This window comes from Macaca nemestrina, chromosome 2 (assembly GCF_043159975.1).
Source record: "Macaca nemestrina isolate mMacNem1 chromosome 2, mMacNem.hap1, whole genome shotgun sequence".
Classification (NCBI taxonomy): Eukaryota; Metazoa; Chordata; class Mammalia; order Primates; family Cercopithecidae; genus Macaca; species Macaca nemestrina.
Genome location: NC_092126.1, coordinates 152,687,031 through 152,746,917, shown reverse-complemented (window position 1 = coordinate 152,746,917; position 59,887 = coordinate 152,687,031). Strand labels below are relative to the sequence as shown.

Below are 59,887 nucleotides of genomic sequence, written 5' to 3'. Positions count from 1 at the left end.
TCTTTTATCATGAAGACTTGTAATTTTGAGCATCACTTCTACTACATCTTATCGGTGGAAGCCGTCACAAGCCCACCCAGATTCACGCAGGGAGAGCACAGAGAACCCACTTCTTCATGGGAGGAGTGTCAAATAATTTTGTGGTCATGTTCTAAGAGCACCACCCTAACCCAAAACCACCAATGTCTCACCTGGATCCCCACTGTCATCTCCTCTCTGATCTGCCTGACGGTGCACTTTACTCACCTGTTCCCATTCCCGCAGTGTGTTCCCACAGGACAGCTACAGGGAGCTTTTGAACACACAAATCAGATCAGTCACCCTCTTCATCCTTCCAATGTCCCCAACTGAACACACCACTGAAATCCAAGCTCCTTGACGTGCCCACACAGCCTTGTGGATCTGCGTAGCCCATCTCCCTTCAAGCTCAGGCCTTCTCTCTCTCTCTATCATAGCCCACCATCTCCTCTCTGGGGCTTATGCCCACCCCTGAGCTTTTGCACCTGCTGGTACCCTTCTTGCAGTGCTGGACCCCTGATGCTGTGTCCTTCAGGCCTCAGCTCAAATGCCACCTCCTCAGATCTAAAATTAACCCTCCAACACCCAGTATTCCTTCTCCCATCACCCTGCTTAATGGTCTACTATCTGTAACTCCTGTTCTTGTTCACTTATGATCTGCCTCCTTCCTGGCCCCAAGAGGAAAGACTCTAGCCTTTCTTTTTCCTTATGTCCACGGTGCCCACCATCGTGGTTGGCACAGAATATGGAATGTGAGTGAATGCCTGAATGGTGGCGCGCGCGTGTGTGTGTATGTGTAATTTAGAAAGGCAATCTTGAAGGATAGGCAAGCCTGGGTGCAGGAGATTACTACAGTTGGGCATACTTTGTTTCCCATATGGTTCTGCTACTCACTAGCTGTTGACTCTGGGCAAACACCTTCACCCTCTTGAGCCTCGGTGTCTTCAGCTGAAACCTGAGTTCAGATTTGCCAGACCCGGGCATAGGGACAGCAGGTCCAGCAGGAACACCAAGCCAGGATCACAGCCGCTCCCAGGGAGCTCAGTGCCTGGAGCCCGAGAGGAACACTCTCAGGAGGCGCAGGCACAGCCGCTCCTAGAGACTGGACATCCCCCAGGTGGCAGGCGGGACCGGTCCGTGCAAACAGGGAACAGGTACCCGGGGGAAGGACATTCGCTGGCAAAAACATAAACTGCCGCTCGGAGTCTTGGCACCACCCAATTTCCAGTGACACTTAGACTCCCCCTGCTCACTGAATGGGGTGTACACCAAAGTAGGGGGTCAGCCCCCTGGGATAGGCCAGGGCACTTAAAGCTTTCTGTTCCCGGGAGCGAGGCCAAGGTGCACCACCCGCCGCGTCCGCCTGGTGTCGCCGCGAGCGTGCTCTGAGCGGCCAGCTGCGCCCCTCACACTCCCGCGGCTCAGGCGCCCCATGGCTGTTCCGCGCGGGGTGCCTGGGCCTCAGCCCGACTCCGTCTGTCGGCTAACAGCAGGATCCCAGAGAGGGCTGCCCAAGTATCTTCTGCCACCCCCTGCCACACCCTCGAATAGGTGGGGGTAGGGAAGAAATACGCTGAGCCAGTCCGCCAGTCGCTCCGCGAAAGGGGGCGCCCTCCCCTGAAGCTGGGGTTGGGGAACTGGGGTGTGCTCTGTCAGCCCCATTTCCCTGTTCCGGGCTTGAGCGAGCGGGGCAGCAGACCAAGGCACTAGGGCTCTCGGCCGAGTCTGGTCCACTCCACCCGAGGGCAGCCTCTCAACGCCCACTCGCCCTGCAACCTGCAAGTTAGTGACGGGTGAGGGACGAGCGGGCTCCTCCTGCCTCCAAACAGGCTGTGCTCGCTAGCCTCCCACCTGCACCCCAGAGCAGGGAGGGGGCCCCCGGGAGCGCGCATGGAAAGGCACAAGCGCGCGCCTGGTGCAGGCGGCCCTGTCCCGCGGGCGCAGGGGCGCCGGGCGGGCGCTCCGGGGAGGCGGGCGGGGGAGGGGGCGGGGGAGGGGGTGGGGGAGGGACGGGGGAAAGGAGGGAGGGGCGGGGGCGGGAGGCAGCAGCGCCCCCGCACTACCCGCGTCTCGCACACTTTGCACCGGTCGCTCGCACGCAGCCCGGCGTCGCCCCACGCCGCGCTCGCTCCTCCCTCCCTCCTCCCGCTCCGTGGCTCCCGCGCTCCTGGCGAGGCTCAGGCGCCGAGCGCGCAGACGGGCGCACGGACAGACGGCCCCGGGGACGCCTCGGCCCGCGCCTCCCGGGCGGGCTATGTTGATTGCCCCGCCGGGGCCGGCCCGCGGGATCAGCACAGCCCGGCCCGCGGCCCCGGCGGCCAACCGGGACTATGAACCGGAAAGCGCGGCGCTGCCTGGGCCACCTCTTTCTCAGCCTGGGCATGGTCTACCTCCGGATCGGGTAAGGGCTGCCTGCGCCCTTTCCGCGCGTGTCTTGGCAAAGTTGGCACGGCCCGGGGAGGGAGGTGTGCCGCCTGAGAGCCTCTGCCGGCCACCAACTTCCACAGCTTCTCTGAGAGGCCGGGTGGGTGCGGTGTGGGAGCGGTGGACGCACAAAGGCCCCCCGCAGGCGGACGCCCCAGGAGATATAGGCAGGGGGACTGGCCATCCTGAGGACTTCTGAGTCTGGAATCTCCCAGGACCAGAGACAGCCGGTAGGGACGCTCCAGCCTGAGGGACTCTGGGGGAGGGCTAGCTGCTGCAAAGGTTCAGCCCATCCCGGGGACCCTTCGGACCCCGGCATAGGGACAGCAGGTCTAGCAGGAACATCAAGCCAGGTCCACAGCCGCTCTCGGGGAGCTCAGTCCCCGGAGCCCGAGAGGAACTCTCTCAGGAGGCGCGGCACAGCCGCTCCTACAGACTGAGCAGTCCCCAGGTGGCTGGCGGGGCCGGTCCGTGCAAACAGGGAACAGGTACCCAGGGGGAAGGACTTTCGCTGGCAAAAACATAAACTGCCGCTCGGAACCTTGGCACCACTCGATTTCCAGGGACCCTTAGACTCCCAGAGCCCCTTCCCGGGCCAAGGGGACAGCACGTCCCGCCCCCAACAAACACACACAAAGGTGGGACAAGAGGCGGCCCGAGACACCGAGGGAGACAAGCGCTAGAGAGAGGCGGGACACCCCGCCCCCTTGAACTGGGCAGCAGAGGCTGCCGGGCGCGCGAGCAGCCCTCTGGCTTCACCCAACGTTTCTGTGGAGGTGGTGCTCGGGGGCGCTCTGGCTGGAAGGTGGGAGGGGGCAGCTCGGGACGAGTCCTGGAGCTGCTTGTGCAAAGCCGGTCACCCTTTGTACTTAAGACATAACGCGTGTGAAGCTCGGAGCAGTGGGCGGCGGGGGGGCGAGGGGAGTCTAGGCATGGATAGAGGTTCTGGCGCTGAAGGTCCCGCTTGGTAGGTCTCGAACACCCTGCCCCTCCACCCCCCATGAGTGAACCCCCTACCGCCCCTTTTGAGGAGCGGTGGACCGCAGGGGCTGCGGCTAGGGGGTGTGTGTGAGGATCCTTTGTGTTTTGTCACTACTACCCCCCTACCCCGTCACTTCCCCAGTCCACGTCTCTGGAGCGCGGATTTCGCAAGTTGTCGGGCCGCTGCCGCGAGCAGGTGCGTGCAGAGCAGACCAGGGGCCGCCAGCCCGACCAGCGGCGAAGAGGCGGCTACGGGGCTCGCGCCAGTACCGCCAGCCTGCCGGTGTGTTTTAAGTGTTATTGATTCGCCCGCGTCTGGGTGGCTTTTCTTTTTTCCCCTGCTTTAATCTTCATCTTGGCCCGAGCCCCGCCGCCCCGCCGCGCCGCGCACATCCAGCATCCAGGAAGCCGGTCAGGCCGATTGGCTGGGACCGCGTGTGGCTTTATCTCCTTTTTAATTAGAAACGGGGAGGAGGGACCCGGGTGGAGGGGGAGAGAGAAAGGGAAAACAGCAGAAAATAACCTCTCCTGGCCGCCCCGCCCGCCCGCGGGCCGCCCTCCCGCCAGCGCCGCGGCCTACCCGGATTGGCCCTGCGGGGGCCCAGCTGCCCCGGAGGGAGGGAGGGAGTCCTGCAGGGTGCTGCCCTTCCGCCCCAAGCTGCCCTCTGGGGTGGGGAGAGGTCCAGGTCGGGGAGGTGGGAGTTGCAGGTGACTTCAGGCCAGGCGCTGCTGCTCCCTGTGCCTCGGGCTACTCATCTATATAGTGGGCATGAGGGGTGAAGTCTCAACGTCCCTAGGTTTTTCCATTTCCCCACATGTGACTGGGCTCTACCCGCTTCTGGTTGATGGTGGGGCATCTGTGGTATTCTTATTTCACTCGGATAGTTCTATTACTCGCACTAGCCTATTGCCACAATCAGATCCAATAAGAATGGTGATAATTACAACACCGCCGCCACATTTATGGGCACTCACTATGTGCCTGGCACCTTCTAAGCACTTTCCATGTTCTAGCAAATGCGGTTTTCATAGCAGCCAATTAGGTGGAGACTAGTTATCAATACCCTAATTTAGCCATGGAGAAACTGAAGTGCAGAAGGAAGGAAACTTGCCTAAGATCGCACAACTAATAAGTGAGGAAAGCTGAGATGGGAACCTAGGCCAGACCCTTAGGGGCTAGTCTATTGTACCTATGAGTTTTTGGCCCCAGTATGCCAGTCCATCCACTCTCTACTGGTGTAGAAATTTCCTGGTGGCCAGCTAGGTGCTCAGAGGGTCCTCCTGACAAATGATGCCAAAGCATCTCCACTTAATCTTCTCACGCTGCTGCTTCCTCAGACATTCCCAGCATTCTAGTGTGTGTTAGACTCTGGTTTAGGGCTGAGATGCAGATGCAAAGCCAGGCTGTCCCACCTCCAACACCTGCTAGCTGAGAACCTTCCTCTGGGTCCCAACCTCTGTGAGCCTCAATTTTCAGATATTTGAAATTTATATGATGATTCTTGCCCCACAGGGCTGTGTGGAAAGGTCACATGAGCTGCTGTTTGTGGCAGCACCCACCATACTGCCTTGGCACATAGTAGGGACACTGCCCAAGTTTACTGATGCATTTGATGCATATTTGGGGGCACCTGCCATGTAATAGGTACTCACCCGGAGCCACATCTTTGAAGTGCCACAATCCATTTATTTGGTAGACATTTAGTGAACCAGCAGACAGCCTCCCTGCCCGCAGGGAGCTCATCCTCTCAGGAAGAAGACAAGTGATCAAGTGAGCATGCAAATTAAAAACACATACATGAAAACATGAAAGTAGAACATGAGTAATCAAGAATATCCAGTAAACAAAACAGAGATTGTGATGGAAATTTATTAGGGGAAGGGAAGGGAGGGAGGCTCCCTTAGCTGGGCTAGTCAGGGAGGTGACCCTTGAGGTCATGTGAATAATGACAAGAAGCCAAGCTTGTGAAGATCAGGGGTGAGAGCACTTCCAGGGAGAGAGGCCAGCAAGGACAGAGTGCCTGCTGCAGGGAGAAGGCTGGCATGTGGCAGGAGCCTAGGGAAGTGGCAGGAGTGATCAGTTGTGCTCTTGGAGGGCATGGGTCCACGTCACCTCCTCGAGTTATTGGTACAGGAGAACCTCGCTCTAACAAATTGCAACTCCAGAACAACTGCCCATAGCTGAGCCCCAGGACGAGGCACTTGCCCAGTGGCTCTACCTGCAGCCCTACCACTGCCACCAGCCAAGCCATCACCAACCCTAACCTGCCCGGTCCCTCTGCTCCTGCTCTGGCACCCCGCAGGTCTTTCTTCCATGGAGCGGGGACCACCAGGTCATGTCAAGGTCGTGCTTACACCCTTCAGTGCTTCCTCGTGCTGTCTGATGCACCTGAGAAAATGCCAGCCCTCAGCCATCTCCTCTCCCCAGGATCTTCCTGCATCTCAAGCCCTGGTTTTATAGCAGTTTCCATGGGTTCTTTCTATTCCTTGAAGACCTCGAGCTTGTCTCCTAGAACTTTGCATTTTCTGTTCCCTCTGCACAGAATACCCTTCTCCAGATTTTCCCACAGATGCCTCCTGGCAATTCAGATCTCTGTTCTGTTCTGATGTCACCTCCTCAAGGAAGTCCTCCTTGATCACCTCAACTAAAGTGGCCCTCACTTTCCTCACCACCTGCACACCCTGGTTGCCATCCCAGCATCTTCCTTTACTTTCTTCATAGTACATACCATTGTCAGAGATGGCCTGTTTTATTCATTTGTGACACCTGTGTTGTCACCCTCCCTAGTTCCTTGAGGGCAGGGCCTTGCCTGTCAGGTGCACAGCTGTCTCCTAGCATGGTACCTGGCACATGATGGGTATCTGATACATGTCAGTGAATAGTTGAAGAAGATAGGAATTGCCCTCATAATAGTCACACACATCCTCTAAGCCAGTCATGCCCGGAGTGGGATACGTGTACTCCATTGACAGCAGGAAGAAAATGCCAGGACTTCTACTTAAAACTACTTTTTAAGGTTTTTTTCAATAATAAAACATATACATACATGAGAGTATATGTTACATATACATTAAAAAACAGATTTTTTTAAAGTGAACATCTGCACACCCATCACTCCTTCAGAGGCACCTGCTGCATGAGACTTTGAAGTCATCATTTCCTTGCTTGCCTTTACAATTTTACCAAAGAGATGATTCCCTAGCAACATAGGGTTTCTTTTGCATGCTTTTGAACTTCATCTCAATTGCATCCTACCATAAACTCAAAGGCAACTTGCCTTTTTCACTCAATGTAATATTTGTGACATACATCATCTTTTCTTGTTTCTAAAACAAAAATCAAGTGTGTGTGTTTCACTGATATTGAGTATACGCATTGATACAAGAGCCTATGTAGAAATTATAGGGTTTCTATTCGAATGGACATGAGTTAGGGGTGCAGGATCAAAAAAGTTGGGAGACCACTGCTGGGGGCAGTGGGGTGGCCAGTGCTGGACACCTAGGAAGGGTTCCTAGTCCATGCTCCCTTGCTGGCCTAATGCTCCATCTCTCTGTGTCTCTCCCTCCAGTGGCTTCTCCACAGTGGTAGCTCTGGGCGCAAGCATCATCTGTAACAAGATCCCAGGCCTAGCTCCTAGACAGCGGGCGATCTGCCAGAGCCGGCCCGACGCCATCATCGTCATAGGAGAAGGCTCGCAAATGGGCCTGGACGAGTGTCAGTTTCAGTTCCGCAATGGCCGCTGGAACTGCTCTGCACTGGGAGAGCGCACCGTCTTTGGGAAGGAGCTGAAAGTGGGTATGTGCTCACCCAAACACCCCAGCAGAGTCTTACAGGTTATAGAGACATCAGGCTATAGGGACACCAGAATACTCTCAGGTGCCCTGTGGAACTCCGTTGCCTGCCCCTACTAGAATGTCCCTCAGTGTGGGGTCCTGCATGTGCATTGACTTGCATTCAGGACTCCCATTGAGGGTCAGGTCTCTGGTTGAATCCATACCCCCTCAATCGTTTATTGACGGAGGTGCAAACCAGCAACCAGTGACCCAAATGCTAACCTCTGATACAGTGCTGATGCTGTGTTTTGAATTGAAGCCCAGATTTTAAAACTTGTTTCACCTAAAATATAGGAATTTCCGGTTTCTTTTGAAAAGTTGGCAGATCTACTCATAATTTACATGTGTGCCCACATGGTTGCAAAGACCTGAAACTGAGAACACAGCTCCCTTTAGTTGTAGCAGTGAATGGGCAACCCATTCACTGCCACGGTCCCCACCACTCCCTACTGCTGCCCAGCCTGTGCAATCCTGTGACATGATCCGCTTGATCCCTGTGGGCTTTTGACTTTGAAACTGTTTTATGGGAATGGTGCGTGCAGACACATACATACACGTAGAGTTTTGAGCCACACATTTAACTTCTGAAGCAATTATAACAAAAGTCTGGTGGAAAAGGGTCAGAGAGAGCAATGCTGGTCTCCAGGAGGCCCTGGTCAGTGGTAGGAGGCCATGCTGTGTGTCTTCTGGCTTGTGTGCATGTGCATTAGGGGACCAGAAATTGCCACAGACTGGCTTCTGCACTGTGAACTTCCCTGAAAGCCAGGTCAGCCTCGGATATCTTTGGGCATCCCTGCCACCTCCTGCTTAGGTCACCCTGCTGTCATGTCTGGGCTCCCAGGTTGTCCCATGCTCCCCCATCTCATTTCCCTGTTGCTCCTGGCCATCCTGCAGTCCCTTCTGCACCCAGCAGGCAGGATCATCCTTTTACATGGAAATCAGATCATGTCACTGTGCTGCTTAAACCCCTCTGGAGGCTTTCTTGCATCAGAATGAAATCCCCACTGCTCATCTAGCTGCTGCTGACCTCTGCTTCCATCTTCCCTCTTCACCTGCTCACTCAGCCTTGTTCTTTTTCCCAAACACACCATGCTGGACACCAGCTATTTCTTCTGCCTTAGCTCCTTTCCTCAGCCCCGTGCCCCTGACCCTGTCCAGGTCTTCTAGACCTTTGCAACCTTGTCAAAAGTCCCCTCTCACCTCAAAGTTCCATCCCATCAGCCAAGCACTTCACACTGTCTGAAACCATTCTGAACTGGTTTGCAATGTCAGCTTCATGAGGGCAGGGGCTTCACTCCCACGCTTGCCACTGAACACTTTCTTCCCATTGCCTTTTGGAAGGCCTTACCCATCCCTGCAGCAGGCCTGGTTTTGTCACCATATTCTGTGAGTGCCTTCTTATTTGCACCTTACAGAACTGCAGACTGGATCTCAGTATGGGGTCCTGCAGGTGCATCGACTTGCATTCAGGACTCCCAGTGAGGGCCAGGTCTCTGGTTGAATCCATACCACCCCAATAGTTTATTGACAGAGGTGCAAACCAGCAACCAGTTTTTTGGGCCACTGGTGAAGTTGGCAGAGACCTTTCCGGAGGTAAGCCTTTTCCAGGATCTTTGTTGTGTAGACTTTTGCCTTGCACCATCTGCCCTGCTTCTCCCTCTTCCCAATTCCAGGGCTCACTTTTTAGGTGGAAACAGAGGCCCAGAGAGAGAATGGGACTGTCCCAGGTCACATAGTGAGTGGCATCAACACTGAGACTCCAGTTAAGGTTGCCTAATCTGTCTTGTGAGCTTCCCCTTGCTTGTCACTTGTGGTTTTTGGTTTTTGTGCTTTCTTCTACTCAGATATCACACACACACACACACACACACACACACACACACACACACACCCCATTCCTGGGACCCAGGCATGGGTTCCAGCATTGTTTTAAATTTGTGACTTCTGATATGTAAGATGTTATAGATGAGGAGACTGAGGCTCAAAAGGGACTTGCTCAAAGTCAACAAAAGTGAGTGGCAGGGCCTCTCAGGACTGGGTTCATTCCAGCATAACTTTCAGTCTCAGAACAGTCAGTATATCGGCTGGCATTGGAATAGTCCCCACAGAGGTCTGGGGCGCAGCAGAAGGGCTACAGTGCAGGGCAGGGCCTGGACAAGGATCCCCTCCTGTTGAGCAGCCCCCAGCTGGCCATGGTTGTAGAAGTGAGGCTGAGGAGGAATACTGCCAGTGCACACCAGGGAGGAGCAGAGGCCAGTGGCAAGAGGCATTCTAGTGGGCTTGGCAGGCAGAGGTGGCTGGTGGAATTCCAGCAAAGAGAGGTGCCCAATAAAATCCTTGGGATAGCGATGCAGGGCAGTTGGTCCGGGGAGCCTGGAAGGAAGTAGGAGCTGGAGCCAGGAGGTATGTAGGGTCAATTTAACAAGTTTGAATTTCTGAGCGGGAGCCGTTGGAGGATTTTGAGTGTGGGAGTGACTGCCAGAGGATAGGTTAAACTTATGAAATTGCCACTGTGAAATGATTTTTGGCCCACAAAAGTGGCAACATAATATATGTTGATATGCATATATTATGCATTGACTTGCATTCAGGACTCCCAATGAGGGTCATGTCTCTGGTTGAATCCATACCCCCCAATAGGAATAGGAATCCATTCAACCTTATAGGAATTTTAGGAGATTCATGAAAGAGTGGGTATAAGGTCATTCATTTATTTTAATACGTGTTGATTTATTCATGCATTCACCAAGTTATTGGGTGTCCATTGTGGCTGGAGGCTCCTGTTCCAGTGTGTGTGGCCAGGGAAGGGCGCTGGATTTGTGAGGGAGGTGAGCTATGGGCATGTCTGGGGGAAGAACATGTCAGGCAAAGGGAACAGTAGGTGCAAAGGCCCTGAGGTGGAACGTGCTTGGGGGTGGCTTGAGGAACAGCGAGGGGCCTTGGGTGGCTGGAGTAGAGTGAGGAAGGCTGAAGGGGAAGGCTCAGGGAGCCAGGAGCTGGATGGTGCAGTATCCCTCAGGCCAGGGCAGGGGATCTGGATTTCCCTTAATGGGAATGGAGACCTTCTGAAGGGGAGACAATAAGGGAGGGACAGCATCCGACTTCGGGTTTAGCATCATCACTCTGGCTGCTGGGAAAAGCATGAACTGCAGGGTAGGATGGCAGTGGGAGTCAGGAGTCTGGTTGAGTCTTCCAGGAAGGAGGTGATGGTGGCTCAGCCTCAGTGATAGCCATGGAGACCTGCTTTGAAAGCCACCAGCCAGGAAGGAGGGAGAGTGACAAACTAAGGGCCAGCTAGGAGGGAGGGAGGGTGACAACCTGAAGGCCTGCTAAGGAAGGAGGGAGTCACTCTGGTCTGGACTTCTAGGGTAGTCACAGTGGGAAGAGGAAGATGAATCAAGATGAGAGCCCCGACAGTCTGAAACCGCCCTGAGCTTAGGTTTCCTCATATGTAGAAAGGTGTCCTGCTCCAGGACATCAGGAAGCAAGCATCACATTTAGGGTCACTGGGCTCCTCCTCAGTGCTCTCACCCCCATGGGGTTGCCACTTTCTGGGAATGACCAGCTAACAACGGCTGTCTTGCAGGGGTGAGGATCTGGCCTTTGGAGCTGTGGCCATCAAGTCCTGACTTTGAACACCAGGACCCATTGTCTGCCTTTAAAGAGAAACTTCCCAAAGTTCCACCCCATACTTCTGCTTACATATCATTGGCCAGAACTTAGTCACATGGCCACATCTAGCTGCAAGAGAAGCTGGGAAGTGTAATCTTGTATTCAGAGTGGACATGAGACCAGCTGGAGCTCTGTGACTGAAGAGGAAGAGTTCTTTATCCCATGCTTGGCTCCCTTCTGAGTGTTCAGGTTTCCTGCATAGAGCTGAGGGGCAGCAATGGGCATGTACCAGGTAAAGTCCCGTTGCATGTTAGAAATTGAACCCCAATTCAAGCCACCTCTGGTAAAAGGGGGACTTATGTATGCTTAAGGAACTGGAGAGCCAGGGCATAGTGCTGACTTTCGAAATGGACAGGAGCAGAGGTAGCATTGGCATCCATCAACCCCAGGACCAGCAGGATGGCCTTTGCACCTGCAGTGACACAACTTCCAGGTTCAAGCACCCCCAGAAAGAGCCTTGGCCTTTCTCTAGCAGCACTTGCAGAAGTTCTAAGATTCACTCAGATTGGACCAACTAATGGGGCTTTACTTTTGGTTGTGTGCCCATCCCAAACTAATCACAGTGGCCAAGGGCAACAGTGCTTTTTCTGGTCCAGCCAGGTAGCCCCACCCAGACCATCTCTCAGGGAAGAGGAACTGCTCACGAGTGTACTAGTCTACTAGGGCTGCCAGAACAAATCTCCGCAGACCAGGTAGCTTAAACAGCAGAAATGTACTGTCCAGTTTCAGAAGCCGGACGTCTGCCATCCAGGTGTCAGCAGGGCTGCTTTATCAGAGGCCTCTCTATTGGGCTTGTCACCTTCTCCCTGGGTTCTCACACGGCCTTTCCCCTTGTATATGTGCCCCAGGAATCTCCTGTGTCCTGGTCTCCTTTTTTATAAGGACACGAGTCATATAGGACTAGGGCCCACACTAACAGTCTCATTTTAACTTAATTATAATACTTCTTTAAATTTCCTGTCTCCAAATGCAGTCACACTCTGAGGTATTGACTCAGTCCACAGCAATGAGTGACCAGAGTGCAGCATGGTTCAGGCTTTAGGGAGAGGCATAGGGGGTGTGGTGGGCTCTCAAAAGTGAGACCTCGGGATGGAGGGAGGGGTCTGGACAGTGGAGATGGCCCTTCATCTGGGACTTGGAGGGTGGGGAGAAATTTACCAGTGAGTGGGATCCTAGGCAGAGGAAACAACAGAGCAAAGACATGGTCATGTGAGAGCTATGGAGGGAGTGAACAGGGGCCTGCAGCCTCAGGAGACAATGGCTCAGGGAGTTGCCTGTGAGATGGCAGGCTAGCTGTCAAGACCCTTGAATGCCAGGGATTATTTGAGTGGGGTGTGTGGCCCCACATCGGTTTGACCAACTGCTACCAAGGCACAGTGTGACCCTTGCGGTGGGGTATAAGAAGGCCTTCACTTCCCTCTAGACTCCTTCCTTCCTTCCTTCCTTCCTTCCTTCCTTCCTTCCTTCCTTTCTTTCTTTCTTTCTTTCTTTCTTTCTTTCTCTTTCTTTCTTTCTTCTTCCTTTTCTTTCTTTCTTTCTTTCCTTCCTTCCTTCCTTTTTTCTCTCTTTCTCTCCTTTTTCTCTCTCTCTTCCTCCCTTCCTCCCTCCCTCCCCCTTCCCTCTCTTTTTCTTTCTTTCTTTCTTTCTTTCTTTCTTTCTTTCTTTCTTTCTTTCTTTCTTTCTTTCTTTCTCTTTCTTCTTTTCTTTCTGTCTCTTTCTTTCCTTTCTCTTTCTTTCTTTCTCTCTCTCTCTTTCTCCCCTCCTTCCTTCCTTTCTCTCCTTTCCTTCCTTCTTTTCTTTCTTTATTCTTTCTTTCTCTCCTTCTCTCTCTCCCTTCCTCCCCCTCTCCCTCCCTCCCCCTCTCCTTCCTTTCTTTCTTTCTTTTCTTTCTTCCTTTGTTTCTTTCTTTCCTTTCTTTCTCTTTCTTTCTTTCTCTCTCTTTCTCCCTTCCTTCCTTCCTTTCTCTCCCTCTTTTCCTTCTTCCTTCCTTCCTTCCTCTCTCCCTCCCTCCCTCTCTCTGTTTCCCTCTTCCTCTCTCTCTTTCTTTCTCTCTCTTTCTTTCTTTTCTTTGTCCGTCTTTCTTTTCTTTGTCCGTCTTTCTTTTCTTCCTCTTTCTTTCTCTCTTCCTTCCTTGCTTTATTCCTTCCATTCTCTCTCTGTTTTCCTTCCTTCCTTCCTTCCTTCCTCCCCTTCTCTCTCTTTCCCTCTTTCTTTCTCTCTTTCTCTCTCACTTTCTCTCTCTCTCCCTTTCTCTCTCTCTCACGTTCTCTTTCTCACTTTCTCTCTCCCTCTTTGTCTCTTTCTTTCTTTCTTTTTCTTTCTTTCTTCCTTCCTTCCTTCTTTCCTCCCCCTCTCTCTCTTTCCCTCTTTCTCTTTCTCTCTTTCTCTCTCACTTTCTCTCTCTCTCCTTTTCTCTCTCTCTCACGTTCTCTCTCTCACTTTCTCTCTCCCTCTTTGTCCCTTCCTTCCTTCTTTCCTTCCTTCCTTCCTTCCTTCCTTCCTTCCTTCCTTCCTTCCTTCCTTTCCTTTTCTGTCAGGGTCTCGCTCTGTCACCCAGGCTGTAGTGCAGTGGTGCAAATATAGCTCACTGCAGCCTCCACCTCCTGGGCTCAAGCAATCCTTCCACTGGGATTACAGGCACACGCCCCCTCACCTGGCTAATTCTTTTCTGTTGTTTTGTAGAGACAGGGGCCTCACTGTGTTGCCCAGGTTGGTCTCAAATTCCCAGCTTCAAGCAATCCTGCCTTGGCCTCCCAAAGCAATGGGATTACAGGTGTGAGCCACTGCACCCGGCCATTTGCTTTTCTTAAATAATACTGTGACCTCCCTCGAATTCACCCCCAACACAACTTGTCATCCACCTCTATGAGCCTCCCTCATGTCTCCCCTGCCTCTCCCTCCCTGGCTACGCTTTCCCTATCTTGAATCTTGAGTTTCCCATTCCCTAGTTTATTTATGTTTAATATATCATATGGAGATCTTCCCCCAAAGTAAATGACTTCATTTTGGTTGGATTGAATTGCTATTGTGCCAAGCTCCTCCCCTAGTGGCGGCGCAGCTCCAACCCTGGGACTGGCCAGCTGCATGTCTGCCCAGTGAGTGGGTGAGAAAGACAATCTCAACAGCATCCTGATCTGCACTTCCCTGAGAAGTGATGAGGTTGAAATCTCCTCCTGTATTTACTGGCTGTGCATGTTCGCTCTTCCATGAGTTATCTCTTCATGCTTTGTCCCCATTTTTCTGTTGGGTTGTGGGTTCTCCCATTGGATTTGGCCAGTGTGGTTGTAGTCACAGTGCAGGGAAACCAGGGTTAGACCAGGCAATGCCTCGGGGTGAGTGGGTTCCTCAGGATGAGTGGGTTCCTCAGGATGAGTGGGCTGTGGGGGGCTTCACTCTATCTTGTGTCTTTTCACTGAGGATCAGTGTGGACCAGGAGCCAAGACTGCCCTTTCTCATCCGTCACTTCATTGGGTCCTTGGCACCCCTGAAAGAAAGTGTGTCCACCTCCATCTTGTTCCTGGGAGACAGGCTATGAGCCAGGCAGAGGGTGTCCAAGATCATGTGTTTCGTGGCAGAGCTGAAATCGGTCGTGAGTCCCCCCTCGCTGGAGGGATTCTTCTGTTTGTGCGATCCTGCCACAGGTGAGATTCTCAAGTCTGCTATGTATTTGAGAACCCCTTGTCTTGTTGCAGGTGTGGGGCTGCCAAGTGAGTACTGAAATCAGAGTCACATGGCCAGGTTTGCATCCTAGCCCCACCCTTACCTTGCAGATGACTTTAAGTGAGTACTTCACCTTTCTGACAGTCTGCAGAATGGGGGAGCCAAGCACCCACCTTACTGGGTGGTAGTGGCATTACATGATACGGGGTGTAAGAGCCTGGCACATTGTTATCCGTTGGTAACATCCCCTCCCCGCTTCCAGGAGGCCTGTGTGCCGTGTCATATGCACACAAGCTCAAGGAACCGGGGACCCACGCTCTAGATTTTCTTGGTGATTACCAGTCTAAGCTGACCGTTTTGACTCTACCTCCAAACTATATACCCCAATCTGTCCAGTTTTCACCACCTTTACCACCACCTCCCTATTCAAACCGCCATCTTCAGATACTTGCTGCCTGAACAATGACATCAACTTCCAAATGCACCCCACCTCCTCCCTTTCATCCTGCAACCTATGCAGCCATCCAGCATGACATCTTCTCCGTGTTGCTCTGAGTGTGGCATTCTGCCGTGTAAAACCCTCCCGCGGTTTCCTGTTGTTCTGAGAATAAAATGCACACCCATTCCCTGCTCCTTTATGGACCTATGCCAAAGTCCCTCCCACCTCAGGGCCTTTCCTCACTGTTCCCTCTGCTTGGATGCTCTTTGCCAGCTTGACTCACTCCCTCTGTCTTTCTATCCTCTGCTCACCTGTCAGGCCTCGGAGAAGCTTCATTACCTCCTCTCCAGTGTACACCGCCTGTCCTTGTCCACTCTCACTGTGTAGCATTTTTCTTTATGTCACTTTGTTACTCCAGGATGTATTCTCTAACTTGCTCATCTGTGCAGCGATGTGTAGTGGTTCAGCCCTGACGCTTCCCGCTTGGTCATTTACCAACAGTGGGCCTTGACCAAACGGGAGTGATAATGGCACCATTCTCACAGGTGGTGGGAGGATGAGGTTGCTTACTGCGCTCAGAACAGTGCCTGGCACACAGGAAGTGCCCATACATCGTAGCTGTGTTGTTATTATTGTGTGTCTCTCTGGCCAGAAGGCAGCTCTGTGAGGGATCAGGGGCCTCTGATCCAGTGCCTGGGACATGGAGGATACAGTCCCCGTTGGGGTGCTCAGTGGATCTAGGGACACCATGAGTACCAGAGCAGCCCCTTGCCCCAACTCTTCTCTGCAGCAGAAGATGACACAGAGGGTACTTGGGAGAAGCCGCTGAGTGATGGTGGGCAACCTGTCCTCTCCTGCATATGCAGGTCTCCACTCAAGAGACCTCCTGGAGGTGGTCTTCTGGAGGAGGTCTTCCTGGACCATCCTGCCCAAGACAGCATCCTCCACCCTTCCCCGACAGGGCACCCTGCATGGTTGTCTTTAAAGCACTCACCACTTTTGGAAGTGACTTTGTTTACTTTTGTAAGAACCCATCTGACATTAGTCTTCTCTGCCATCATGAGTCTCCATGGGGCCCAGATCTGCTGATCCTCTTCTCCCCATACTTCCAGCATCTGTCCTGGGGCCTGGCACACAGTAGGTCCTCATGGAACACGTGAAGAAGTGCATAGCCCCCAGGCAGGCCAGCTCCTTTCTACCTTGTGTGGCCCCAGTTGCTCTGAGCCCTTGAAGACAGGCCTTGCTTTGTTTATCTTCTGAATGCCGGGTCTGGGAGCACCTCATGCACAGTAGGTGCTCCATTTTCTCTGTCGTGTGAGTGACTGCTGTTCATTTCTCACCCCAAATACAAAACTGCATGTTCATTTCTGCACATTTTCTTTGAGATCCATCCTAGCTGGGCAGTCTTACTCATCAAGATCTTTTTAATGTCAATTTGATCAACCATTCTGTTAGCTCTCCTGCCCATCTCTGCATTGGCTTAAAATGGGATAAAAATGTTGACTAGGTCTAGTGCCTAGGAAAGACCGTTATGGCATGATTCAAGAGGAGCTGTGCCCAGGGTCTGCTCAGCAGATCACCATTCCCAGGCTCCACCCACTGCCTACTGCCAGCTGCCCTGGGGAGAAAAGGACATTCCCATGGGTGTCCTTTTAAAATGGGGGAACTCAGCATGTTATACTGCCTGCTCCTGGAGAGTCAGGATGCCTGCCAGCATATTAAAGGTGCTGAAACGTCCTGCGGACAAGACAGCAGCTTGAGCTGACTCAATCTGGAGGGTCCACTCATTTCCATCCTTGGACTCACTGACTGTCTAGTGGAGCTGCTCTTCAGGGGCACACACACTGGGGAATATCACCCTGGAGACCCTCACAGATTGACCATACTCAGAATGTGGTTTATACATCAACTTGGAATCTACCAAAAAGTATATCCACCTATCACCAATTTCCATATCTTTCCCCAAGGGTACAGAAGAGGCACATCCTCACTTCTGACATTGCCATGGGCAGTGAAATCCATTCTAATCCACATTACCATTGAAAATCCCTTCAATCATGCATAAAATTCAGAATACCTGTGTTTCCATACAAGTACAGGAAAGCATGCACATACATGTAAAATGTATATATGGCAATGTGTGTATATATATGTGTGTGTATATATATGCAGTGTATACAATGAAGTGTATATATCCACAATATAAGTATATGATATTTTTTTTTTCTGGTACATTTCGTTCAATTTATGCAAGTTAAACATTCATGGGATAAGACTCCTCCACTTGTATGTCCACTCATTTATTCACGTCTTCATCCTACAGGTATTTACTAGAATCTCTGCAGTAAATGCTGGGGTGCAGGCTCTGTCCAGGGCACTTGCTGTCCGGCGGGGACACACTAGGAAGACAAGGCTGAAAAGTGCTCTGAGGATCTAGTGGAAGAGAAATAGGCACTGGGAGATGAGCACAGAAGCTGCCTGTACGGGTCACCTGAAGTAGGGGCCGTCCACAACCCAGGAGGGGAAGGGGAGTGGCAGCAGGAAGGGCTTGGCTGGGTGACCCAAACAGGAGCCCTGGGATCCAGAGTGGCTTGGCACGAGGGACTGCAGGGCGTAGGGTAGGGAGGGTAAAGAGGCTGGGGGAAGAGGTGGGACCAGGCATCCTGCAGGGTTTTGGGACCAGCCTCAGGGGGTTTGCTTGGGAGGGAAGTTGTCAGAGGTATTTAATCAGAGGAGAGACAGGATGTAGGAAGATAATCAAATTCCTTGCACACACAGAAAGTTGCTATGTCTCCAGCATTATCATCAGCAAAGAAATGGTGATTTCCCGCCGTGTGCTGCTGGGGATGGGTGCATTCTTTTCCACATGCTCACGGCCTCCTGTTTGGTACCCCCCTGCCGGAATTTTTCCAGGGATGGGCACAATGACCTAGGAGTCAACCCCTGGAGTCCACCCTCCTCTGTCTACAATCTGGGAAACTCTGATGCATTTCTGGGCTTCTGCCTCTGTAGAATTTGTCGCCACTTCTCTTGGGCAGTCACTTGAGCAGCTCTCTCCTCTCCCCAAGGTGATGGCCTGGGCTGAGGGTCCCATGTCTGGGGATCCCTACGTCTAGGAGTCCCCACATCTTGCAAAAAGGACTCCATCATTTTACTCATCTAGGGCTGTGAGAGTGCAACACATGTCTGGTGAGCTGGTGAATGCTTAGAAGGATGGATTTGAAAACCTTTCCAGGGAGAGAGACAGAAGCAAGGGGCGGGCCAGCTCCATTTTCTCTCTGCCATTTCTTAACAATGCGCCATCTTGCCCAAGCAAAAGACCTATTCTTTCCTTATTCTTGCTTAGAATGCAGCTAACAAAGGACTTTTTGTCTCGTTTGCATTTTTTTTTGCAAGCCTCAGTTCATCCTGGGTTTTAGCTCTCCTGACACTATTCTCTGAGATGAGTCTTTTGTTATAATGTTCTCTTCCCAGCTTTCATATGGTAGACAGGCAGGCAGGCGTGCGTGCGCATGCAACATGCACACACACACACACACACACACACTTGCTTTCACATGCACATTCATTCATTCAACTGTTGAGGCTTCACAGATAAATAATCCAGGCCCCCACAGCCTAGCGGTGAGAGACTGATCATTCAATTCAGTACAAAATAAGGATGGACAGGGTGCTGGGCCACAAGTGGAGGGAAGGGACATTTGGGAGGCACCTCAGAGTAGGGAACTTTGGAGCCGTGGCTTGATGGATATGGTGCTAACCAATAATGCATCTAGTAAGAGCTATTGTTTATTGGTCCCTTACCGAGTGCAGGCTGAGCTTGTCATGTGCATTTGGTTATTTAATCCTCCCAACAACCCTGGGAGGTAGATATTTTGTTATTCCCACTTTACAAATGAGGAAACTGAGGCCTTGAGAGATGAGTTAACTCACTCAAGGTCCCACTGCCAGGAAAAGGGAGCCAGGACGTAAACCCAGATTTATCCACCTCCAGGGCTCTGCTTTAAAACCTCCTGCGCTACATTCCCTGCCCCTTAGCAGGCAGATGGAACAAGGAAGACAATTGCAGGCTGAGGGAACAGCATGTGCAAAGCCGTGAAGCCAGGAAGGAGCAGATGCTGACCGTTGGCAAGTGGTCAGCAGCGTGCTCTGGCCTTGCTCAGTAGGGAGAGAGACCCTTGGATGGAGAAAGACAGAGGCTGGGGCTTGCACACACCCCTCCCCAGTTTCCCTAGCTGTGGGCCTGTTACCTTACCAAGCTCAGCCCAGACACAGCTCCCTGCATCCCCAAATCTTCCAGTTACTCATTGTGAGGCTCCCTGGTTCCTCTTGATGAGACAGCCCCATGTGGCATTCTGAGCCCAGAGGGGCTATGAACTGCCATGCCATGGGGCTGGCAAGTGCAACCTTTTTCCATCTGTATATTTTCCAAATCATATATTTCAGCTTGTGTCACTGCAGATTGCTTGCTCTCTGACCCATTGGCTTTAAATAGCAAAAGAAAAAAAAAATACAATGCACTTTGTGGTTTCCAGTAAGATACCGTAAATACACCCAGATAATATTCCGGTGCAAACCATTTACAGTGGCTGCACAGGGCGGTGGAATGGAATCTTTTGGGCAGGCTTGGACATCAGTTTATTTCCTCTATACCCGCTGGGATCATTATGGAGCTGGAACCACAGAGGGCGTCAGCTGGGCTCCCCATTTTTATCTCAGTGATAATACGTATCGTTCTTTATCAAGCACCTTCTGGGAGCTCCACAGAGGCTTCATTCCACAGAGGTCTCATTTAATTTTCAGAACTTGGCGATGTCCTCCTAAGGGTTCCCACTTCACAGATGGGGAAGCTGAGACTCAGAGAGGCAGAGTCCTTGCTTGGGGCTCCCCCAGTGAATGAGAAGTACACAGGAGGGACTGACAGGTTCCATCTTACCTGAGTTCTGAGCTGAAGTCACCTGGGATATCCCAGGAGGGAAGGTCTCTGGGCTTCTGGATGAAAACTTTACCTGGGAGATGTGGGTGGATTGAAAGGTAAGGAGGGCATGGGGGAGGTGAGGGAGCCCGGGGGATCTTCTGGTCTTGCTGAGTCACTGGTGACCTTGAGCAAGTCTCCCATCCTCCTTGAAGCTATCATTCCAGTAGGAGCCCCCTGGCTTTGTTTCTGTGGCTCTAGGAATCTTTTCTCTGATTCTGGGGAGAGGAAGGGCTGGCAGAATCTGTACCTGCCCTCAGCCTCACCTCCTCCGGTGCCAACCTGGCTCACCGGCTCCTGCCACTAGCTGACCACACCACGTCAGTGCCATCACTCAGGCTACCACTTGGCCTGATGCCTTCTCTGCCCCTAGAGAGCCCCCTGACCTCTCCGCTCAAGTCACCACCCCAGATGTCCCCCACTCCCATCACTGCCCTGTGTCACCTCCTTCAAAGTCCTCAACTGCCATGGAGTGGCATTATCCTGCTGCCTGTCCTTCTACAAAGGCAAAGCCATGTCTAAACTCCTCATCTGACTCTCCTCATGTCCTAGAACAGTGCCTGGCACATAGTAGATGCTCAAGAAATATCTGATGAATGAAGGAATAGATGGCTTGGTCAAGGAGGTGGAGGGGAGGGCAGGATTTGAGGGAGGTTCTTCCTCTGCTCCTGGGCAGGACGGAGAGGCAGGCCTTTCACAGCAGGCTGTCCCCACTGCTGGGATGGAGGATCTGATCCTGGAGGGCACACAGGCCATGGTGGCCAAGCCCAGGGTTCACTCACAGGCTCCACATGGATGATCTGGGCAAGAATGTAGGCCTGGAGTCAGTAGGACTGGAATGGTTCTCAAGACCTTGAGGCAAGGGAGTGGGTCCAACTCTGGGGCCAGCTGTCCAAGTTTGAATCCTTACAGGTTGTATCACATGGGCCTCAGTTTCTGCATCTGTAAAATGCAGATAATAGCCCCCACCTCATGCGTTGTTGCCATATATTGTGGATCTATATTCAGTGCTTAGAACAGAGCCTAGTGAATAAGAAACATTTCGTATGTCTTTGCTCAGCTTTTTATGGACTATATGCCATTGGGCATATGATCTCATCCCATTTCCACAGCAGTAGAACAGACCACCCTTGCAGGTATCTCCTAAGAGAAATGAGATGGCATTCGGGAAATTACCCACCTGAATGAAGGGGCTTCCCCAGACAGATGAGAAAAGGGCGGTTCTCGGAGCAGTGAGGGTGACCAGGGTCCAAGGGAGTTCTCTGGAGTGGTTAGGCACAGCAGGTGACCTCCAGGTTTGCATCCTAACTCTTCCTGGGCAAGTCAGCTCATCTCCCCAAGCCTCAGTTTCCCCACCTTACCTGGGATGAGTAAAGGAGGCAGACATGGATGGAATCTGAGATTTATTTTAAGATTCCAGAAGCTTTTTCTGCTTTCTTTCTACCATCAAACCCTGTTCTCAGCTCAGCAAGCCATCCAGTTTGAATGGTTTTGATAAATTATTTATTGATAAGTTTTAATTGATAACAATTGAATGCCATCTCGTTTTAGAAGTGCATTTTGACAAGAGTTGATTATGGTGGTAGGGCTGGTACGGGGAACAGAAAATCAGCAGCTAAGTCTAAAATGGCAGGGAGCAATAAAGGCCATGGATAAAACAGAGGCAGGGCAAGTTCTTCTCTGTACCACCCAGTAGCACCTATAATTTCATCAATTATTATAATTATAATGCTCACTACTGTTTGTTTAAGTACCTGCTAGGTGCCAGGTGATGTCTACCTCTTCCTACAGGGTAGTTGCTAATAACAGATGAGGAAATGGAGGCTCAGAGAGGTTAAGTGACTTGCCCGAGGTCACACAGCTTTTGGCAGGGTTGAAATTGGGACTCAGGTCTGTCTCACCCCTCACACATTTTGGAGGGTGTTGGAGACAGTGGGAGTGACAGACATGGTCCTTGTCATCTTGTAAACCTGAAATTTGGCTGGGCAGACAGACACTGGATGAGCCTCTGTGGTTTTTTTTTTTTTTTTTTTTTTTTTGCCTCTCTGTTGTGACCTTCAGGACATTGTGAAATGGGACTCAGCAGGGACGCCATGGGTGGGCTGGCATGGCACGCCACAGCAAAGCCAGCCCTGGCATGGGGAAGCTGTCCAGTTCAGCAGGTGGACAGGCCTACTTTCTGCGGGGTGGGAGGGCAGTGATGGGGCAGCGGACAAGTTGTTTGTGTCTGTCCCTCCTGGGGAGGGAGGTTCCAAGGCGAATGGGAAGGTGGGTGGGGAAAGGACCTCCCTGAGCATGGGACAGAGTGACCTAAGGCTAGAAGCAACTTGGAGCAAATCATCCACCTCCTCACTCACTGCTTAAGCCATCTCCATCCTGGCATTCTGAAACACCTTCTCTGGCCCCCCTTTGCCTGCTCCGGGCTCCGGGGCCTCTTCTTCCAGGTGCCTTTCCTGAAACCCACCCAGGCTACATGAGAGCGAACTTGCCCAGTGCTCCTCAGGACTTATCCCACACACAGGGCTTCCCGTAGGTTGCTTTGGTCAGTCTTCACCCTGTAAAGTAGACATAGCCCTTGAACCCATTTTGCAGGTGAGGAGACTGAGGTCCAGAGAGGCTAAGAGGCTAGGTGGCAGCACCATATTCACACCAGCTCTGAGTGACTGCCCGTCCCACGCTGTCTCCTGCACCCCAGCTGCTCAGGACCCTGCCCCTCCCCTGGAGATACTCACAGTCCAGTGAGGGGGACACAGAAGAAGGGAAGGGATGGACATCTGAAATAGCAGGTGACACACAGAAGGAGTAATAGTGGCCACGAAAACAAGAGGTAGGGTGCAGGCAGGTTCCATAAACGAAACATGGGGCCAAGAGCTTTCCATGGACAAACTCTTGTTCTCTCTCATTGCCATGAGAAAGTTACCAATGATATGTCTCCATTTTACAGCCAGAGGGACTGAGGCGCAGGGAGGGGTAGTCCTTGACCAATAGTCACAGAGCCAGGGATTGATGTTCCTGGGATTTAAACTCAGGCCTTCTGGCCCCAGAGCCAGTGCCCTCCGTGGGTGTTGGGGAAACGCTGCTTTACGATGCTGTGAGCTTTATGCACGTGTGCAGGTTACATGGTTAGGTCAAGGGTGCTTGGGAGTGGGGAGTGGGAACTGATGGGCTAGAGGGGTCCCCCCACATCTGGCTTTCCAGATCCTGGGCAGCCAGCCCACATACATTACTCCTTTATTGCCCAGTTGACTCCCCAGGTTCTGGGGGTTGAATGGATGTGTGCGTAATGGCAGTTGCTCAGCTCATCACCCTAAGAGGGAGCTTTGTTGCAAGTTAGGAACGGGTACACAGTCGAGCTTTGGAGAGCCATTGCATTGAGCTCAGCCTCACTCCTTAGTCAGGCCCAGGCTCCTCTCAAGTGCCTGGGACCTGACCCCAACTTGTCTCCTCTCCTCCTCGCAGGGAGCCGGGAGGCTGCGTTCACCTACGCCATCATTGCTGCCGGCGTGGCCCATGCCATCACAGCTGCCTGTACCCAGGGCAACCTAAGCGACTGTGGCTGCGACAAAGAGAAGCAAGGCCAGTACCACCGGGACGAGGGCTGGAAGTGGGGTGGCTGCTCTGCCGACATCCGCTACGGCATCGGCTTCGCCAAGGTCTTTGTGGATGCCCGGGAGATCAAGCAGAATGCCCGGACTCTCATGAACTTGCACAATAACGAGGCAGGCCGAAAGGTAGGCAGCCAGGGAGGGCAGCTGGGCGGCGCTCGCGGAGATACTGCGAAATGACTTGTTCGTAACACCTGGTGCTGGGTGTCTGGTGAGGAGCCACAGGGCTCTGCCCTCAGCCTCACTCTGCTTGGCGTTGGCATCAGCTTGTGGCTGGTTAGGATTTGTGTATGGCACAAAGCTTGTCAGCTATTAGAGAGGTTGGATAACTGAGTCTCCCTTAAGACGAATTGGATGTTACTCAGCAAGGTGGAAAGAGGGACAGATGTGGACTCTTATCCTCGGGAGGAGCCAAATTAGCCTTTCTCCCTTGCTCCCTTGCTCCCTTCCTGCCTCCCTCCCTGCTTTTTTCTCTCCCTCCTTCCCTTCCTCCCTCTTCTCAGGCTTCTGGCCACATCCTGTGTGTCAGAGCCTCCCAGGTGGCCTTGGTGAGTCACACAGGGGAATTGCTCACCTGGTCTACCCCAGGACAACGTCCTGGGGGAAATTACGAGGCCCTGCCTGTCTAGTCCCATGACTGGGAGCTCCTGCCCAGGGTGGCACATCCCTGCAGGGGTCCCAGCTGCTCCCTTCTCCCTGATTTTGTGGTCAGATCACCCTGCAGGTCCCAGGTCCCAGGCTGTCTCCTGCCTTGAAGCCCTCACTTCCTCAAGGCAGACAGGAGGAGGACACATGGCTTCCCTCTCCCAGCCTCTGTTTCCTCACCCACAGCTCCCTGACTGGGCCATGGTGAGAATTAAAGGAGAGAATAGCACGTGACTGGTAGCAAGTCAGGGTCAGGGTGGATCCCACGGGAGTGTGTTCTGTGAGCCACACAGCTCCACTGGGTGTGAGGCTTGTGGCTGTTGCTCTGTCGTGCTGCCATGAGCCCATGGGCGACACAGACACTGGGAACTGTCAGAGGCTGTAAGACCAATCTCAGTGGGCTTCCTGGAGGAGACATGCCCCAAGAAATGAGTGAGGTTTGGCTAGGCAGGGAAAGGAGGTGGAAGCAGCCAAGATCTGGTGAGCTGGGGAGGAATGGACGCAGGCCCAGAGGTAGGGGCAGGGGGCCAGTTGGGGACCACACTGACCAGTCTGTGAGCCCCTGACAAGGGAACCCCTGCAGGATGGGGCCGAAGCAGCCTTGTGTTCTGCACCTAGATCTGCTTATGGCTGCCATGTCCTTGTCCTTCAGGTTTCAGCCATGATGTCCTCTCTCCAGAGAGGCTTCCCTTCCCATTCCTTCTTAGCCTTTTCTCCAAGGTTGCCTTGTTCTGTGGCTTTCTCCCCTCTCTAGACTGTAAGCATACTGAGGACAGAGGCCTGAGGTGTCTCAGACACAGCAGCACTCCAGAGCGTGGCACACAGTACGCACTCTACAAATATGTATGGAGTGAACGGATGAGTGCCTTGTAGTTGCTGGTGAGCCACTGATGGTTCTGGGGCAGGAGAGGGGCAGAAGTCATAGACCCTTGGGAGGCAGAGGGCTACCTTGAGTGGGGTCAGGAGCTGGGTCTAGGTGGAGTGCAGGCCAGGCCTGACCTGATGTTTCTGAGCAGGAACAGCCCTCCCAGCTCAGGAAAGCCCAGTGGAAGGCCATACATCCCCCTGCCTGCCCAGTGCTCTCTGGTTAGGGAGGACCCTTGAGGATGGCTTTCTAGAAAAGCACTTCTACAGACACTATGTATTTCCTGAGCCAAGAGGCGGGACTGCAGACTCCCCGGTGTGTGCAGAGAAAGGCCTGAGTCACCACCCGTCCCGCCCCTTTTTGCTATATAGGGGTGGAAATGGAGGCTCAGAGAGGGTGCCAGCTGACCCGTGGGACTTAGGTCAGTGACCACACACACCACTCAGCCAGAGCACACCAAGGTGGTCTTCTGGCCTAGCCCCAAGTGGCCAGACACTCACTTGCTGCCTTGAGACACCCCAAGGGCCCCGACAAGGGCACGAACAAAGACAGCCACCAGCTGCTGTGCGTTCCAGCCCCTCTTGCGACCTCAGTTTCCACATCTGTCGATTGGGACTATGACCCTCTCCTTGTTCTGACCGGTGCCAGTCGGTTCCCCAGGATTTTGCAACACGCCATTTACTCGAAGGCATGGGACCCCACTCAGAAGCCCCCTCCCAGCAGGCTGCCGTGGGCCCCACGCATGGCAGGGCTTGGGAACCGGCAGGAGCAGAGGGGCCAGCCTGCCGCTGCTCCTGGCTGAGCGCCTCGGAAAGGCTCGCAGATGTGTTTATCACCCGCTCCCTCGCTCCTGCCGTGAGGAAACAAGACTCAACCTGACCACAGGCTCTGGGGCTTGTTGGCAGCTGGTGTGAGAGAAGGGGAAGCGGGGAGGCCAGGGTGGGGGCGGCTTCTGCAGACCTGATGAGGGGCTGCCCCAGAGCTGCAGGGGAGCCCTCGACTCCCCTGGCAGATGAGGAAGAATCAATGCCGCAGGGGCGTCCTGCCCTCGCAGGTCTCCAGTTCGAGTCTGAGCCCAGCAGGGTGTGGGCCATGGGGCAGGGGCAGCACCTCAAGGAGGCTGCGGGGCATCCCCCCCTTTCCCTCATTGTCTCATCAGTTGTGTGGTCTGCAGGCCGAATCAGAATGGTTAGGTGCCAATATCTTTTGGCGAGGTGATTTTAGTATTATAGCTTCCCCTATTGGCAGTTCGGGGTCTTTGCACTTTGGATTGAAATCAGTGGTTGCTCAGGTTGGGGTCTTAGAATACGAAGTTCACATCCTAGCGTGTGATGTGTGGAATCATAGGCTCCCCAACTGGGAGGAAGGGAAGAGTCAGAAGCATTGTGTTGAAATCTTTGGATGGTGGAATCTTTGTGGCTTTGAATAATTTCTTTCCAGCCTTTTGGGCAGCAAGGAAATTATACCCAGTTTTTGCCCTCAAGACTAGATGCTCAGTCTAGTGAGAGAATCAGGTCCAAGAAGCAAAACTTGTGATTCAGAGCTACACACTGTAGGAGAAACGTGATGTAGAAAGTGAAGAAAAGAGGTCAGAGGAAGAGCGGTTTGTTTCCTCTTGAAGTCTGAAGAGTGCTAGGCAGAAGAAGAGAACTCTTAGCAGGGCTTTGAAGGCTTAGGAGTCCTCCAGGTTGACAAGGCATCAGGAAGGAAGAGGGCAGTTCAGGCAGCACAGTCATGTTTAAAAGCATGAAGTCCTAACAAAGCATGCTGTGGGGGCTCCACGTGGCCGAGGGTGGGGAGGACAAGTGATGAGGCTGCAGAGGGGGCTAGATCCTAACACACAGCCTTGAATGCCAGAACAAGGAGTGGGACTTTGTCTCAGGCCAGAGGTGCCCAGAAGAGGCTTTGGTGGCGCAGTGCTTGGGCAGGTTTCTGACCTGTCTGGGATAGAGTGGAGAACAGAGTGAAGGGGCTGTGGCCAAGGTTGGTGCCTAAACCCAGCAGGGGCCTCGGGGCGCATGGCTGGGGAGGCTGTTTAGGAAGCATAATAGGTAGGAGCTGCGTCAGGTGTGTTTGGGGTGGAGGAGCAGGGTGGTAATGGAAGCCCTGGTCTTTGTAAGATTGCCCGGTGGGAGGGTTAAAGGGGAAAAGGAGGAGAGAGCCAGGGCCACAGCCTGGGCAAATGGGTACTGGGACAGGAGGGCTATGGGAAGGGAAGGACAGTCAGGGAGGTTGGAGGAGAACCAGGAGAACCTGGGCCTTCTGGGTGCATTTGTGAGTGCGTGTAGACATCCCCCTGCAGGAGTGCAGAGAAGCCTGGGCAGCTGCGAAACCCAGCCAAGGGCCAAGGATCTCCAAGCCTCCATGACAATATTGTACTTGGCAGGCCAGGCTTTCGAGGCCTTACTGTACAGAGAGAGAAGTGCACCAGGGAGCTCTGGGGGCCTGGGGGAGGGTGGGAGCCCTCAGCAACCCCTTCATGAGAGTGTGGTGACTGAGCCCAGGAGAGGCAGCCCTGGGGATGGGGGCCCAGCTGGGACGGGGCTGGCCCCTGCTGGAATGTGCCGCTTGCTCCAAGGGAGGTGAGCTCAGGGGGATGGAATTCCACCGAAGTGAAAAGTCACCTCCCAGTCCCTGCCCAGCCTCTTGCACACGGAGGGGTGTCGGTCTTGTCCCTTCCTGCCCTGCCCCGTCTGGTCCGGGTGCTCCTGGGAGCTGGATTCCCACCCCTGCCCTGGCCGCAGGCAGGCCTGTGAGTCAGGGGACACCAGGGACCAGCCCCTGGCAGCTGGGGCGGAGCCCAGATAAGGCCTGCTTAGCTATGCTCCTCTCTGCTGTCCCGAGGGCCACTTGCATATTTGACCAGATAGAGTGGCTAGTGGTGGCATGTCAAGGGCCTGAGGAGCCAGGCCCCACCCAGCCCGAAGCTGACTGGCCAGGCCAGGCTGGGAGGAGGCATCCTCAGTCTGCCATGCCCTCCATTCCTGCCCCGCCCCTGGGCACAGTTGTGGGTTCTCGCCCTTGCAAATGGAAAGGCTTGCAGCCAGGACTCAGGGGACTTGGAGCAGGAATGGTCTTGGGCACATCTCAGCCCTTCAGGGCCTTGGTTTCTTCCATGGCAGGGGCTTCTTTTCTTTGCTCCCAGGAGGGTCTCCAGGTCTGACATGTGGGCTGGGGAATGACATGGGGTTCTTGGGACCATTGTACCCCAACCTTGTCTCCAACTTCTCTCCCACACACACCACCTTCCAACAACATACTCCTGCAGTCAACCAAGCTTGTTCCCACCTAAGGGTCTTTGCACAGGCTGCTTCTGCTGTCTGGAGAGCTCTTTCCTTGAATCTTTGCAGAACTAGCTCCTTGTATTCCTTCAATTCCCCGCTCAGATGTCACCTTACCAGGGAAGTCCTCCCTAACTTCCCTCCTCCGCTGTCTGTCTCATCTCCTCCATCACCCTGCTTTACTTGCATGTGAAACCACCGCACAGAATGATCTCATTTGCACAGCTCTTTGTGTCTTTATTACTTGTTGCCTCCCACTGCAGTGTCAGCACCATAGGGTAGTGATGGCCTAAGTTCACCTCTAGACTTAGAACAGTGCCTGGCACATAATAAGTGCTCAAGAAATATTTGTTGAGTGAACAAATGATTTGGCAAGTGCTTGCTCTTTCTTGGGGGGATTTCCAGGAGCAGGGTTGCAAGGTATAATACAGGACTCCCACTTAGAGTTGAATTTGATATAAACGAAAGTACGTCCCAACTATTGCACAAGACATATTAAAAAATGATTCACCATTTACCTCAAATTCAGACTTAACTGAATTTGTATTTTTGAATTGAGCTGATATTGAGATAATTGTAGATTCACATGCAATTGAAGAATATGAAGAGATCTTGTGTACCCTTTGCCCAGTTTCCCCCAATGGTGACAGCTTGCAAAACTATAGGACGACGTCACTACTAGGATGCTAATGCTGGAACAGTCAAGATGCAGAGCACACAATGGTCCCCAGGTTGCTCTTGTGTAGCCACTTCTACTTCCCTTCCCCTTCCGAATCCCCAGCAATCACGAATTTCCTCTCCACTTTTATACTTTTTTTATTTTAACAATGTTACATAGGTGGATCTGACAGTATAACCTTTCCAGACAAGCTTCTTTTCATTCAGCACAATTCCCTCAAGCCTCCTTCAAGTGTTGTGTATCAGTAGCTGGTTCCTTTACCTTGCTGAATAGTATTCCAGGGCACAAAGGCTCCACAGTTTGTTTTGCCATTCACCTGTTGAAGGATATCTGGGTTGTTTGCAGGTTTTGACTATTACAAATAAAGCTGCTGTGAACATGTATGTACAGGTTTTTTTTGTGTGTGTGAATGTAAGGTTCTATTTCTCTAGAATAAATGTCCAAGAGCACAAATGTATGGTGGCTGTATGTTTAACTTTATAAGAAAGTGCCAAACTGTTTTCTATTTTGTGGGAGAGTGGTTGTGCCATTTTATATTCCCACTAGCAATGTGTGAGTGGTACAGTTTCTCCACATCCTCACCAGCATTTGGTGACATCACTGTTTTTAAAATTTTTTTGCCATTCCGATAGATGTATGTTATACCTCATTGTGGTTTTGACTGGCATTTCCTGAATGGCTAATGGTGTTGAATATCTTTTAATGTGCTTATTTGCCATCTGGATAGCCTCTTCAGTGTAGCATCTGTTAATGTCTTTTTGCCTATTTTCTAGGTAGGTAGTTTACTTTTTTAACTGGTGAGTTTGGATATTTCTTTATAGATTCTAGCAGCTAGTATTTGGTCAGACATGCAATTGGCAAATATATTTTCCCAGTCAGTAGCTTGTCTTTTTATCATCTTCATAGGGTCTGTCACAGAGCAAAAGTGTTTAACTTTGATAAGTTTTCATTGGTAAGGTCCAATGTATCTATTTTTCCTTGAATGGACTGTACCTTTGGTATTATCTAAAAACTCTTTGCTCAGCCCTAGATCCCAAAGGTTTTCCCATTTTTTTTTCCTAAAAGTTTTATGTTTCACATTCAACTCTGTGACCTGGTTTTTAAAAAATTCATTAATTTAAAAAACTCAATGAAAATTTATTTCTTTTTTAAGTTGGAGTTACATTTTTATTTATTTTCAATTGTGGCAAAATATACTTAGCATGAAACTTGCCATGTTAGGCATTCTTAGGTGTGTACCCCAGTGGCATTAAACACACTCACACTGTTGCGCTGCCATCCTCACCTTCCATCTCCAGAGCTTTACCATCTTCTCAAACGAAGACTCTGTCCCTGTTAAACAACCACCTCCCATGTCCCCACGCCCCACCCCAGCCCCTGGCACCCACCTTTCCACTTTCTGTCTCTTTGAATCTGACTGCTCTAGCACCCCACATAAGAGGCATCATATAGTTTTTGTCCTTTTCCATCTGGTTTATTTCAGTTAGTGTAATGTCTGAAAGGTTCTGTGATTGCTTTCAATTAACTTTTCTATGAGGTGTATGTTTAGGTCGGGGTTCATTTTTCAGCCTATTTATGTGCTAAATCCAGGAACCCTCCCTAGCCTCCACTGTCAAGGACAGTGGCCTCGGCACAGTGCCAAGAAAAGCTGTAGGATTGTTTTAGAGCTGGAGATTCTCTCTTCTGTGGGCATTTGATCAATGAGAGACTGAGACCCTGACCTGGAGGGGCCCTGCCAAGGCCACACACCAAGGGAATGGAGAAGCAAGAGCTGCACCTAGGGCCTGGCTCCCAGCTCAGACCTCCCTTCCGCTTCCTGGAGCTGGCCAGGGCCGGGGAGCTGAGCTGGATGAGAGGCTGAGGTAGGGGCCAGGAGGTCCGTGGTGGGCTTGAGAAAAGCTTAGTGGGATGACCAGGCCAGGGTGTGTGGGCCCAGAGGAAGAAGCCCAGACGAGACCAGAGAGGAAGCTACCAAGGACGGGTTGGAGGGGGACCAGCCCAGGCTGGGGCGGAGGGTGCCCACGAGGCCTGAGGTTTGGCCAGTTTTCTCCAATGACACAGCAAGGGCAGGGCCCAGCCAGGTCCTGTCAGTGATGCCACTGTGATAGCAGTGGACAGTACCCAGGCAGGAAGGGGATGAGATAAGAGAGGACGCATGGGTAGGGGCAGGAGCAGCCCTTCCCACAGAGACTGGAAACGTCTGTGGCCCCAGCTTCATGCGGCCTGGTCCCTGGCATCCCACTTTGCTCTGGGCTAGTAAGACCACCCCACCCCCAACCTGGATGGATGTGGGCAGCAGGGGCAGGCCCTGAGGAGGCGCTGAACACCCAGGCCTGGGAGGAGTCAGGTTGCTCAGCTGTGATTGGAGCAGCCTCAGGAAGGTGTCACCATCCTGCAGTCCCTGAGGACTGGGGGTGGTGTGGTTGGGAGGGTGGCAGGCAGGACCAGGACCCACAGAATGGAAGAATATGGGGAAAAAGCAGCTCAAGTGAGAAGGAACTTACTATCAGGAAGCGGGATGAGGTCCCTGTCAGAGCAGGTGGTATAGGTGGAGGGAAGGTTTTCAATTGCCTGGAGAATATGGACATGATTCTAATATCAGCACTTGAAATATGTGTACTAATTTAATCCCCACAGTGGTCTTACGAGATTAGCATTCTCTGTTCTCTCCATTTCACGAATAAGAAAACGGAAGCACAGAGAGGTTAAGAAAGTTGCTTAATGCCACACAGCTGGCAGGTGCAGCGCTGGGATGTAAACCCAAGCAGCCTAGCTCCAGATCCAGGTCTTAACCTCAAACTACGCTACCACACCCAGGAGTCTTGGACTCAGATGCTTTTATCCCCACAGTCTCCTGATCCTGAAATCCTGTGATTCCAAGATGTTACCCCAAGATTCACAGATCCTCTGATTTGAGGAACTTGGAGACTACAGTCCTCAGCCCCCAGAAGGCCCCGCTATGTGGTCATTTGGGTTGTGGGTTATCCAGGCACGCACACGTGCATCCTCTCCTACTCTGGTCACTGTGGCCTTGGGGGCAGTCCCTGAGCCACCACCTTCTTCCTGGGAGAGAACACATCAGGGCCAGGGAGGAACCCGGTTATGAGTGAGAAGAGGGGATTCTGTGTGCCATCTTGGCAGGTGACGGGCCCCAGTCTGCCATGGGGGTTCAGGATGAGACTGGACAAGGAGATGGCCAGCCAGAGACCCACGCCTGGCGCAGGGACCAGGGCGCCCCCTGTTTTAGCAGAGTTTCTGGACTTGTTCAGCCTGATGAACATCAGTTGGGGAGACTTCTCTTCTCCCCCAATCCTTCCGGGCAGTCGCAAGACTCACCTCGGTATCTCTCAGAGCCCAGCCTGGGCCAGGCATACTCTTGGTGACATAAAGTGGCACACATCCTAGGCCATGTCACAAACAGCCACCAGAGCACCAGAGGCACTAGACTGGGTGCGTCTGTCCCTGCCTTCTCATTCCCAGGCGTGCACAGGGGGCAGGCGAGAGGCGGGTGCTCCCTGTGCTGTCAGGTGGGCTCTGGAGTCCACTCCTGGCTTTACTGCTTGCTAGCTGTGTGGCCTTGGCCATGTTACTCTGCCTCTCTGTGCCTCAGTCTCTCCAGGTCACTTAATAGCGCCACAGAGTGTTATGAAGATTACATGATTAAAAGAATTTAAACTGCTTAGAGCTGCCCTGTCCAATAAGATCACAAGCCACATGGGGCTACTTACATTTAAATGAATTACAAATAAATAAGATTAAAAATTCTGTTTCACAGTCCATGTTTCAAGTGCTTGGTAGCCACCTGTGGCTCATGGCTTCCTACTAGACCATTCCGTGGTGGCAGGAAGGTCTATTGGACATTACTGTCTTAGAGTGGCGGGCACGGAGTAAGGGCTGAGAGGTTGGTACCACTACTAAGGGGCCTGAAAAGATCTCAGCTGCGGTGGAAGCTCATCCTGTCACCTCCCTGGCCTCCCGCCAGCCCAAGGGGGTCTCAGATGCTGGCCATCTGATTTATCTTGGAAGGAATTCCCAGTGTGGCTGCTGGCCCTGCAGCTGGGAACTCATTTGAAACCCACCTGAGGTAGGGAGGGGGCAGCATGGCGAGGCCCTGAGAGCCCCCTCAGTGAGGTAGAGTCACGGGCTCAGTTACACCACGTCAAAAGGCACCCACCGGGGACAATTGCCGCCTTTGTCCTCGGGAAGGGGACTGGGACTCCTGGGTGTTATCAAATCTGCCAGGAAGAGGGAGGGAGGGGAGCCAAGTGATGGGAGGAAGGTGGGTGAGGAGAGGGGCAGGAGTGATCCTAGAGGGAAGGAGAAACGAGGTGTTCTGGAGGGTCTGGAACCAGGACCTGGCAGCTGTCACTTTTCCTAATCCTCAACACTTGTGTCTTTTGAAGAGAAATCCAGTGCAACTGTGTCCCTAGGAAGGACTCCTTGCCTGACAAAGGCACTTCCTTAAATTACCTCCTTTCAGTGTGCATTGAGACACTGTCATGGCTGCTCACAGTGGCAAGCACTTGCTCTCGCTCTGTCCCGGGTGAGGTTCTAGGTGCTCTCCCGGGATTACTCCATTTGATTGACCAGACATCTTTGGGGACCCTTGGTAACTCCATTTCTCGGATGGGCAGTGGAGGTCTGGGCAGTGAACGTGAGCAGCATCCCAGGCTCCTGGGCAGGAGAGCTGGACGCAGAGTCTCAGGGCCTCCCCAGGCCATGGCGGGAAGGGGACAGATTCCCTGCCAGCTGGGCATGGGCAGTGAGGCCAGCACTCAGCTGCTCACTGCAAGGCACTGTGTGCCCCTCACAAGGCCTGCCCTTCCATGTGCTGGTCCCATCGCAAGTGCTCTTTGTAAGTGATCTCACAGGGAAGGGCCTATTGCCATTCCTATTTAGCAGATGAAGAAAACTGAGGCACAGAGCAGTTCAGTGGTGCGCTTGAGGTTGCCCAGGTAAAAAGCATCTGAGCTAGGGTTCCCTCCAGCCATCCCACCTCTGCAATCCAAGCTCTGTTCATCCTTGGTGCAGCCTCTTATTAGCTCTCAATTATGTGTGTATGTGGGTGTGTGTGTATTTTTGGACTTGGATGGATTGGTACAATTTTGAAATAATAAAAATTCCAACAAGGCCAGGCACGGTGGCTCCCACCTACAATCCCAGCACTTTGGGAGGCCAAGGGCGGTGGGTCACCTGAATTCAGGAGTTTGAGACCAGCCTGGCCAACATGGAGAAACCCATCTCTACTAAAAATACAAAAATCAGCTGGACGAGGTGGTGGGCATCTGTAATCCCATCTACTTGGGAGGCTGAGGTGGAAGAATCACTTGAACCCAGGAGGCAGAGGTTTCAGTGAGCTGAGAATGCACCACTCCAGCCTGGGAGACAGAGTGAGACTCCATCTCAGGAAAAAAAAAAAAAAAAAAGATTCCCACATGACATTGGTAAAGCACTTTATGATTTGCAAGACCTTTTTTTTTTTTTTTTTTTTTTTAACATCTTTTCTTGGCCAAGTCTCACAGCTGTCCTCTAGGTGAGCAGTGTTATTGTGCCTGTTTTGTAGGTGAGGCAGCCGAGGCTCTGGTTGGGTACTGCTCAGTCCCCCGGAGGGGTTCTCTGCTGGGCTGAGAGTTTTGGATGGGAGGCAGGTCAGGAGCTCCTGGCCAGACCATGCAGGGAGATGTGAATGACCTGGATGTGGAAAGAGCTCCGATCAGAGCCCTGACTGTGCCACTTGTTTGCTGTGTGCCCTTGGGCAGTCACCCTTCTCAAGCCTCAGTTTCCTCATTGAGAAAAAGGCAGTGAGGATTTAGTACTTGTCAGAGCTGTTGTGCAGGTTACATGAGATAATGCACCTGGAGTGCCTCGTCCTACGTTCTCAGGCACGATGAGTGCTTGGAAAGCAGTCATTGCTGTTATGAATATCATTGTTAGTATCAGCAGTAGTAGTGATTTTAAAGCCACAGTCAAGTTTTAATTCTTACGTTTTATTCCTAAGGACTGTTCTAGCTCTAAAACTCTGTTTCGTCCATGCACTGGCTGTAGAGTATGCTAGCGGACTCAAGAGAAGGAGCGGTCCAGGTCACCATTGAGATTTTTTGCTGCACTGAGCAGGGAGGGCCACAGGACACCAAGCCATAGCAAGGTCATGCTGGTTCTCCTTTATCCAAAATAGGTGATGTCCACCTAGGTCTTTCAGTCCTGGTGAACAGCCACCTCCAGAGGGGGCCTCTGCCCTTGTGCTTTCAGCCCCATGCCACACGTACCCAAGTACCACATTCCAGGACATTGAAAGTTGTCCATAAAGTCCGGTCTCCAGCCCAGACCTGCCTCCCAAACCCAAGCCCCGTGCATCCAGCTGCCCGACCTGCCTCCCTGCTCCGGGATGTCAACTGGCCCCTGAGCACACATCTATCCCAACCTAACTCCTGATCTTTCTCCCACAAACTTGCTGGTGCCTTTGTCTCCATCCCCTGGTTCAGTAAATAGCATCTGCATCCTTCCAGTTGTGTAAGCCAAACACCGGCCCTTGCCTTGGCCATGACACTTTATTTTCTTTCACACCCCACATCCAACATGTCAGTTCTACCTACAACATCCGTCCAGAATCTGTCACCTAATAGCTTATACCCCTGAGCTCATTGTCCGAGCTACCAGCATCTCTTCCCTACAGTGACACAACAGTCCCCTACCCCAGAGTCCTGTTCACCAGCATCTCTTCCCTGACATTGCACAACAGTCCCCTTACCCCAGGGTCCTATCCACCAGCATCTCTTCCCTGCAGTAGCAAAACAATTCCCTCCCCCAGGGTCCTATCCACCAGCATCTCTTCCCTGCAGTAGCAAAACAATTCCCTCCCCCCCAGGGTCCTATCCACCAGCATCTCTTCCCTGTAGTAGCAAAACAATTCCCTCCCCCAGGGTCCTATCCACCAGCATCTCTTCCTTGCAGTGGCACAACAGTCCCCTTACCCCAGGCTCTTATCCACCAGCGTCTCTTCCCTGCAGGAACACACCAGCCTACTAACTTGGGCCCCTGCAGGCTTTTCAAATGTGGGTTAAACCCTGCCTCCCTCACTTATAATCTCACCATGGCTCCCATCTCACCCAGAGTAGAGGCAGAAGCCTTCTCGGTGGCTCACAGGCCCGTCCCTCACCCCCATCTCCTTCCCCTTCGCTCTCACTGTCACCCCGCAGCAGTCTCCCTGCTGCTCCTCACACACACTGGGTATGTCCCTGCCCCCGGTCCCTCGCACTTGCTGTTCCCTCTGCCTGGAACGCTCTCCCTGCAGACACCCACCCTCTCACCTCCTCAAGTCTTTGCTCAAATATCACCTCTCAAGGAGGCCTTTCCTGACCACCACCATATTTGAACTTGCCCTCCCGTCTGTCTCGCTGCTTCCTGTTCCCTTCCACATTTTGTTTTTCTGCGTAGCACTCATGGCCACCTGACATAATATTGGTACTTGGCCAAGTGATCCCAGTGTGGCTGGGAAAAGTTAGAGTGCCTGCTGTAGAAGGCCTCCTATGGGAACAGCAAGACCCAGACAGAAGTTTCCCTCCCACCATTTTCCCTCTGTGCCTTCGATATTTGTTCCAGTGGGCCAGCAGCACGTGAATATTTTATACCTGTACTGCTTTTGTCTTACTCCAGGCACTCTTCTAATTACTTCATATGCATGAATTCCTAAAATTCTCATAAGAACTCCGTGAGGTCAGCCTGGCATTGTCTCCCTTTTACAAATGAGGAAACTGAGGCACAGAGAGGTTCAGCAACTCGCCCAAGGTCATACAGTTGATAAGCAAAGAGCCAGGATATGAACTCAGGCAGTCCAGCTCCAGGGGCTGCACTCTTGCTCTACTTCCTCCCTTTTGTGTATTCATCCACTTACTCATTCATTAAGAATTTATAGAGTGTCTTCTTTGCCTTAGGTGCAAGATTTTGGAGACCAACAGATGACTAAAAACTGATTCCTGCCATCAGGAAGCTCAGTCTAGTTGGAAATGCTGAACAAGTAAATAAGGGAAAAGGAAAAACATATTCATTCAGCAACCATTCACCGATGCCTGAGATTATTTCCCAGCCTTTAAAAAGTTAGAGGGGGCCAGCCCCTGGTGTATTCCCTGATTGTGTTCATTTCTAAGCCAGAGAGCCAAATCCCTATATGCCAGCTCTGTTTTAGGCACTGAGGTCTGAGATAAATAATATAGCATTTCTGAATTTGAGGTTGATTACACTCTAATGACAGAGGAATAAGAGTGAATTACTGCATGTAAATATGACAACATGAACTGGATTTGGTAGAAGAGTGTGTAGGGGACTATGGGACCACAGGATAGGAGCTCTAACCATTTGGGGATTGGTTTGGATGGGTGCATGGCTGAGTGGTAGGATGAATGGATGGATATACGGATGGATGGATGGATGGATGGATGGATGGATGGATGGATGCGCGCATGAATGGATAGATGAATGGATGGATATTTGCTAGATAGATAGTAATGGGAGGGCTGGTTGAATGAATGGAATATGAATGAATAGATGGATGGATGGTTAAACGGATAGATCTTAGCAGATGGTTGGATGGATGTTTGGGTAGTTGGATAGATGGATGGCTGAATGGGTGGATGGATGGACGGATGAATGGGTGGATGAATAGCTATTTGGAAGGATGGTTGGGTGAATGGATGAGTAAAAAGCTGAGCTCACTGCTGGAAAGTTGGACATTTTCCCAGTGAGATCACTAGACCAGCTGAAAGAAAGGGATGGAAATCCATGCATTCATTCATTCATTCAACAAATATTTATTAAGCACCTATTTATGTGTCTGGTACTGTTTCAGGCTCTGGGATTAGACATGGTACTTGACTTTATGGAGCTGACATTCTAGGGGAAGGGAGACAACAAACAAATAATGGAATATATATATGGAATCTATTGTCAGAGTTATAAATGCTATGATGAACAAACAGAGCAGGATGAAAGGGCACAGATGTCAGGATCAGGGGCATTTTATTTTAGGCAATCAGGAGAGGCCTCCTGGAGAAGGTAAGTTCTGTACAGGAAGTGAGGAAATGAGCCATCTGGGGAATTGCATTTGAGTCAGAGGGAATTACAAGGTCAGAGCCCAGAGGCAAAGAGGCCAGTGTGGCTCTCAGGGAGGAGAGGAGGTCACAGAGAGGTGTGTTAGAGAGCGGGGAGTGCAGGGCCCTGCTTCCATGTGAGAGAAGGGTTTGCCTGTGTCTTGGAAACCCACGGACATTGGGCTGATCAGCCTTAGGAAGGGCATCACCCTCCCTAAACCCCTGCTTGCTGGTTCCCAGCGCTGCTCCCTCCTGGATGCTTGGCAGTTGGGAAGCTGTCAGCATTTTAATTACAGCTCCACGCTCTCAATGGTTTACAACTCAACCGTAAAACAGGCCCTGGGCAACATGTGGCACCTCTGAGTGATTTACTTGCTCACCATTTCTATATTTAGTGCCATTTAATGCTTGTTGGCCAAGTTTTCAGAGAGAAAAAGAAGGAGGAATTTGGTGATGGAGTGGGGAAGGGGTCGGTTAAGTTTTGTTTGTTTGTTTTTAAAACACACAGATGTATTTTTCAGTTGTTTTCTGAGATCATTTCCCAGGCTTTAAAAAGTCACGTGGGACCAGCTCCTGGTGTATTCCCTGATAGCATTCATTGCTAAGCCACAGAGCTGAATCCTTTGCAAAGTTGCCCTCTTCTCCTTAAAGTCCGTATACCCTTCCTGGTGAGGGTTAGGTTTAAAGGACACCATGGGCTGAGGGTATAACTAAGGGAAAGGCATCAGTGACTTAATATTTCACCTGATATGGGCTAGGCTTCGGGCCATGTGCTCCCACCCCCTATCTGGGCTCCCCTCTGAGACCCCCAGCCTCAGGCTCTTCAGAGCTTCTCAAAATTCACCTGGGGAGTACGTGGAAATGCAGCTCCCGATTCCATGTGTGGGTCTGGGGCGGGGCCTGAGATTCTGCATTTCCAACAAGTTTCCAGGTGATGTGGATGGTGCTGGTCCAGGAACCGCACTTTGAGCAGCAAGGATTTCAACCAGCACCATCCTGTAGAAATATAATACCAACCACAGGGGTCATATGACATTTGCTAGTTGCTACATCAAAAAAGTGAAAGGAGGTGACATTACATTTAATAAGATATTTTATTTCATCTAAGATATCCCAAATATCTATCTGATATTGATTACAGATCATTTCAATATGCAATCAATATACAAATACTTTTCAATTTTTCTATAATAAGTCTTTGAAGTCTGGCATTTGTTTTACACTTATAGCACATCTCAGTTCAGACTAGCCACAGTTCAAGCACTCATATGGTTCGTGGCTCCCGTTTTGGAGGGTGCAGATCTAAATCCAGCTTGAATACCCTGGTGATAGGGAGCTTGCTACTTTCTGGAAAGTCCACTGCATATCTACGGAATCCGAGCTGAGAGTTGCCCCTTGAGACTAGCTGGGGAGACCCAACTTTACTCCCTATGCCAGTTGGCTTATCATGCCCCCCACCCACTCTGCTCAGGGCAAGAGGCCCCTCTGCATCCTCGGCTGGGAACTGCAGAAGCGTAGAGATAACCGGGGTGTATTTCCATTTGCCCGACTGGAAAACCTCTACCCCTCCAGGGGTGGGAACAGAATATCTCAGAGCTGGTGTCTTTGCACACACATCCCAGGGCTGTTGCAGGGCAGTGTGGAACCTTGGTTCAGGCCAGTCCAGCCTCCTGGACACCAGCTCCTGCATGCTGGACACCAACACAAGTCAGGAGAGGCCAGAGCTGCTCCTCGTGTCTCAGGGAGCTCCTGTCTGGGATGGGAGGTTCATAGGGGTTCTTTGGCAGCTGGCCACCTGGGCAGGGCCTTGCTGGGGCCCGGGAAGCTCAGATGGAGGTGGTCAAGGGCACAGAGGATGTTCAGCCAGGTGTGACCCGGCTCCTGGGTCCTTCCTCCATGTTCTGGAGCATCACCACCTGTGTCCCTGCCCCAGAGACTCTCCGGGATGCTTCAGCCTTGATCTTGTGTGGACTAAGTCAGGGCCTCTTCTACAAGAACCCACCACGAAAGAATGGCTATCTAGACTCCTGAGCAAGGGTGAATTTATTCATTCACTCATTCATTCATTCACTCAGCAAATGCTTGCTGGGTGTCTCCCGAGAGGCAGACCTCCTCTAGATGCTCCTGAATACAGCAGATGGGGGTTCTGTGTTTCTGGAGCCGACATTCAGGAGGGGAGGGGGAGAGCAAGCAAGTCATCCCGAAGTACTCCGAGTGGCCGGTGGGATGTGAGCCAGGAGGATGTGAGAGGGGCTGACGTGGGGCATTGTGGAGAGGGGGCCATCCAGGGTGGCTCTATGTTGCTGAGCCAGAGCTGAGGAACTGGAGGAAGGGTGTCACAGGCAGAAGGATCAGCCGCTGCAGAGTCCTGGGGCAGGAATGGGCTTGGTGTGGTCCTGGAATACCTGACATTAAGTGTTCACAGAAGCGTTTTGACAGGGCTGAGAGGCAGTGGGTGCACTGGGGCCTCAGAGGACAGGGCAGAGTATGGCATTCTCATCAGAGGCTACCACTTGGCCTCTGGTAACTGCCCACACCCTCACAACCAGACACCCCCAGTAATGCCCTGCAGTGTGCTGGGCTCCAGCCAGGAGGAGCAAGGCCCCTGGCTCTCAGCACTCAGTCTCATGGCAGTTCCATCCAGGCCTCCCTTCAGGTCCCAACTTGCCTTCCTTCCTACCTGGGGCTGTCACTGCTGCACCAAGCTTCTCTTCTGCACCCACACCCTCTCCCTTGGTTTTTCCAGCCCCAGGGCATTGCACTCCTGCTCAGGCGCGGGTGACACCCTGCCCTCGAATTTCCAGTGGTGAACTCCTCTTCATCCTTCAAACCCCACGGGTCACCTCCAACTGCTCATGGGCCCCATGGCAGTACATACAGGCCTTTATTTTGGACCAGTCTTCCTTCTACTGGTCTGGCTGTCTCCCTGACTACCTGCGTTTTTCTTGAAGACAGAGACTTTGTCCAGCCACCCTCACTTTACTGGCACCCAGCACAGGCCCGGCAGTGGGAGGTTCCACTGGAGGGTTCAGGAAGGCCAGAGTGGATGGAGGACATGACCAGGGCTCTCCACCCCTGGCCACATGTGAGAATCCCGAGGAGCTTTTTAAAATAGCAGACACCTGGCCACACCTGAGACCAGTGAAATCCTAACCTCTGGGGGTGGGGTCCAGGCATCAGCAGATTCTGAAAGCCTGGGACTCTGCAGTGGAGCCTGGGGAGAGCGTGCGGATTCTGCTGTGCCCATCCGGAGGCCAGGGCTGAGCCCTGCATGCCCACACAAGGGCTGACGCCCCTGTCATTGCACAAGCAGCTATGCTCCATGGCCCAAAATCCTAGGGACACTGGCCCAGTGGGATCTCTGATCTTTTTTTTTTTTTTTTAAACAAAAAAAACCCCAGCTTTACTGAGATACAATTCTCATGCCATACAATCCATCCTCTTAGAGTGTACAAGTCCATGATTTTCAGGGTATTCACAGTTGTGCAACCATCACCACAATCAATTTTGAAACTTCTCAGCACCCGTCAGAGAAACCCTGTGCCCACTAGTAGTCACTCCTCATTCCCTCTCTCCCAGCCCCTGGCAGCCACTCCTCTGCTTTCTGTCTCTATGGATTTCCTGTTCTGGACATTGCATACATCTGGAAGCATACACGCTGTGGTCTTTTGTGTCCAGCGTCTTTCACTCAGGATAATGTCTTCAAGGTTCATCCATGTTGCAGCATGTGTCAGTACTTCATTCCTTTTTATGGCTGAATAATATTCCATTGTATGGAAAGACAACCGTGTGTTTACCCATTCATCCACTGATGGACATTTGAGTTGTTTCACCTTTTGGTTATTATGAATAATGCTGTTATTGACATTTGTGGACAAGTTTGTGTGTGTGTGTTTCTGGTGTTACTGTTCCCCCAGCCTCGTGGGGATGTCCCATCCCTCTTTGAAGTCCACCATCTTTGGGGTTGTCCCTGACAGAGCCCAGGTTTCTGGCCAAGAGAGGAGGGTCTGGACTGATGGAGGGGCCTGTGCTCTGGGTCCTCTACCTCTGTGTCCCATTGCTCTGCGTCCTCATGGGGCTGGCTCTGGCCAGGCCAATCAGCAGGAGCTGTGGATGTTGGCTCGGCCCTCATCAGTTGCACAGTTTGTAGCTGATTTACCACTAAGTTCACAGGGGTCTTGCCCTGGGAGCTGGCCAGGCGGGCGGTCCTCTGGTTTCTGCGTGCTTCCCCATTCTCTCTATGGTTCTGCCTGACTGAGCCTCCACCCGGCATCTTCCTGCATCTCAGGACCTTCCTGCTCAGGTCACTAGCCTGTCCTCTGCGTGGACGCCTGGGAGAGCTTCTCCAGTACCATTCCACATGTACTCCTCTGACCCCAGCGAGAACCATCAGGACAACGACCCCGCCGGCCCTCCAGCCTGGCCCACTGCCCTCCTTCCTGTTTCCTGACTGCTCCCTGCTTCCTTCTGCCCTCGGCCTTTGCCCATGCTCTTCCCTCTGCCTGGCCTGCCCTTTCCTCCCTTTTTGTCTCATCGACTCCTCTTCAATGTCTGGTTCTCAGCTCAAGGTCACTTCCTCACCTCATCACTCCAGTCACTTTCTTTCTTACTGCTCTCATTCATTTGCAAGTATTTACTGAGCACCAGCTTTGTTCCTGGCACTGGTCTAGCTGCTGGGGACACCACAGGGGATGGACAGACCAGGCCCTTGCCCCCGGGCAGTTTACATTCTAGAGGGAGACATGATAAACACAACAACTAAAATGTGTGCTGTGTCACATTTGACGCAAGCTAAGGAGCAAAACAAGCCAGGGCAGGGGTAGGAAAGACCAGGGCAAAAGTCAGGGAGAGCCTCATGGGGAAGGTGAGATTTGAGCAAAGGCTAGAAGCTCTGAGGAAGGGAGCCATGTGGAGCCTGGGGAAGAGTACCCCAAGGCAGAGGGGCAGCAGGTACAAAGGCCCTGAGGCAGGAGCATGCCTGGGGTGCTGGAGGAATAGCAAGGAACCCACTGTGATGAGCATGGAGTGAATGAGGGCATAGGAGATGAGGTCAAAGAGGCAGCAGGGGATGCCTGGAGGACAGATGGAGAGAGAACAGTAAAAGGAGCCCCATGCACCCGACTCCCAGCAAGCACCCAACCCACAGCATGCACCTGACCCACAGCGTGCCCCTGACCTCCAGTGCGCACCCAACCCCCAGCATACACCCAACCCCTAGCATGCACCCGACCCCCAGCATCAGCAACCCCAGCTTGTGGTCCAAGTCCTCTACCTCGTTTTCTCTTCTCAGGTCCCCACAACTGGACGGGTTTAAGGAAAACCCTAGACAACATGTTATTCCACACACACATGACTGTGTATCTCAAATCAATAGGGACTTCTAAAAAAACATAACCATGGTACCATTATCACCCTGAGCAAAATAAACAATTGCTCAATGCTGTCTAATACCCTGCCTGATTCTGATTTCTCAAATTGTTTTAAAAACATTTTCCAGCCAGGCTGTGGGGGAAATTCTGGGAGCCGTGACCACAGGAGCGGGAGCCACCTTCAGAGCCACCATTGGTGGACGCTGGTATCAGCCTCATGCCCGTGCGACACTTGACAGCACAGCCACCTCCCTCTCCAGAGCCTAAGCTTCAAGGGAGTCGGGGGCTTGCCTCTTTCTGCCTACGTGGCCACCAACCTCAGCTCCTGGCCAGGGAAGGGATTAAGTTAGCATGTAGTGGAAAGATGAATGAGTGAATGAATGAATAAGTGAATGAATGACTGATTGCCAAGGCCATTTCATGGTGCTCCAGCAGTAGAGAGAAGCACATAGGTTCAGCGGCTCCACGTCCCCACTGTCAGCCTTCCTGCCCCTCATGCTGTGGTTGGGGTCACCTGATTGCTTCACCCCACGTCACAGGCCACAGTTCCCACTAACCTACACTCTGGGCCAGGCCTACCCAAGGCAACCCCTGCCCTGCAGTCAACCTAGCAGCCTGCAGGGAGGTCGCTTATGAGAGAGAGGCATCCAGAATGCATCTAGGAGAGGCTGCACTGTGTGGGGCTCGACTATTCCACCTCTAAATGGGTTTGCTACTTTAAATGCCCCAGTTTACAGGGGAGCAAAGCTGAGGCCTGGCCCCCGGCCCCCTGCGCCAGTGTGCAGTGGGTCCATCTGCTAGCCACCACCGTATGGACTCCCTTCATGTTTGAGGGTGTGTGTGTGTGAGCTTGTGTGCCAGGAAGTATGTGGGCAGGACTGTGTGTGAAGGGCTATCTATACACATGTTGTGTAGGGATGGACAGCATGAGAAGCACCTGTGTGTGAGCATGTGGGTCATGCATACGTGTGAGAGAGTGTGTGAGTGTGTGCACAGGTGTGAGTGTGTGCTTTGAGTGTGCTGATGAGTGTGAAGGTGTGAGCCTGTGGGGGGTTGCATGGGGCCGTGCCTGGGGAGGTTGTGTGTGTGTAAGCACATAGTGAGGGGTGGCTGTGTGCAGGCCGCACAGGTTACTTGGAGTGGGGGGTAGGAGCCTAGAAAGGGATGAGTCTGGGGTGAGGGGCTGTGTGTCCACCATTCTTGGGGTCCTACAATACTGCAAAGCTGGGCAGAGACCAGTTCGTGGAGGGCCTTGAAAGCCAGGCAGAGGAATCTGGGCTTTAACCTCAGGAGCCGTAGAGAGCATTTGAGCAGTTGTAACCTGGCAAACACTGAGTTTCAGAAGGCCCCCTATGTAGACCAGGAAACTTCTCTCTGGTTTGAGTGGAAACCTCTCTTCCTGCACCTCCCAGGCTGCATTCCAGGGGGCCTGTCCTTTGGGGTGCATCTTTTCCCTGCCATCCACTCCATGTCAGGCAGGAATATTTGCTTGAAATCAGTGCATCCAGAATGACTTAAAGAATGCACCAAAAAGAAAATACCTCAAATGTTTACGGAAAAAAAAAAGCATTTTTTTCTGCTCTTTCATCTGAGTTGCCCAGAGGTATACAGCTGCAGCTGGCTGAAATGCAGCTTTCTGCTAAGATGGATCGACATGGGGAGGGAGAGGAGGAGCAGGAGGAGACTGAGAAGGAGGAGGAGGAGCAGGAGAAAGAGTAGGAGGAGCCTGAGGAGGAGGAGGAGGAAGAGCAGGAGAAGCTTGGGAAGAAGGAGGAGATTGAGAAGGAAGAGGAGCCTGTGAAGGAGGAAGAGTTGGAGGAGTCTGTGGAGGATGAGGAGCAGAAGGAGGAAGAAAAGGAGAATCTTGGGAAGAAGGAGAAGTCTGTGGAGGAGGAGGAGCCTGCAGAGGAAGAGGAGGAACAGGAGGAGGGGAGCAAGAGAAGGAGGAGGGGGAGAAGGAGGAGCAGGAAGAGCTTGAGAAGGAGAAGGAGGAGCAGGAGGAAGAGCAGGAGGATCCTGAGGAGGGGGGGAGCAAGAGGAGCCTGAGGAGGAGGAAGAGGAGGAGGAGGAGGAACATCATCAGGAGCAGGAGAAGCAGGAGCAGGAACAGGAGGGGAGCAAGTAGCGGCAGCTCTGGATGGGAGCCTGTAACACCTATTCTGGTGTGGATGTCCACACTCATTGTCTCCCGGGGTGGGGGATCCAAGGCTGCCTACCCACTGACCTCCACATTGTCTTCATTCAGTACCTTGGAAAGGGTCCCTGGTTTGGACATTAGCCAGCAGGATGGGTCCTGGGCAGGACTCTGGGGAGATACACCTATAAGGCAGTGGAGAAGGCAGCCCTGGGCATTGAGAGAAGTTGGCCAGTGATGCAGCAGCCACAGGGACTTATGTTGGTCCCATGAGAAACCTGGAGCTGGGTTAGCCCCATGGAGGCAGGGAGATAGGCCTTTGTACCCAACACCAACCAGTCTTTGGCTGGAGGACTGCCCAGGGAGGGGGAGTGGCCTTAGGTGAGACCGCTCCCATCAGGGGAGGGCAGTGCCTAGGATGGAACTCAGCTGCTAGCCATCCACAGCAACACTCCCAGCAGCTGCAGAGGGAGTGTCTGGTCCTGAAGGACAGATCCCGGTGGCATGCGACAGTGTCTACTATACAATCCAGCCCAGGTGAGCATCGCTGAGGGGGCAAGGCCATCCTAGCCCACCCACCTTCCTTCTGTTCTGCAGCATCACAGCTCTAGAGCCAGACTGCTGGATTCCAATACCAGTTCCACGCTTCCTGACTATGTGATTGTGGCCAGCACTGCCACCCCTTGGCTCCCCAGTCTGCTTATCTGTGAAATGGGCTGATGATGGTCAACCTTCCTCATAAGGTTTCTGTGTGCATTCGTGTCAGGCACTGGACACCGCAGCTACCTCAGAAGCAGCGGCTTTTATTAGAGGTGGGCATGGATCCTGCCCTTGTGCCGCTTCCTATGTCTATGCTGAGAGGTTCAGGCATACACATAGGAAGAAATGACACTAAGAAGCTTGGGCTTGAGGCCAGCATTGAGCCCTAGGTCGAGAAACTGTCCTCACTCTGATCCTCACACCAACACCAACATTGCCTACAGAGCCTTGAACAATAGCACAATCCTACATAATCACAGTGGTAATTATGAGTGTCTCCTTCCCTGGAACTCCACCTTCGGTCATTTAACCCAGATGCTGCACCATCAGGCGTGTTCCATTGAGCCCATGTCATGAGGAGACAAAGCTGGGGCTCAAGGAGGGACTCACCCAGTGTGCCCGCCAGAGTCTAGGAGATGGCGTAGTCAGGGGTAACAGAGGAACGTTTAGGTAAAGGATGACTACAGGGATGTGGGCAGGATTTAGGGAATCCTGAAAAGGCCTTAGGGCTGGCAACAGTGGGGAGCTCTGACTGCCCTGGAGGGCAGTGTTACTGGAGAAAGCGTGGCTTGGGGAAAGGGGCCTCCTGGCAGGTGCTGTGGTTCTAAGTAGACAGTCACAGCCGCCATGTGGTCCATGGACAGGGAGTCCAGGGTGTAAAAGTCCAGCCTGTATTTTCTCCTGCCCTCCAGTTCCTGTGGGATCCCCCATTGGGAAGCGGGAGGGCAGGGAGGGACACAGCTCAGCCTCCCGGGGCAGAGCAGGGGTGAGCAGCAGCCAGGGACACCTTCCACCACACACAGAGGATGATGGACCCGTGTTTCACTTGGTTGGTGCAGGGTGGGTGCTTGGAGACAAGAAACATGAACAGATGGGGCATGGGGCACAGAAGAGGAAGCCAGTGGAACTTGGTGACCATCACCTGCCTCAAGTCTCTGGATCTGACATGGCTTTCTGTGAAAACTAAGCCATCAGTCCCCCAGCCTGAGAGCGAGGGGCCTCCACACCCAGCGAAACTCCTACCTGCTTTCTGTGCATCTTTTTGACCAGGGCCCACCTTTACCACGTGATCCAGCTGGCTTGGATCTTTCTGGAGAAGGTTCAGGAACGAGCCTCCTGCTAGGGGGAGGGTGGCTGGGGTCTGAGCATGGGAGACAGCAGTACCAGCAGTGTGGATGGGAGAAGACACTGCGGGGACCAGGAGCACATCATGTGAGGGGAGAACAAAGGCAGCCGTTGCAGGGGCTGCTTAAAGATACCCTGGGGTTGCCATGCCAGGTGGCAGCAGCACAGACATGCTTCTGGTGCTGCGAGGGTGTTTGCAATAAGACAGGGGTTCTGGGGTGAGTTGACCTGGGTGTGGGAGAAGGCAGGAGAAAGGACGAAGGGCTGGGGCTTCAACAGCGGGGCTCCCAGGAACTCCAAATGACCTCTGGGGGAAATGGTCACTTCCTTGCATATATGCAGCTGCTGCACTGCACAGAAATGGATTTTCACCCCAGGGACATCTGGGAGAGTGTGGACAACCTCAGCCAACCTGCTTCTCTCCTCCCCCGCCCCTCCTCATCTCCCTGTGTCCCCATCTTTTCTCTCTGAGATCCCCCTGTGGTGCCTTCATTGGTAGAGAAAACTGAGACTCAGAGAAGGAAAGGGACTTGCCTGCAGACACACAGCAGTGTACAGACAGAAGCAGGACCTCCATCTGACAGCTTCTTCCGCCCCACAGCGCCGTTCTCCCTGCCCTGCCCTTCCAGCTCTGTGTGCGCTCATCCCAGCATCCGCTGCTCAAAATGAGAAAAGTTCCCACAGGCTGGGTGCCAGTTCTGTGAGATACATGGTGCCAGGTCTCAAAAAGCCTTCTCCTATTTAATCCCCACTGTTCCCTTTGAGAGGACTTGTTCCTACTTTACAACGAGGGACAAATCTCTTAGGATGCATTAGGTTGCAAGTAACAGACTGCCTTACTATTACCAAAAGTAGTATTGATGGTAGGAGTTTGTTTTTTTCCTGCAAAATAAAAATCTGGATGTGGTTTCTTTCAGAGGCTCAACAGTCTTCTCTTGGGCCCCAGCTCTTTTCACCCTTCCATTCTGCCATTGTCAGTTTGTCAGCCTCTTAGGTCTTGCCTAATGGCCACAAGATGGCTGCCTAAGCTCCAGGAATCACACTTTTACATCACAGCATCCAAAGATAGAAAGGGAGAAGTTGCTCTTCTGGGTCTCTGTTTTTTTCAGGCGATGTGTCGTGTTTTCAGCCTCCATGGTCAGAGGTAGGCCAGCAGCAATGAGGAAATGGAGAGCCAGAGAGTGTGCCATGTTCTCTTGGGCCATTTCTGCCATCACCAGCATGTGGTGGCAGGGGTGGGATTTGAATTGAACTTCTTGGGTGACCTGACTCTGCCACAGTGCCAGCCCTTCTGCTTCAGGCTGCCTTTGGCCACATCATGCTTTCCTGAAGACTGGTTCTGATTGCCCAGGTCACCACTCATAACCTGAGGTATAAGTAGTCCATAACCGACCACTCCCTTCAGAGGAGCCAGGCTGGCCAACCTCAGAGGGGTTCCAGAGGGGAGGAAGCAGCAGATACTCAGCGAACCCAGAGTCTTGAGCTCCAGCCCTCGAGGTTCTGGCCTTCCGAAGACCTTTTTAGGCAAACCAGTCCTTGGCTCCCCAGACCTGCGCCATGCCATGTGTGACTTGAAACCCATCAACTAGGGGCTGGCTATCTGCTTTACAAAAGGCACCTCCACCACCCAGATGAAAGGATTTCTATTCCAGTTAGGGTACTTTAAGCTGTAATGGATAGAAACCCAACTAAAGCTTGCTTAAGAGCAAAGGGTATTCATTACTTCCTGGAACACAGTGGTCTTGGGTTAATGAATTCAGGTCTGGCTTGATCCAGGGTACAAATGATATTCCCAGGACCCAGCCACATGCACCCCTTCCTTGCCGCCTCTCTATTTCTCAGCTCTGCTTTCCTAGTTGATGCTATTCTCTGCCCCATGTGGTTGTATGATACCTGTCCACAGCTCTGGCCCCTGCATTCCCTCCTGTTCATATCTGGTGGGAGATAACCAGTAGCTCTTGTCTTCTGTGTGTGCAGAATCCCCAGGACTCACTTCAGTTTGGCTCTGACTGGTCTGAGTCACCCATCCTTAGCAATGACCAGTGGGGTTACTTCGGTTTAGGGGCGAGGGAAGGCTTCACTGAAGAGTCACTGTTTGCAAAGCTCCAAGGCCCCACTGGTCTTGCTAGAAAATAAGGCACCAAGATAAAGACGTCAGGTGCTGGGGTCGGGTGGGGCTGGGACAGGCCGCTCTGCGGAGGAGGTGGCGGCACTGTGGAGAGCTGTAGAGGGCTGGGTTGGGCTGGGCCTGCGGAGATGAATGGGGACACATTCCTGGAGTAGGGCAGCGCAGGATTGATCCTGGAGCGCCCAGTTCTTTAGGGTGCCTTCCATGGGTGCTGGGGGCAGGGATGACAGTGAGCAGTGTGTTCAACGCGGGGAAGCCTTTGGTTTTTAAAATTGGATGCCCCTCAGAATGCTATGGAGGGTGGCGGACACTTCCGGTCATAGGAACACCATGTGGCATGGACCCTATGGGAGCCACAGGTTGCTGTCTGACCTCCCCTCCCAAGAATCCTTCCTTCTTCCAGGAAGTTCACCCCCAGGTCCCCTGGGCAGCCCGAGTGTCTGGGACAGGACCAGAAGCGCCAAATTTGATAGTATCTATTTGGCATTATGAATCAAGGAATTTTCTGGAGCCAAGTTTCTCCCCAGTCCCCTCCCAGGCCTGAGAACCCCACCCTGAGTAATTCCGGGCTCTGGGCAGCACCTGGTACATTGTTGGCACTTCCTGGGGGACCTGTCAAAAAGAGATTGATTTTTCTCCCTCCAGTGGTGCAGAAAATCCTTCCTGCTGCTCCAGACAGGTTTGGGGCATGGCTGGGAGGCAGAGAAGGCTCTGGTTTGCAGCCCCACCCAACCTGGTGCAGGAGTCCCCTTTACAGACCTCAGCTGCTGCTTACACACATTCCAGGACAGGGAGCTCACTATCTTACCGGCAATCCTCTTGAGCCCTGGTGAGCCTTGTTGGGGAGGTTGGCCTCTCACTGAGCAGGAATCTACTGCTCTGTGACTGCCGTCATCAACTGGGGTCCCAGCTCTGCCCTCTGGATACACAGTCCTTCCTGCTCACTCTGTCCTGGGTCAGGCCTGCAGACCCTGTGGAGTAGTGACTAGGGATCCCAGAAACTACCTTCTCCAGGCTGAGCAGCTCCAGCTCATTCACTGTGGGTCCTCCAGCCCTCTACTCTAGACATGCTCTGTTTCTTTCCATCTGCTGAGGCATAGTCCAGTTCTGAAAACTGTATACCAAGACCATCCCCTCCTTTATTGTGGGCATTAGGCCTTAGTTAATATGGCCCCAGAGTGTTGGCTTTTCAGTAGCCTCTTAGCTTATATTGAACTTGTGGTCAATTTCAATCTTTCTCAGTCTCTCCCATACTGTGATTTTGCAATCAATTTTTTAGATATCAAAAATTGTAGATGTTCAGCCTTCTGGCTGGTTTCAGCCACTTGTTTTATTCTGTGGAAGGGATTGAAGTCTGCCTGGCACTTCACTCACATTATCCTCTGTAGATGCCTGAGCTAACTGGAGTCAGATTTCAGTAGCACCAAAAGACCCTTCTACTCCCCAGATGCCCCTCTTTCTGGCCACTCACCGTGCCTGAAATGTCCTCATTATGTGCTCAACATGTGCTCTTCCTTAAGCCTGCTCCCTCTTCCAGTTCTCTGTCTCTGTTTCCCGATCTGAAATGCCTTTTCCCCATCTCCCTGAGTTTGGCCAATTGTAATTTATCCCTCCTGTTATCTGACTTCAGCTCAGCCCTGGCCTTCTTGGGGGACTTCCTTGAGATGCACACAGAAGCAGCTCCCATGGGTTCAAGTTTCCTTCTCTGTCACTTTCACTCCTTCATAGCACTTACCAGTGTATGATTAGACTCGGGGGAATTATTAATTCCACAGCTACTTCTGGTTTGGAATCACAAGCTCAGAGGTGGCAAGGATTGCAAACTCAGGGAAGGTGGGGACCAGAAGCTCAGAGAAAACCGGAGCAGCACCTGCTTGTGTCATAGTCTTCCTGGGAACTCCCCAGCAGGGGTGACGCCAAATAGCACAGAGTAGGTCCTCATTGTAAAACAGGTGCATGAGTGAATGCATACATGGACAGACACGCCCTAGGTCTCGTTCCCCTTGCAAACACGAGGCAGCACCGTTTGCATGCGAGGCTCTTCATCAAAGGCTGGGGATTTCAAGGTGAATTACCTGGCCTGGGGCCTGAGGAGTGTGGCCGGTGGGGTTCTCTGGAAGCGGACGCTGAGATGGAGTTTCAGGTCCCAGCTATTTATTGGGAATCTGCATAAAGGGGAAGAGGAGGAGCAGGGTTGGGCAAATGGAGGACTCACACTTGGATGCTGGCCCAGCAAAGCCTTGATGGGGAGTGCTGGACTTGGTCCTGCCCATTACGTTGGACTGCCTCTGGCTAAAATGGCCTCTCTTGGCCCCCAGATGCAGGGCCCCACACCCTGAAGGATCTGACAGCTGGAGGCTGTGCGCTAATCACACTCCCAGGCCAGCGGTGTGTTGGAAACCACTCCTATGGGCTGGAAGACCCACTACTAAATATTCACGGATTTGTCAGTTGTTAAACTGTTGGTAGCTTAAAGTCAGCCATGGTGGGAACATTTAATTTATTCCTCAGAAATTGGGAAACACCACATAACAGGGCTTTTTGTTGTTGTTGTTGTTGTTGTTGTTGTTGTTGTTGTTGTTGTTGTTTTTGAGAGCCAGTTTGAGCAACATACCACTACTTGTAGCTATGAAGCAAGTCCTCCCTTGGAGGGCAATTGGCCTGGGGAATGCTGACATATAGGCAGATCATCACAGTGCTAAGGAGACAAGGACTCTAACAGCACAGGTCAGCCATGGAAACCATGAGGGAGACACTGTCTATCCTGACAATCAGGGAAGGCTTTGTGAGGAGGTGACTTTTTTCCTGACATGGCAGAATAATCAAACACTACAAAAGACAATCCCGTGAAAAGTAAGACTCCCGTTTGTCCACCTGGTCCCCTGGCACTGGTGTCCTCCACAGAGACAGCTGCTCTTACCAATTCCCCTCATATAATTCCAGAAATACCCTGTGCTCTTACAAGCATACGTGTATGAGTCTTGTTTCTCATACAAACAAGCTCCCATGCTGCAAGCCTTTCTGTACCTTGCTTTGCCCTCTTAACCATGGACCTTGCAGTGTCCTTGGTTAGTGAGTAAGAGCCATCTCATTCTCTTTAGCAGCTATAGGGCTTTCCAGCTTATAGATGTGCCATAATTTACATAACCAGTCCCCACTGGTGGATCTTCAGATTCTTTTGGCCTTTGGATATTTCAGATAAGGTCTCTGTGAGGCTCTTTGACATTTTGCACAAGTACAAGCCTCCCCGCAGGGTACATATTCAGTAGTGGAATTATTGGGCCATCGTCTGTAATGGTGATAAAGATTGGCCTTCCAGATAAGGAACAGCAGGTGCAGGGCCGAGAGGCATGGAAGGGGTGAGGTTGCTCAAGCAGAGGCGGCTGCTGTGGAGACAGCATGGGCCTGGAGGCCAGGAGGGTGGGGCTCAGCTTGGCCCTGCCACAGAGGAGCCAGGTGTATCCACTGTGGTCATGGCTGGATGCCACAGGCACATTCAGACTGGGAAATTAAGGAGAGTTTAGAAAGAGACCACTGTCCAATGACCGATGGATGCGTGGACAAAATGTGGCATACCTGTACCATGGAATGTTATTCAGCCATGAAAAGGAAAAGAATTCTAACACATGCTACAACATGCACAGACCCTGAACACTTTATGCTTAGGGAAGGAAGCTGGAGACAGAAAATGCCACATACTCTGTGATTCCATTTATAGAATAGATCTGTCTAGAACAGACAGATCTACAAAGACAGCAGGTAGATTAGTGGCTGCCTGGGACTGGGAAAAGGGGAAATGGGGAATGACTGCAATGGGTATGGGATTTCTTTTGGGGGGTGACTAAAATGTTCCAGAATTTGATTGTAATGATAATTGTACAACTCTGAATATACTAAAAACTGCTGAATTGTACACTTTTGATAGGTGAATTGTATGGTATGTGAATTGTACTGCAGTAAAGCTGTTTTAAAAAAGAAAGAATTTGCTAACAAAAGAGGACAAAAGTAAAGTAACCCAAAGAGTTGGTGCAGCACCCTGGGGCTGGCTACACTGGGGAGTGGTTACTCCTTAGGCCCAAAGACAGGGGAGGCTGAACTGCTAGAATCCTGGGGCTGTAGAGAGAGGACTTCCCAGCAGGAGCTGTGACCTGTGATAGGGGTGTACAGACATCCTGAAGGGCCCAGCAGGGAGCAAGCAGGGGAAATAACTCCCAGAACTTTTCTCCTGCCCTCTGATTTCCTGCCAGTGCCTTCCACTGGTCAAACCACCTGGAAGGGCCTACTGAGGACAGACACCAGATTCACAGATTTACTTCCTTATTTATTTTTCACATGTATTGTGAAATCTCAGCATCACAAGATGGCAAAATGGCAAACTCTAGCAGTTTCATGTAGCTGGTCTTTAACCTTTAACCCAATGGTGCAGCCACCAATATAAAATACTGACATTCTGCCAGCTGCTCCAAGCCCCTCGATTGTCCCCCACCTTTGCCATGGCTTTACCTGGAATCCTCTCGACTTCACCTATATCCAGCAATGGAGGGTTGATACCTGGCTAGCCTAGCAGAGCCTGTGGGACCCTGAACATTCAACTGACAATTGCTCAGGCCTGGGGCATACTGCTTGTGGAGTGATTTGAATGCACCCCCTTGGTGAATTACCTTCAGGCGTTTTCTGCATACCTGCTGTATGCCAGTCACTGGGAAGCTGCATGGAGCCGTGTCATCTTAGAGCCTGAGCCTGAAAGCCCTCAGACCTCCTGACACTGAAGCACAGAGCCCAGGCTCTTCAAGTGGGGAAGGGAGCTCAGAAGTCTCCTCAGGCAGCTCAGAAGCCTGGCCTCAAGCAGTAGGGTGCAAAGAGTGCAGCTTTGTCCCTCACACACTTCCTCTGCTGTTGTCCCCTGCCTCAGAGAGAGGGCTGGGTGCCTGTCTGGTGGCCAGCCCTGTCCAGGCAGCTGTGATTATGCCTGGCTTAATGTGGACATAATGCAGTCACTGCAGCTCTCAAAATGCAGAGTATGCAGGGCTAGCGGGCTTGATGCCACCTGATCAGGGCCCATTCAATGCCACCATGGCATCAGGCCATCAATGGCCTCAGAGGAACAGGGAGGCCACATTCAGGGGTCCAAGAGGGGCAGGAGGAGCAGCGACCCCCCATCCAGGATACAGGAGCCGCTTTCTGCACTAGGGCCATTGCTTAGGGCCTACCATGGTAGTAGCCCCCAGTATCACAGATGTGGAAATACAGGAAAGCCTTGGTATTGCTTTCCCATGAAAACCTTCCAGGGTCTTCCCGTCGCCTTTTTAAAGAAAACCACTTTTCTGAGGTATAATTCACATGCCATACAGTGTCACCACTTAAAGTAAGCAATTCAATGGTTTTTAATATATATTTGCAGATATGTGCAACCATCAGCACAATCAATTTTACATTATTTTCATCACCTCATAAAGAAATCTGTACCCATTAGCTGCCACTCCCCATTTCCCTTCTTCTCTGCAACCACTAATCTCCCATGTGTCATTATGGATCTGCCTATTCTAGGCATTGCATGTAAATGGAATCACATGATATGTGGCCTTTTGCATCTGGCTACTTTCACTTAGCATATAATGTTTTCAAGGCTCATCCACATTGTAGCATGTGTCAGTACTTCATTCCTTTTTATGGCTGAATAACATTCCATTGTATACCTCATTTTGCTTATCTGTTAATAGTTAAGGGAGTTATTCCTCTCACTTTTTAGCTGTTATGAATACTACTGCTATGAGCAATCATGTACTCATTTTATTGTGGACATGTTTTCATTTCTCTTGGGCATACACCTAGGGGTGGAATTGTTGAGTCACACATTCTGTGTCTAACATTCTGAGGAGCTGCCAGACTGTTTTCCAGAGTGTCTGCCTCATTTCCGATGCCCGCCAGCAGTGCAGGAGGGTTCTGATGGCTCCACACCCTCGCCGACACTTGTTATTGTCTTAGCCTCCTAGTGAGTGTAAAGGAGCATGTCGTTGTGGTTTTGATTTGCCTTTTCTTGGGGACCAGTGCTACTAAACATCTTCTCATGTGCTTGTTGGCCATTGATTGTATCCATTGCATTTTTATAAATTGAGATATTGCTTATGTGAAAAAGGTACACAGAGCATCCCTGTTCACTTAAAAGAATAGTTACAAAACATGATCCATGTAACCATAACCCATATCAAGGAGCAGAATATTGCCAGGACCCCCAGAAGACCACTGGGTGCCCCTGGCCAACCACAGCCCCTCCCCGTCCTGGGAATAACCTTGTCTTGATATTGGTGGATGGGCTTCTAAACAATACAGTCCACTTTTGTCTGCCTTTGACCTTGATCCAAATGAAATCACTCTGTGGAAATCATTTCTGGCTTGCTTCTGTCCCTCCACACTGTGTTTCTGAGTTAGTCCCTGTCAGTGTGGCTTGCTAGAGCTGTTCATTGTCATTGCCTTATTGTGTTCCATTGAAATGCACATGCTGTGGCTTATCCACTCACTGTGGATGGTCATCTGGATGGTGCCCAGGTCAGAGCGATTATGAACATTGCTGTGTGGACATTCTTGAACCTGTTTCCTTTGCACGCACAGTGATTCTCTAGGGTATGTGTCTTGGAAATTGAAGGTCTGAGTCATAGGCATGTGTATCCTCAGCCTTACTAGATACTGGAAAACAGGTTTCTAACATACATGTACCACCTTTGCATGCCTCCAGCAGTGCCTGAGTGCTCCAGGTGCTCCATATGCCCGCCAACACTCAGTATTGTCAGAATCCATTTTGAGCATCCCCCAGGTATCTCTATGTCAAAGCCTCCAGCTCAACTGGGCCTGAGTGCATCAGAAACACCTGCCTAACTCTGCCCCCAATTGTGTCATCACACCTCCAAGCCTTTGCTCTTTCTCCTACTTCTTAAGCCAAGGCAGAAAGGCAGGCTGGAGACCTAGGAACTATCCCCTCACTGATAATCAAAAGGGATATCTGTGTTGTTTTGGGGACACAGATTTGTGGGACGTAGCCTGCATTTGAACGGGCTGCTCATCCAACATGGGCTGTGTGTGGGGGGGTCCCGGGAGAGTGCTGCCTACAGGAGGCACTCTGTGATGCCAGGTGTTCTAGAACCAGAGCCTTCAACCAGTCAGTCCTGTTCCTGAACACTCTGGATGGAGGGATCACTGGCTTATTTGATTGCAGATACTGAGGTTGAAATGTGATAGCACTCCCTCCCTGGTGGTTCTATTGACCAAACACTGGTCACCTCTCCTGGAAGCAGAGCTCTTAGGGCCAGGAAGACCCTGAACATGAACCCAATCCTCAGAGACAGGAACTTAATCTTGTCACCTGGGTATCCCCAGCATCCTGAACAGGCTCAGGGCCAGAGGCAAGACTAGTGAGTGTTTTTTGCATGTCTGATTCCGTTCCAGCACCCTAATTTTCTCAGAAAAGATGGAATTGTCTTCACTATATGTTAGAGTTAAGGAAACTGAGACCCGGAGAAGAAGCGTCACATGGGAACTAAGTGGCCAGCAGACACTCAGTTCACCCCTCAGCTCCAAGCCCCTTGCCTCAGAATGTCTCACAGACCAGCTCTGAGACTTAGTTGAACCTCGAGGTTTTTTTTCTGTAAAAAGTAGTCAATCATACTGGCTTCACAGAATTAATAAGATGCCATACATAAAAGCATGGGCCCAGTGTGTGTGCAGGGGGTTAATAAATGTCCACCCACTTACCCCTTCCTCCAGTCATTCTTTCATGACATAACAGGCAAAAGCAATTTGACAATCTGAATGAAGGATAATAAAAATGCTCACACACGGTGACCCAGCAACTGTGCCCACCGGGAAATCTCCATCTCCATGCCTGGTACACAGCAGGAGCTCAATTCGTGTCTTAGGATGGAGGAGGAAGGAAGAGAAGCTTTAGTCCCAAGATATTTCTTTATAGTTGAAAAAGGAAGAAAGGGGTGGAGGGAGGAAGGAAGGAAGAAAAGTGAGAGAAAGAAATAAAAACAATTTTTTAAAGTACCCTGAAAATCATCTGAATATGCTGTACTCTGGGTGCTGGGTAAAATGTTGCCTTCTCCTGTTGCTGGGCTATTCTAAAACAAAGGTAAGCAAAATATGGCTCATGGCCCAACTCTAGTCCACTGTCTTTGTAGGTGAATAAAGTTTAAATGAAAAGCATCCGCTATTCAATTCTTGAACTTCATATAAATGGAATCATACAGTATGTCCTCTTTGGTGTCCAACTTCTTCCACTCAACATTACCTTTTTTTTTTTTTTTTTTTTTAGACGGAGTCTCGCTCTGTCGCCCAGGCTGGAGTGCAGTGGTGTGATCTCGACTCACTGCAAGCTTCGCCTCCCAGGTTCACACCATTCTCCTGCCTCAGCCTCCTGAGTAACTGGGACTACAGGCTCCCGTCACCATGCTTGGCTAATTTTTTGTACTTTTTTTTTTTTTTTTTAGTAGAGACCGGGTTTCACTGTGTTAGCCAGGATGGTCTCGATCCCCTGACCTCATGATCCACCCGCCTCGGCCTCCCAAAGTGCTGGGATTACAGGCGTGAGCCACCGCGCCCGGCCAACATTACCTCTTAAAGATCCACTCTTTGTGCATGTGTGAGCAATTCATTCTTTCTCCTTGCTGTGTAGTATTTCATTGTATGGGTATAATTAGGCACTATCGTTATCCCCATTCTACACATGGGGAAACTACTGCACAGAGGGCTGAAGTGGCTTGCACAGCACAAAGGCTGGAGTGAGAGGGTCTGGAATCCAGGTCTGAGTTTCCTACACCAGAAAGAAAAAACTAAAGCCAGACCCAGATAGGTGGGGCAGGGGTAGGGGGATCTGGGGGCTGCATTTGGCCTTGGCGTGCAGTGACCTGTGCTGTGCTCTTCCCCGCCCTCCCCTGCAGATCCTGGAGGAGAACATGAAGCTGGAATGTAAGTGCCACGGCGTGTCAGGCTCGTGCACCACCAAGACGTGCTGGACCACACTGCCACAGTTTCGGGAGCTGGGCTACGTGCTCAAGGACAAGTACAACGAGGCCGTTCACGTGGAGCCTGTGCGTGCCAGCCGCAACAAGAGGCCCACCTTCCTGAAGATCAAGAAGCCACTGTCATACCGCAAGCCCATGGACACGGACCTGGTGTACATCGAGAAGTCACCCAACTACTGCGAGGAGGACCCGGTGACCGGCAGTGTGGGCACCCAGGGCCGCGCCTGCAACAAGACGGCCCCCCAGGCCAGCGGCTGTGACCTCATGTGCTGTGGGCGTGGCTACAACACCCACCAGTACGCCCGCGTGTGGCAGTGCAACTGTAAGTTCCACTGGTGCTGCTATGTCAAGTGCAACACGTGCAGCGAGCGCACGGAGATGTACACGTGCAAGTGAGCCCTGTGTGCACACCACCCTCCCACTGCAAGTCAGATTGCTGGGAGGACCGGACCGTTTCCAAGCTGCGGGCTCCCTGGCAGGTCACTGCCTGGATCTTCACAGGGAACCACAGGAATGCTGAGCTTGTCTTTTCTGCTGAGGAGGGTACTTTTCCTGGGTTTCCTGCAGGCATCTGTGGGGGAAAAAAAAAATCTCTCAGAACCCTCGACTATTCTGTTCCACACCCAATGCTGCTCCACCCTCCCCCAGACACAGCCCAGGTCCCTCCGCGGCTAGAGCGAAGCCTTTTGCAGCAGGAACTCTGGACCCCTGGGCCTCATCATAGCAATATTTAACAATTTATTCTGATAAAATAATATTAATTTATTTAATTAAAAAGAATTCTTCCACCTCGTCGGGATCCGTTTTCTGCAATCAAAGTGAACTGCTTGCTTTCCTAGCGGGATGATTTTGTTGCTAGGACAAGGAGCCATGTAGAAGTATACATAACTATTCTTAATGCAGATATTTCTACTAGTTGATTTTGCAAGTACCCCCCTTGCAGCACTAGATGTTTAAGTACAAGAGCAGATATCCTTTATACATATATAGATATATACACACACACATTTATATATATATATATATATATTTTTTTTTTTTTTTTTTTTTTTTTTTTTTTTGCTCTTTGCTGCTACTTATCCAGAAATTTAAGCTGGTCCAGATTTGGAGATGTTTTTTCCAGAGTATGTTTCCCATCCTTTTGCCCTCCCTAGTTCAAACTTCACCATTAGAAAAATCCAGTTTGGAATATAT

The 59,887-nt window shown here is 51.7% G+C and overlaps 1 protein-coding gene across 1 annotated transcript; it reads left to right on the top strand.

The window, feature by feature from the left end:
- Nucleotides 1-2,106: 2,106 nt before the first annotated feature.
- Nucleotides 2,107-59,485, top strand: LOC105477747 (Wnt family member 7A). Its single transcript, XM_011734445.3, has 4 exons — nucleotides 2,107-2,419; nucleotides 6,993-7,219; nucleotides 23,463-23,734; nucleotides 58,610-59,485. The coding sequence occupies exons 1-4, from the start codon at nucleotides 2,349-2,351 to the stop codon at nucleotides 59,087-59,089; spliced, it is 1,050 nt and encodes a 349-aa protein (XP_011732747.1). The 5' UTR covers nucleotides 2,107-2,348; the 3' UTR covers nucleotides 59,090-59,485.
- The last annotated feature ends 402 nt before the right edge of the window (nucleotides 59,486-59,887 follow it).

Excerpts from the sequence above, each read along its gene's own strand:
- LOC105477747 (XM_011734445.3), top strand. The coding sequence starts at position 2,349 with ATGAACCGGAAAGCGCGGCGCTGCCTGGGCCACCTCTTTCTCAGCCTG. Across the intron at positions 2,420-6,992 it reads ATGGTCTACCTCCGGATCGG|TGGCTTCTCCACAGTGGTAG; the intron begins GTAAGGGCTGCC and ends CTCTCCCTCCAG. Across the intron at positions 7,220-23,462 it reads TGGGAAGGAGCTGAAAGTGG|GGAGCCGGGAGGCTGCGTTC; the intron begins GTATGTGCTCAC and ends TCCTCCTCGCAG.